We start from the raw sequence: 69642 nt of genomic DNA on the forward strand, positions 1-69642 counted from the left end.
TACCTCATTTCATCCTCTTAATAACCCTTTGAGATAGAAATTCTCACTTCTCCTGTGTTGAGAATAAGAAAACTGAGGCTTAAGGATGTTAGTTAACTTATCTGCAGTGGCACAGGTAGAAGAAGGAGTATGACAGGCAGGACTCAAACCCAAGTTCATCTGACATAATAACCCATGTTTCTGACTGCTGTACTAATGCCTCTTAAACTTAAGTTGCTTGGAAGTCACCTGAGAGTCTTGTCCAAATGCAGGTGCAGATTCAGCCCACCTCCATAGGGGCCTAGGATTCTGCATTTCCAACAACCTCCAGCCAATGCTGGTCAGCAGACCACTTTTTAAGATGCAAGGCCAGGCTATTTACCGGTATATGGGATCCCAGTTTTCCAAATGCTAAAAGTCAAAATGAATGGTGGAAGTACCTGTTCAATTTAAAATCTTTGGATAGTTTCTCTTTCTGTGTGCTCTGACAGTTCATCCTTCTCTGACCCCTGAACCCTTGGCAACCATTGATCTTTTTATGGTCTCTATAATTTGTCATTTCCAGAATGTCATATTGTTGGAATCATATAGTACGTAGCCTTTTCTGACTGGCTTCTTTCACTTAGTAATATGCACCTAAGGTTTCTCCATGTCTTTTCGTGGCTTGATAATGCATTTCTTTTTGGCACTGAATATTTCCTCATATAGATGTACCACAGTTTACCCATTTACTTTCTAAAGAAGATCTTGGTTGCATCTAAGTTTTGTCAGTTATGAATAAATCTGCTAGAAAAACTCATTTTTCACAAGAAATTTAACATATGATTTTAATGTGTGAAAGAATTAGGAATTGAACTGTTTTGATTGAAGAAAATCTGCCTAGAATGCTGTTCTTCTATCTAACACCAGAACAATGAGTGTTTACTTTGCTTTAGATATCCTGCTAAATGCTTTATTAGTATTATTTTATTTAAACATTAAAACAACCAAAATGAGATAGCTATTATCATTATCATCCCAGTTTACAGATAAAAAGCTGAGACTTTAAAAAAAATAACTTTCCCAAAGTCACCCAGATAGTAATAGATAGATATGGTCACTGGACTTAGTACATATATGTGTGATTCGTGTGTATATATGTATATATTCACTGAGTATGTCCACTAGGACATACTAAAAAGACTATGCACACCCAAGATTTTTCTGTTTATTTGGAATTCAAATTTTACCAGATGTCCTTTTTTGTTTGTTTGTTGTTTTGTTTTATTTTTACTGAATCTAGCAACCCTACCTCTAAGATACCTTCCCATGTGCTCAAATATCATCCCAGAGACTGTTTCATCTTTTGCTAGGGCCTGCTCAGTATTCGTTCCCAAAGGAACCCATTATTTTGAGTGAGTGTCTGTATTTTTCACTCTAACTCCATAGTTGACAAATAGAATATCCTGTCACTCTTTTTTCTTTTTCTTAACTTTCTTTATTTATTAAGAATATTCATGAAATACAAAGCTAATTGTTCCCCCTCCTGCCCATGATGTGAGGGCCAGATTCATACTGAGGGCATACCCGTTACCAGAAATTACTTTTGTACCCTGTGTCAACGCCCAATTATCCCCCAACCTCCCTCCCCTTCCCCCTTTCCCCCCACTCCACTTTGTAGCCCTAGGAATGTTCCCTCCCTCTGTTAAACCATGGCACTACTGTGGTCTTTCTTTCCTTCCTTCCTTTCTTTCTCTTTTAGCTCCCACATATGAGTGAGCACATGCAGTATTTATCCCTCTGTGCTTTGCTTGTTTCACTCAACATAAGTTTCTCCAGGTTCATCCATGTTGTTGCAAATGGGAGTATTTCATTCTTTTTTATGGCAAAGTATTCCACGGTGTATATATACCACAATTTCCTTATCCAATCATTCATCGATGGACATTTAGGTTGGTTCCATGTCTTGGCTATTGTAAACAGAGCTGCAATAAACATGGGAGTGCAGGTATCTCTTCGACATGATGATTTTCATTCCTCTGGATATATACCGAGAAGAGGGATTTCTGGATCATATGGAAGATCTATCTGTAGTTGTTTGAGAAAACTACATACTGTTTTCCATAGTTGTTGTGCTGTCACTTTTTTTCTGACACAGTAGTAATAATAGACCTCTCTACTAATTATTATCCCTATCTATCTTTCCTCTGTCACCAAGGCAACCTCCTTAAACAGAAATGAATTAGCAAAAGCATGTTCTTTCCACAAATCCTTGCTTGGCACTCTCATTCTCCCAGGCACAACCTCAAATTTTTAGTCTGGACTTTGAAGTCTGTCCCCATCTTTATTTCTTTTGCCACTTTAATTTTCTGCTGCTTAGCCCACTGTTTTTACTTTAATCATGAAACACCCTCATTCAGTCTTTCCTTTAATTCATTAGGGACATGACACTACATAATTACAAAACTGTCATCTTGTATACATTAGGATCATTTTCATGATAAAACATTTTTAGAGCCAAAGTTATAAAATATGCAATATTTGCTCAGCCCCAGACTTTATGAAACCATCACAATGGGATCTCTGAGCACTTTGTAAGTGTGAAAGGAATATACCTGTGGACCTCAGGAAGGCTTGGTGATTTGTTGTCACATCACTGATGTCAACAGGTGAAGGGACTCATTTTACAATTATTTTTCCCAGAGGTTGACAAGGTTCCATATGGCTCTTCTGAGCCTCCACCTACTCTCTCCATTTCCCAGTTAATAAAGGCTCTCGGACCTTTTCAGGTAAAAGCATGTACTGGTCTCTTGTATTGTAGCATTGCTATAAAACTAAGAGGAAAAAGCCAAAAGACCTAGAGGTCATTTTGAGAACTAAATAATTCAACATCTATAACCTAGGTTGTTCATTTCAAAACTGAGAGGGCTAGAAATTAGAGTGGCACCTGAAGAAACATGAAAGCAAAATATGAGCTTTATCGACTGTGTGTCTTCCTCAACAGACCTGGTTTTCAGGCATCAGTCTGTTTATCATTAATATTTTGTATAGTAAGCTATTATACTGTCAGATTAATCATTCGCTATATTTGCCAGACTTGACTATTTTCCAAAATGGAGCCCATTCTCAGAAGAAAATAAATTGCCGCTGAGAAATATTTAAAAGGATTTGCCAAGTATATTTATGTTTTTAATCTCTTTTTAGTTATCCCTGTAATTTAGACTAAATAACTTGATATAATTACATTTCAGTCCATTAAGATTGTAAAAATATGCTTAACTGACTGGGAAGTTTTTGGTGATCATTGCAGTGAGGTGAATATCACTTGTCAGTGAGAGGATTTTCATTTCTAAATTAATTTCATCAAAGCATGTTTCTGCTTCTGTAATAATGACGCCCTTTCAGTGTCTTTTTGAAGTTTATATCTTTTTAAAGAAGTAATGAAATGAAATACCTCATGCTTCAAGGTAAAGTAAGGACTTAGGAGGCAAGTCTGTGAGGAAAGGTAAGCCCGACAGAAAGATAACAGGGCAGCAAATAATCGGTTTCATGTACACATCGTTGATATCCAACCACTGATGTTTTATTTTTGTTTGTGCACAAAAGTTCCTTTAGGGACTTGGACTCAGAGAGTGGTGACCTGGCACTTGTCTTTGCCATGACTTTAAGTACCACTGAGGCAGCGCTATGGACTGAATCGTGCTCCCCCTTCCCACATTTATATGTTGAAGCCTAAGCCCCAGTGTGACTGTATTTGGAGACAGGAACTATAAGTAGGTAATTAAAGTTAAATGAGGTTATATGCTTACCAGCACCTTGATCTTTGACTTCCAGCCTCCATAACTGTGAGAAAATAAATTGCTGTTGTTTAAGCCAATACCTCTCTACTCTGTTGTGGCAGACCAAGCATACTAATAGAGGTAGTTTCACTTTTGCCTCTAAAGTTGATGAAATGCCACCTGACATAATTTTTTCTTGTATGTGGTACTATTTTCCTGATTTAAAAAAAAATTTTTTTCCTGAAATTAAAGGTGTCCAAAATAACTTAAAATATGCTTAGAAATTTTAAGTTTGTAAAATTGGATACTATGAGTGTGAATTAAAGCCAACTGACTTTTATACAAGGCACATTAGCATAAGAGTAGGCAAAAAACTTCACAAATCTGAAAATAGCACAAAGATGTATAAGAGCTAAGGTTCTCACGTAAGAAGAATTTTTAATTCAAAGACATCAATTAGGCACGGCCTGTCTAGACATGTGTCCTCCGTGGTGCTGAAGCTCAGTGATTTGGAATAGATTTGCCCTGGATTATGGAATTATATAATGTTACAGCTAGACTAACTGCTGTAAAGCAATATAGTCCACACTCTCTAATGGCGGCTGAGGAAGCTGAAAACCAAAGTGACCTTGTAATTTATCCAGAATCACAACTTAGGGCAGATAGTTTAAGAGGCCTATTGCCAGACCAGGGATTTTTTAAGTTACTTTTGCTTTCAACCAGTCAGACAATGTGGTACATACACTATTCTGGTCCACACACATCTGTTCTAACCTTCTTCTTATTTGGTTTCCTGGATCACTGATGCCAGAAAAGCTAAAAACTGTGATTCCCATTCCCTTTCAGCCAGGATCCTATAGGTGCCTGGTATAAGAAAATAATTAGCAGTGGGACTGTCAATCTTACTACAACCTCACGAATGCTGGAACATAATTTGGTCTTTAGTCAAACTTCCTGAAATATCTGCTGTGGTTAACTGAGGAATCCGAAGATGTTCCTTAGTAAGCTGCACCTAGTTGTCGAGATTGTTTATTTTATAACCTGTAAGTTATGAACTGTAGCTGTGCTGAAGAATGGGAGCCCAGCATGTAACCTTCATGATGCTCGGTTAAGATTAGCAAAGTGTTTAAGCTCAGAGATCCTAAACCCTATGACTTCCCTATGCTGATATGATCCACATTCACTTCAGCTTCTTGTCATTTCTTGTCACCAACACATGCCCCAATGCATGTGACTGTGGACTGGGAAGCTGCATCAAGGCCTCTGTGATGCTGTTGCTCTGGGGTCTCTCTGTTCTGTGTCTTTTCTTAAAGCTAAGTAAACATTGTGCTGGGTAAGCGTCTTTTGACTTGAAAGCTTGACTAACAATCCAATCTAGAAACCCACTCTGGTAACCTTGACCTAGGTTCTACCAAGCAGATTTACCTGCATGAGACTTGGAGGCAGAAGTGGGCAGCAGGTGACAAGCCCACAGGCAAAGCCACCAGATCTTCTAGTAGGCACAATGGCAGAAGTATTTGGTTTTTCTGTGGCAACTTCAGTGTCTTTAGTGCCAGTCTCTAGCATCATAGGTGTGAGCAGCAAGCAGGGAGTTTTTTGTGTTATAACCAACTCAGGTATGGTGGGATGCATTTCCTGACTCCGCTTCTGCCTGCACAGATTCTGTGGGCCAACCAACCCCTTTAAATATGCATCTCTCTACTTGGTAGAGGGGATTCTTTTACTGCCATTAATAACTTGATTAATAGAGTGAAGGCTTTTTCTCTTCTGCATTGAAGGGACTGTGCTGAGCATTTTACTTCAGTTTGGCTTTAATTCCTATTTAAAACCCTGATCTGAATTAAAGCCATCCCACCTATAAACTAAGATTAAAGATATTTCTACTGGCTTTTGTCTGAAATTCAGAAGTCTCACAAAGCTAACTACAACTTGTTTGTTCATTATTTCTCAACCATCCACCTGAGGTTTTTAATCAGTCAGACAACTGCTTGAAGAGAAAAGGAAACAGACTTGTGTGTAGCTCCTGCTTGGGCCCCCATTGCCATGAGAGTTTTGGATAATTTGGGAGGCCTCTCTGCCCTCATGAACATTAAAGCAAACAGCCAAGGATAAAGAAGCTTTGGAATAAGATGCTTCACCAAAAGCCCGCCTTGCTCGCATAACACAGGAGGCGGGAAAACCAGTGCAATGGAGCAGTCCCCACACACCTTGCTTCTCCTCGACTTTTGTCAGCCACCACCTCTCATATTAGCAAGGCCTGGGCTTCAATAGTTAATGGAACAATTGGCCAAAATATGTTTATGGACCACCTAATAGGTACTGAGACATTGGAAAAGCTACAAAGAGAAAAAAAAATGAGAAAGACAAGATTCTTGCTCACAAGGAGCTTATGTATAAGAAGAAAAATCACTGTTTTGGTGCACTTAGGCAATATTAGAGGAATTCCGAGAAGGGAGATAGAGATCAGCATGGGGACTGATAGAGCCAGAGAGAGGGGAATGGGTTGGTCCATTGTAGGGACCCTAAAGTGGCAGTTCTCTGAAAATAGGCATCATTGGTGAGAAGAGGAGGAAGAGAGAAGGTCCTCTAAGCAGGAGGATAATGGGCTGAACCAAGCACAGAAGAAGTAGGAATGGAGGGGAAGCTGTGAGTAAGTGAAATTATTTGCTTAGAGGGAGATGACTACATGGACGAAAGAGAAAAAAAAATTGGAACAGAAAGGAAAAGGGCTTGAATAGAGTCATTTTAGAGCAAAAGAAGTGCACACTGGGTTCGTACCCATGCAGCTCACTAGTCTTCCAACTCCAACCACCCAGAAGCAGCTGATGGAGTAGAATGATGAAATCACCTACTGAAGACCCAGTTTTGGTGTCAGTTTGGAGACAATACCCTGAAAGTATAGGATTGTGTTTTATAGCATGCATTTCATACTTCGAATCAGTGACATGGTGCTGTCTCTCCCACAGCCAGAATACACAAACCCAGGAATCAACGTGTGGAATTGCATACGTTTCCCCTCACTAATAATCCACTGGCAGAATTTTTCCTTTGAGCTTTGCCAGTTTAGAAAATTTGGTCCAAAAGGAGAAATGTTTCTACCAGGAGACACAGTGATAGTTCTGTTGAGTTAGAAGTTGTGACCAGCACCTGGCCATGTGGGGCTCTTCATGCCACTGATCCAACAGGCAAAGTTAATCTACTAATTGATCCTGATTTCCAAGAGGAAATTGGATTGCTGTCTACATGGGGCAAGGAGGATTCTATTTGGAACTCAGGAATGAAGATTTGGAACCCAGAAATTTCTCTTCCCAAAAAAGACAGGTCCACTGAAGATTCAGACCCTTTAGGAATGAAAGTTTGGAATAGCCTGCCAGGTGAAAAAAAAAAAAAAAACAAAAAAGCCCTTTGACTTGCTGAAGTTATGGCTGAGAACAAAGGAAACACAAGATTGGTAATGAAAGAAGGAAGTTATAAACGATGGCCTCATGACTAGTTATAGAAATAATGACTAATCAGCTATATAGGGAGGTACTTCAAAAAGTTTGTAGAAAAATGGAATTAAAAGATAATAAGAAAATCTTTCCATGAATTTTTTGAAGTACCCTCCTGTTTTCTCTGCTTGTTGTGTAAATGGGTGTGCATCTGTGTATTTGTAAATATAAATTTATTTTTCTCTCATATCCTTCCCCTTATTATTTTATACAAGTTTTGTTGGCATTTAAGTTTACAATTTGGTTTTTAGATGGCCAAATTCAGATGGAACCGTGACTGAATTTGGAGAGTAATTATTATAGCCCAGAGATAAACAGTGTGACTACTTATGGATATGGATGCTTTTATTGTTGGGACTTTGGACTCCTTGTTTTAAGGAAAGACGAGAACATCTTTATTTGTGCAAAAGATAGTTGCACTTTTGTGTGAAAACATAGCGTTGTTTTTGTTGTTCATAAGATGAATATGCATAGAAGGATGTGTGTGTGTGCTAAGTAGTCAAAGTGATGGATTTTGCCAGTTATTAAGTTATTGTCTCTTAGCTTCAATCCCACCCTTCTGTATTCTACTTTGTGATGCTGGGGCTGGGACTCTACAGAACACATTTGCTTTGCCTGATGGTTTTGCTGTGCTCCGTCAATAGAGAGTGCTAGAGGAAAACCACTAGACTGGAGCAGAAAGAAGGGCTCCTTCCTGTGACTCCTGTTCCTATCAGTGTCAGGCAGCCTCACTTCTGTGTTCGGCAGGTGGCAGCCCATTCCTAGCAGCAGCAGTTGAAGCAAGTTTACAGCTTCCATCATCTGCAAAACTAGCCTCATCATACTCCATCTCAGAGACACCAGCACCAGCTGCGGCTGCCCCCTCAGTGGTCTGTTTCCGCTGCTCAGGGCACAACATGTAAGCTTCTGAAGTTTAATAATTTCAACCTCTTCCCCTTATTCCCTCAGCCCCAGAATTGATAGGTGCTTCCTGCAGTTGCTACCTCTGTTATCTCAGTGTTCTCTGTTTGCTTTACTGGTTCTCCAATAACTAGTTAACAATTCTTCCTATTAAATCCTCTCAACAGAAATGACCAATGTGGTTTCTGTCCCCTGACTGAACTCTAAATGACTCAAGAGATAAGCACAAGCTGTATCATAAAGCATCTTACAATACCCATTAAGGAGTTTGGACTTAGCTTGAATAAGATGGCATTGAAGGATTTTAAAGTAGGGAAGTAACATAATCCGATTTGGATTTGAGAAAAATTACCCTGACTGTACTCTGGAGAAGAGATTGGAGAGGTCAGAACTGGAGGCAATTAGGAAGGTACTACAGAAATCCAGATGAGATAGTGGCTTGAACTAAAGAAGTGAAGGTTATTAAATAGTTAGAATTAACAGGAGCTGGTGGTGGGTTGGATAAAGGTGGGGAAGGAGAGAAAGGAATTTATTTCATGTAGAGGTGAGGAAGAACACATCAAGGCTGATACTCAGTCTCTGGTAATGACAGCTGGGTGGTTCAAATCACAATAAGAATCCCAGACACTTGAGGAATATCAGGTTTAGGGCAATCCAATGAATTGAGTTTGGAATGAATTTGAGTTGTGGTCTGTAGGTCTTGGATATCTAGTGGTAGATGTCCAGTGGATTGTTGAATTCAGAGGCATGGAGCATGCAAGTAAGAGATATAGCCTAGAAATGGAGATTTGGGGATCATCAAAATACATAGTATAGGAAACCAAAGGAGTTGATGGAGTACCCATGAAGAGAATGGAGTGAAGTCCATGGCCCAAATTCTAAGAACAAAATGTAAAGATGTTTGCTGTGGTTCCTCAAGGAAGCAGGTGTATTTCTCTATATTCCTGAATTTGAAAGTTTCTATCATCTCTGTCAAGATTTGGGACCCATTTGTGTGACCTTGGGACCTCAGCAAATTTGCCTCCTGATCTGCTCCTTTTGGAAGAATGGCTGTCACCTCATGTTCACTGCCAAGCCTGCAGTGTCTCCCTGACAGCAGACTCTAGTAGGGACTACCCTGCTAGACATGTTGTTGGCATGACTATTAGGTGACCAGTATGGGGCAACTGTCTATGTGGAGTTGATGCAGAGGTACTTAAAGGAGTGCTGCGAACCCTGTGAGCAACGTGAGTACCTCTGAGTGGGTAAGACCACTGGAAAGCAAGTGTCTAAAGGGCCACTTGAAGAGGACACAGCCAATAGATGGTGACTCAGCAGGTCACCTTTACCAACCAATTACATTTTCCTTTAGGTGGAGGCATAGTAGAATAGTTGTTAAAGGCACAGGGGCTAGGCAAATCTAAAAAGACTGAGATCGCAGCTCTTGCTTTTGTCAGCTACTTGACCTCCAGGATGTTATTTCATTCTTCTAAGCTTCAGATTATTCAACTATAAAATGGAAAAACTAATAGCAACAGAAATCATAGGAAAGTTTAGTTTTAAATAATCTGTAGAAGATAATCTATAAAATTACTAGCTATACAGTCTATTTTATATAATCTACATAATAACTTATCAAAATCCCAGTGCGTGGCATATAAGCATTCTACATTAGCTATATGTGTTAGAAATCGGTTTATTGCCTCTCCTTTCCAACATCATCCTGCATTACCAGCTCTGTGGTAATGGAGATTTAATATTTCTCCTTTGCGGTGAGCACAATATAAAGCTTTGTTAATGGAGGGTGCTGGTGGGTCATTGTAAGAGCAGAGACTTCTCCTGATTCCAGTGTGCTAACATTTTTGCCGCTTCTTTGTTCCTCAGGCATAGCTGTCAACAGCACATGTGTCGGGACATCCAGTGATACTTTGCCCTAGCTGCATGCCCAGGATGTATAATCTCGTCAAGCTTGTAGCCTGGTCTAGACTCATGATCACCTCACACAGGTCTCCTGACATGGACATTGAGTATCCCAGGCTTCATGGCACCCTGCCCACGATAGGCTACCAATGCCCGGACTCTTCCTCTCTGCTCATCTGCATCCCAGAATTGCTTCTTGTATCCCTCCAGATATGGACACTGTGCATTCCAAGCCACGCATTTCCTGAGGCCCGATACCCTCTGCATGCCTGCCACCAGCTTTAACCTGCCTGCATTCTGTGAGGCTATTTCCCCAGGCCCTCCATGTACACTATACACCACAGTCTACACACTGCCTTACCCAGTGACAGGAATTCCCGAACCTCAACTTCCTCTGTAAACCTACACCTGCCAGAGGGTAGTTTCCTGCTTGTTCAGCAAATATAGACTAGCTCTAGCACAGGTAACATAGCAAACATCTCTGCTATCCAGTGGCTAGAACCACACCTCCAGTAAGCTCTGAATCCCAGCCTTGGGAAAGGCCCTTCTTTCCACGTTCATATTTCTTTGGCTACTCTCCCTTAGCTCTGTGGTATCCTTTAGAAATCTCTTCACCTCTTTATAGTTATTCCCCTATATAATAATACTCTTTTATATTCAAATTAATGGCAGTTTCTGTCTCCAGAATGAACCCTAATACACTATTTTTAGATATTATTTTATTCAACAAATGTTTTTTGAGTCCTTACCTTACAATTCAGCTGGCACTTTATACGTAGTGGTAAAACAGTATACAAAACAGAATTTCTACCCTTATGGAACTTGCATTCTCTATATGAAGACTGAGATTGGAACCATCTCAACAGAATTAAATGGTGGGAGATGTCTCTTTGGTTCTAGAAGACAGAAGGTGCCCTCACATTTTTCATAAAACTAAGCTTTGGGATCAAACGCACGTCTTCTCCCTACTTTAGAAAAGCTGGTTTAAAATACCAACAAATCCACAGTTCATTCAAATGTTTTTACAATAATCTTTTTGTTTAGTCATATTTTAAAATCAAATTGCTTTTGAGTGAGCTTGTCTTAAAATTTTACTATTCTTGTAGCCTGGTGCTAGGTTCTCTTTTCAGTCATCTTATGTGAGTAGCAACATTCATTAGGTATGCTGTTACTATGCAAATAGTTATTCTCTTAAAGTTGCTTAGCAACAATTATTCAACAGTCAGCTCCTATCAGCTTTTGTACTGAGATATTCTGAAACTCTGAAAAGGGTGTACTACTTCAGGTATGAAGCATTGAACTCTATTATCTCTTTGCTAAAACAGCATAAGTCAATCTTACAAAATCTACAAAAATAATACATCTTAAAGCCCATAATAATTGCCAATTGAGCCCAGCATTTCTGTATGTTTCTATGTCAGACTTAGAGATGTCCAAAACAGAAAACCAGTTGGAAGAAATGAATTTGTTTCAAATTCACTAACTAGAGGGTCAAGATGCATTTCTTGATCAAACAAATTCTAGAAATGAAAGGGTGAAAATGTGGTTAGACTAGATAAACTTATCAACCTCTTCAAATTCTATAATTTTATACGAATCTAATTGATATTACAAAGATCCTATGGTTTTTCCTCTATCATATTTTCTACCAAGAGAGTAATTGGAGACCAAAGGGAAAATTCAAACAACTCTCAAGTGTTGTTCGCTGCAAAACCAACTTTTCCAAAAACACCAACATAAAATGGTGCCAAGGGCTAGAAAATAAAGTGCTTTATAAAAAAATAAATAAATAAAAGCCACGAGCATAAACACAAAAGTAACCATTATGTTTATTTTCTCTCTTAAACAGGTATATTCTTATATCACATATTGAACAAGCTCATAAAATGTTATGAATATTTCAAAATTGAGGGAAGTTGGATTATGTTAAAAGAAAGAAGGGAGCTAATCATGCTAAATAAAAGAAAAGCTGCGGTCAATCCTTAATTGAAATAGAATAATTATTTTCTTACATTACTGGTTTCATTCATTCAAGTTTTGTTGTTGTTGCTTAGCTTGTTTTTATACAGCAGTGGAACCCAGTCCCAAAACTCACTCATCAGAATTTCCTAGAGAGATGTTTTAAACTACAAATGCCCAGACCATACCCTACACGGAATCTTCAGCATTGGCAACTGGTAATTTGTATTTTTAAAAAATCCAACATCATACTCAAATGATGAAAGTCTCCTTTAATAAGCCCATTATGTCTTGGGTGAGGGAGTTCCATATCACATCTGCTCTTTCTTCCCATAATCTTAAGCAAATGTCTCCAAAAGACTTTCAGACAGTCCATTTAGAGACTACACTTTATCTCTCCCTTCCCATACCCTTATTTTGAACAGTTATCTTTTCTACTCCAGAAGTTTTTACTAGCTTTAAAAAGGAAGTCAATGAGGTACATGTATAATTTGAAGTATAAAGTGAACAGTCATGTGTTCACCCAGTTCAGAATATAAAACATTGCCACCCAGGACCCCCAAATACCTCTTGTATCCCTTTCCAATCCCAGCAATTCTAATTTTTGTGACTGTTATTCACTTGCTTTTCTTTATAGCTTTACCACTAATATCTGCATCTCTCACAATATTGTTTCATTTTGCCTGTTTTTCAGCTTTGTATAAATGGATTCATACTATATATTTGTCTTTGACTTCTTTCTTTCAATTACTATTGTATTTATGAAAGTGACAGTTCATTCAGGTTCATTGCTCTGTGACTATACCATAACTTCTTATCTATTCTACTGTTGAGGACCATTAGCATTGTTTCTTGTTTGGAGCTGCTAAAATAATTTTTGTATGAACACTCCTGTATAGCACCCTAATCCACATATGCAAAAGGTAGTCTAGGACTTGTTTTGTGGGTTGTAAAGTAATATTAATAACAAAAACAGCAATAAGAATGATACCAAGTACTTTATAGTATTCATTATGTTCCAGGTACTGTTCTAAATATTTCACATAGATTAACTCATTTAATCCTTGTGACAATGCTATGATTTTTAGGGGAGGAGGAGACAAAACCTTACTCTTTTTATATATAAAGCCACATGGCTCAAGGTCATAGGACTGGGAAGATGGGATTCAAATTCTTGTAGCTGGCAGCAGTGTCTATACTCAACCACCACACCATAATGTAAGAGCATTAATGCATTAACGCCATAATAATGCAGTAGTATTATGTGTAAACATTTTCAGATTTACTGGAGAATGTCAAACTGTTTTCCAGAGAAGTTATACTGTAAGTGGGAGCAAAAATGAGTATAAGCATTTTCATTACTTCCTATTTTTGTCAACACTTGTTATTGTCAGACATTTTTATTTTATCTGAATTGGAAGCTGTATAATACAATCTCATTGAGATTTGTGTTTGTATTTCCCTATTACAAATGAAGCCAAAGATTTTTTTCTTTTTTCTGTTTATTAACCATGTGAATTTCCTTATTTGTAAATTTCTTGTACCAGTTTTTTTGCCCACTTTCTACTGGTATTTCTTCTCTCTAGTTAATATATAGGAATTCATTAAATGTTGTGTCTACTATTTCTTTGGCCATTATATGAGTTGCAGCTATCTCTTCATACTCTGAAGCCTGCATTTGCATTCTTTACTGCTTTTGATGAAAAGAGGTAACATGTTAATGTACTCAGATTTGTTCATTTTTTCCTTTACAGTTAGAGATTGCTGTCTTATTTTAAAAGTTCTCTCCTACTCCAATATTTTGAAGATACGCTCTCTATAATATTTGCTTGAAATGTTGTAGTTTTGCCTTTCATATTTTGATCTTTAAGAAACCTACAACCAATTCTAGGTGCTGAAGTTTTTTTTACCCAAAAATACCCAGCTGTCTCAGAGCCATTTTTTGAAAAACAGTCTTTTCACCACTGCAATACGGTACACCATTGCCAAAAATCAATGCTCCATATAACAAATAACTAAATGTTTAATAACTAAAGCTACAATGTATTTTGATATTTGGTAGTGTAAGTCCTATCACATCATTCCTCTTAAAGGGTGTGTTGGCCCTATTCTTGGCTCTTTGCACTTCCATATAAGTTTTAAGATAAGTTTGTCAATTAAAAATAAAAACATCTGGAATTTTGATGAAGATTGCATTGAAACTACAGACCATTTGGGGATAATTAATATATTTACAATATTAAATCTTCCAATCCTTAGAACATGGATTGCTACTTCATTTATTTAAGTCATCTTTAGTGTCATTAAGTAAAATTTTACAATTTCCTTCAGAGTTTTGAGTACCTTTTTCTAAATTAGTTTCTAAGTAATATCTGCTGATAAAATAAATACTTTTATAAATTTTCATGCTGTTTGTTGTGCTATGATGAAATGCAATTGATTTTTGTATAGCAATTTTTGCATCTAGCAAACTTATTAAATTCTTATTCATTCTAATAATTTGTAGACGTTTGATTTTATATATATATATATATATATACACAATCATGTTATCTAAGACTATTAGTTTTGACTTGAAAAGAAGTGATGACAACTGTTTTTGTCTTTTTCCAGTCTTGGAGAGAAAGCTTTCAGCAATTCATTATGTTTGTGGCAGGCAGATGTTTGCTAGAAACCATTTAATTAGGTAGATGAAGTGCCCTTTATGCCTATTTAAGACCGTTTTTATTATGAATGGATGGTGAATGTTTAGAAAATGCTTTTTCTCCATTTGATGATATGATCATGATTAGATCTTTAATTTGATTCTGTGGTGGATCATAATAATTGATTTTCTTTTTTTTTTTTTTTTTTCCTTTTTTGTCTTTTTTCGTTTCCGGCAACAGATCGCAACCCTCAGTGTCGCGCTCGTACCGGACCAGACCGGCAACGGGATTGCAACCCTCGGTGCTGCTCCCGCACCTCGCTCAGCCAGTGAGCGGGAACCGGTCTGTATGTGGGATCCAAACCCTTGGCGGGAGTGCTGCCGTGCTCCCAAGCGGCGCACTGTAGCAGTGCGCCACCGAGCCGGCCCTAATAATTGATGTTCTAATGGAAAGACAACTTTGGATTCTTGGCATAAGCTCAACCAGATCATGATAAATTATCTTTTGCTGGATTTGTCTTACTAATACTTAATTTAGGATTTTGCATCTATGTTCCTAAGTGAAATTGTCCAGTAATTTTCCTTTTTCAAACTTAATTTGGTGTCAGGTATTTGCTAGTCTCATAGAATGAGTTAGGAAATACAACTTTTTCTTATTCTTGGAAAGGTTTTAAGTTTGGAATTATTTATTTCTTAGATATTCGGCAGTACTCACCAAAGAAGTTATTTAGGCTTAGGATTTTCTTTCTAGAAATTTTTAAATTATTGATTCAATTATTTTAATGGCTATAGAATCATTTGTCTATTTTGGTAAGCTATATTTTTCTAAAACCTTGTCCATTTCATTGACATATTACAAATTTATTGGCTTTAAGTTGTTCATAATATCATGTCTATTTAATATTATGACAGAAATAGTTATATCTTTTCACTCCTCATATAGGTTATATGTGCCTGCTCCTTTTTCTTGATTAACTTTGCCAGAGGTTTATCGCTGTTATGAGTCTTTTTCAAAGAACAAACTTATTTTTAAAATTTATGAATATTCATAACCAATAAAAATAAGTAAATAAAATTTCTTTCTGCTCTTTTCTTTCCTTCTATTTTCCTTGAGCTTATTTTGTTTTGTTTTTCTAACCTATTAAGATAGATGCTTCTCTCAGTAATATTCAGGTTTGCTTTCTTTCTGCTAGACACATTTACATCTACCAATTTCCTCCAAGTGCTGTTTTAGTTGCAACCCATAAGTTTTTTTTATTTTCCCCATTGTCCAGTTCCACTTACGTTCTAAGTCCCATTAGAATTTCCTTTTTGACTCATGGGTTATTTGGAATTGTGTTAACTTCCTCAAATATGGGGCTGCTTAATCATTTCCTTACCATGTAAATGCCAATTTAGAATTATCTTCCTAGAGAATTGAACCTTTCATTACATGAAGACTCCCTTTATTCTAGCAATGTTTCTGCCTTATATATTTTTTCAGATATTATCATATCCACACCAGCTTTCTTTTGGTTTCAGTAACTATTCCCATCATATTTTCAAACTTTCTGTATTTTATGCTTCGGGTGTGGTCTTTCATAATGGCATATAATTCGTTTCATTTTTTAAATCAGTTTAATAATCTACCTTTAACTGGATAACTTAGTCCATTTGCATTTAATGACATGTTTGGGTTATACCTATTATATCACTTTTTTGTTTACCCTACCCCTTCTATGTTTCTTTTTCTATTTTCTTTATTTTATAATGATTATTTTTCCTATTTCGTTTTCCCCTCTACTAGCTTATAAGTTACATACTCATTTCTATATAACAACCATTTGTAATGGTTACACTAGAAATCACTTTTATACATACTTAAAATTAAGTTAAAGCTAATCAGTACCTTTATTCTTTTCTCAGACCATCCAAAGTTAGAGCATTTACTACAATCACTACCCTACCAACTTATATATTATTGTTCTTGTGTATTTTAAATCTCCCCTTTTTAAACCCCATGAATCATTATTGTTCCATACAGTAAATGCTCCTTTAGATTCATCCATATTTACAGCCTCCTTGGTCTGTATTCCTTCCTTCATCACCTTCCTACTACATACAGCACATCCTTTAGAATTTCCTTTAGTAAGAATCTGCAGGCGGCAGCTTTGCTCATGTTCTGTTGTCTAAAATTATCTTTATTCCACTATTATTCTTGAAAATATATTTGCCAGGTATAGAATTTTAACTTCGAAGTTATTTTTCTCTGAACACATCATCGGAAGCCATTGAGCTGGTTTCTGGTTTCTTTTATTGCTGTAGGTCTAGCTGTGAGGAAGATTCACTGTGCACCAGTTACCACTTCAGCCCACTACCTCTTCTGCTGCAACTTCTACTTGCAGGAGTCTGGTGAGACAGAACACTTGCACACATGTTACATGAAGTGGGGTTGCTACTTACAGATAGGCAGCAAGGGACAACAGTAGCCTAGGATCATAATAAGCTAGTCCTCCAAGGCTCAGGAAAACTGTCCAGGGCAAAAGGAGTCTGGTCTGCACATGCCCCACTTGCACTGCAGCTAAAGGCCCTTTTTATGCAGCCTGCCCTGGGTTTTATACCCTGGGGCTACATGACATGCTAGGCTAAAGTATTAAAGGCCATGCTGTTCTAGGAGGGAGAACACAGGCTGTTCTGCACAGTTGCTCTTTATCTCAGGAGGTTGCATTCCCAGCACATTTTCCTGAGAACAGGTGAGAAAAGGTGGAAGAGTTGGGTTGCCAAGGCCATCCAGGGGTTGTCCTGTACTAACTGATGTTCCTTTGAAGATTATCTGTGACTTTTGTTTGGCTGTTTTTGCAAGTTTGTGTCTTTGGCATTTTGTTTCAATGTGGTATATCTAAGTGAGGATTTCATATGTCCTGCTTAGAATAAATCTGTGGATCGGTGTTTTTCATTGATTTGAAGAAGTCTCTGCAATTATATTTTCAAATATTGCTTCTACTCCACTATCTATTTGAAACTATTATTAGATACATATGAGGGTACTTCAAAAAGTTCTTGGAAAAATGGAATTAAAATATAATACAAATCTTTCCATGAGCTTTTTGAAGACCCCTCATAACATTAGACCCCTTTGCTTTATTCCGCACTCTGTTTTCAAGCTCCACTTCTATGCTGCATTGTGGATAATTTCTCCTGTCCTACAATGCGGTCACTAATTCTCATTTCGGGTCCTTCTAATTTCCTGTTAAACCTGCCCATTGAGGATTATTTATTTTTAACTTTATTCTATTTTCCATTTTTAAAAGTTCTATTTGGTTCCTTTTCAAATATGCTAGGTCAGTTCTTATAATGCCTTGTGTCCTGTAGATATTTTCAAACAACTTTTATTTTTAAACATATAAACGTGTTTTATATTATACATGTGCTAATTCCAATATCTGAATTTTCTGGTGGTCTGTCTCTGCTGCTTCTTGGTCGTGGTGCTAGCTTTTCTTGTGGAGTTTGCCTGTTTATTTAAACTTGATGCATTCACTTTCCAAGGAAAATTGTTTGTGACCCCTGTATCCTCCAAAAATTTGTTTACATCTGCCCAGGCACTCATTCTGAGGCCATTTTACACTAAATTCATAGCTTAAGTTTGTTTAACCCATAGATGACTTGAATTTGAGATGAACTGCTCACTTTCCACTAGTGCTGGAGCAGGTTTTCTTCAGGCTCATCTGAGGGTGTAGTCCTTAGGGTCCTGGTTTTATGGAAAAATTGTTTCTTATGACTCTCCATCTCAGGGGGGCTCTATGCTTTGTCTTCTGCCCACTGTGTTCCACAGGACCATCAAAACCAAAGTTGAAATTCATCCTCAGGGGAGAAGAGGCTTCAGCAATCTTCTTATTAACACATGTTACTCCCCTCCTCCACCTCTCCAGAGCTTCCCTAGTGCCCCCATTTCCTAATCCCTCTCCCTTCAACTTCCCCAGTCCCTCCCCCATCCTACAGACTCCTGCAAATTCTAGCAACTAAGGGGCCTCCAGCTATCATCCATTCTGATTGGTCAGTGCCATCTACATACCACTTTTAAAATATTTTGAGTATCATCCCTGTACATGAGGAACTCCTTTGCAATCCCACTGCACAATACATACCTGCTCAAGGCAGAGGCTAAATCATCCCTTGTGACTAAACCCTCTGGGGCTCACAAAATTGGGGATTATGTTTGAAACTGGCAATTTTTACATGTAATGGGTGAAAATAAAGCGTAAACTTCAACTAGAAAAAAAAAAAAAAAAAGCTTCAGCAGTTTCACTCAGCAATATTGGCCGTGTAATTACTCAGTCTCTTAGGATATTGCCAGCTCTTAGATGGTTCCCAAAAATGCTTTTCTGTTCTATCTAAATAGAAGTTTTAGTTTTCAGTAAGAGAATTACTCAGCTTAGCTTTGTCTTCCACATTTCTGAAGAGAAAATTTAACAATTTGTGAAAACGCTATGTATTTCCTAACATCCTTTCTCACTTATCAATGTCAGAAAATCTCCCATGTCATTACAAATTCTTAGATTATTTAATTAAATGTTACCACAACTCATTTAACCTGTCTGATGTCTAAGGCATTTTTGCTGTTCTCAAGTTTTCACTCTTAAATGCTATTATTATTATTATTAATTATTATTATTTTGGTAGCTGGCCAGCATAGGATCAAATCCTGGATGTTGGTGTTATCAGCACCACACTCTAATCAACTGAGCTAACTGGCCAGCCCCTCTTAAATACCATTTTTAATAATGCATTTATATGAAAAACTTTGTCTACATTTCTGAGTATTTTTTTCTTAGGATAGAACCTTAGAAATAGAATTAGTGGGGGCCGGCCCGGTGGCGCACTGCTACAGTGCGCCGCTTGGAAGCGCGGCGGCACTCCCGCCGAGGGTTCGGATCCCACATACAGACTGGTTCCCGCTCACTGGCTGAGCGAGGTGCGGGCGCAGCACCGAGGTTTGCGATCCCGTTGCCAGTCCCGGTCCGGTACGGGCGCGACACTGAGGGTTGCGATCCGTTGCCAGACACGAAAAAAGACAAAAAGGAAAAAAAAAAAAGAAATAGAATTAGTGGGTCCAAAAAGTATGGTCATTTTTAAAGTTCTTAATACATCCAATTTATTTTCCATAAACAGTATCAGATTCCTCTCAACCATCACCACCAACAAAAAGATGCCAGCTGTGCCATCTCTCACTACCAGTAAGTATAATCCAAACACTTCCTCCACTCCAAATGTTATGCAGGGAAATATCAGATTTGCATATCGATAAGGTGATGTTTGCAGCCACATGGAGAATATTAAGGTACAGGATGGACTACAGAAAAAAAATGCTAAGTCTAAAATATCAGAATGATAGGTGGAAAAAGAAAATAATTTTGAGACAGTAAAGCAATAACTTTAACTATATAACACACCACCCCAGTACATACCAATTTAGAGAAACTGTCATTAAGCTTGTGACTGGCAATTTGGACTGGGATCAGGTGGGCAGTTCTTTTGTCATGGCTGGGTTCACCCATGTATCTAAGGTTAGCTAAAAGCTGGCTGGTCTAGGATGGCTTCTGCTGGGGTGGTTTTCCTCTGCTCCACATGATCTGATTCTCTGGTAAGCCAGCCCGAACTTGTGCACATGGTAGATCTGCAGGTTTCCAATAGTGCAGGTGGAAGTGTGCAAGGCTCTGAGGCCTAGACCTTAAGTGTGCATAATGTTACTACCCCATTCCTTTGAGAAAATCAAGTCACAAGGCCAGCCCAGATTTGAAGAATCAGAAAATAGATGAGTGGTGGGAGGAGCTGCAAAGTCACCTCGCAAAGGGCATGGGTACCAGGAGTCGTGGAGAACTATGGCCATTTTGCAACTCCCAGCCCACCCCCCAGTGTTGTCAGAATTGCTAAAAAATGAGGAGGCCTCTAGGGAAATGGTAGAATCTAAGCTGAATTATAGAATTCTGAACTGGTGAACTGTGTGTATGTTAATACCATCATTCACTGAGGAGGGAAGTTTGATTTTAAATATGAATTGAAAATGTCAAATTGAATTTCAAACACAAATCTGGAGTTCTGAAATGAGATTTAGGTTTGTGTTATAGTTTTCAGAGTACAGCTAATATTTGAAGCAATGGATGTATAATGTGAGAGTACTGAGGATAAACACCGCAGAACACTATTATTTAAAAAAAAAAGAAAAATTATAACTTAAAGCAAAATTAGGCAGTATAAAACGAAGAAGCAGTTTAAAGGCAGTAGAGAATAAATAATACTAGCAACCTTCACAGGATATCATAATATCCGTCTTACACTGATTCCACTGACTTTGGCAGGCAAGTACTTACCTTGGCAAGAGCAGCAGATGAGGGAGAAAGAAAATGAGATAATGACATGGAGGGTATTGCTCAGTGGCTGGTTGAAGTGAAGGATCACAGAAAGTAGGGCAGCTGGGATGGAAATAAAAGCAGCGGCAGAAGGACCCTGAACAAACTGAGTATTCAAAAGACTGATAAGTTTCTTGTTAAAGACCACTCCTGATACTCCCTATTTCAGCAGTTCCCAAACTCTGTTTACACAGTCTTAGCATCTCAGCATCTTCACAGCACATGAAAACAACATGAAGGCAAAAACCACACAAATTTAGTTTTGTTTATTAAATAGTCCAAACGACTTGCCATAACAGCTTAACTCCTGTTGGACACTACACAACTTCTCAAACTTTGTAATCACATTGGACACCACCACCTTCATTTTCTGTTAATTTTTGTGATATTTGCCTTTTAATCACAGCAACCATTAAAAGCTCAGCTTCATGAAGATGTCATTGGAAAGAATATAGTGATCTAATAGTAAAACTGTGAAATACCTTGAGCTAGTAATTTGTGTGGCGTCCAACCAATGTGACTGTGATTTTCTCAAAAATTAAAAATATCCTGCAGCACCCCTGTGAGTTCTCTGTGTTGCCCCAGGGCACATCAGTTCACAATTTGGGAACTAGAGCCCTACCCCCACCTCTACCCTCTATTCTCGCTTTATTTTTCTCCACAGTATTTATCACCTTATTTTATTTATGTATTTGGTTTCCCTCCATCAGAATGTGAGTTTCATTGGGGGTGGACTTTTTGTCGTTGATGACTGCTGTATCCCTAGTATCTAGATGCTGGTATATGCAGGTTTTAAACAGGTATTTGTTGAATTAATGACAAGGTACACTGGGAACAAAAAAGTGATTACATTGTTAAGACTTTAACAAAAGCATGAGATGCTGTAATTCATAATTTCAGAACAGTTCTGAATAGAGTAAAAGTTTAAGTGCAGCCATGACATGGTGTTTGAATGAGTAAAAGCGAAAAATGCCAAAGAATCATTAGGCTACTGAATAAGCCAACCACATAGACACTAAGGTCACCTAATGATGGCAAGACTTGAAATAGAGAGGTGTGAGTCAGGTGCCAAAGTACAGGAGGAAGGCGGAAGAATACCCAAAAAGAAAAAGACAAAAAGGAATTCTTAAGTGAGGGAGGCACAGTGATGGACTGAAAGGAACAACAGAACAGGACTCTATGTTATAGTGAATTGTAAAAGGGTTGACGAGTCCCACTTCAAAAGACTACAGAGAAGCAGTGTCTTCACAGGTATTAGGTGTGTATTAGGCAAGATAAAAAAGATAATAAAGAGTCTGAGGCTATAATATTTTTGTTCATGATGAAACAGGGTCCCTGAATGCACAACTAGATTTTAAACTTCTTGACGGCAGGAGTTTTATCTTTTTCATTGTTGTATCCCTGGGGACTGTTATAATATAAAGAGTACATTAATTACTGATTGACTGATTGCCTGATTGCCTGTCTTTCAATGAGAAAAAGATCAACTGACAGATTGACTCAAAGAGGGATGGTACAAAAAAAAAAAAAGAGGGATGGAAGAAAGAGCTAAAGGGCCTAGCAGCCATATACAAAGAGAGTACATGAGACAGTAAACTAGAGAAAAGACATCGGTTTTTAAAGAGCTGACATAAATGCAATTGTATATGAAAAATGATCACTTAGAATCTCAGTGTAAACATCCATAAGTGTCTTAGTTTGTTTGGGCTACTATTACAAACTACCATAGACCATGTGGCTTAGAACCAGAAATTTATTTCTCATAGTTCTGGAGGCTAGGAAGTTCAAGATCAAGGTGCCAGCAGATTCAGTATCTGGTGAGGGCCTCCTTTCTGGCACAGATGGCCATCTTTTCACTGTGTCCTTATGTAGTAGAAGAGGCAAGAGATCTCTCTGGGAACTCTTTTATAAGGCGACTAGTCCCATTCATGAGGGCTGCACCATCCTAACCTAATAACCTCCTAAAGCTTCCACCTCATAATACCATCACATTGGGGATTAGGTTTCAACATACATATTGAGGAGACACAAACATTTGACCATAACAATAACTAAAGAGACAACTCATTTTTGCTTTTGTAATATTTTTTAAAATTTGCAAACATTTTATGATGTGAATGGGTTTATTAAGTGTAAGTAAAATTTATGAAAGTATTTTAAATCTCCTTAACCACTAGGCAATAAATAAGATTCTCAAAGTAACTACAAATTATTTAAGTGGTAATCTGTTATTAACAAACACTGTAGAAATGTATTATACTTCGTATAATCTATAACACAAATGATAGTACAAATACTGAATTTCAAAGCTTCTCTTTAACCTTTCATTGAGAATGGACAATGACTCAGAAAGAGGACACATTAGAATAATAATCATGTATGTATTATTGAAGTAGAAATGATAAAAACTTTCAGAAAGACAATGTATTTAAATAACCTCGTTGAAACTCTACATCTATCATTATCACTACATACTTATCTGATGAGGTTAAAGAAAAGCCACAGGCCAAAGCACAAACAAGAATAGCATTTAAACTGAATTTACATGTAAAAAATTTTTCAACCAAATTCCAGAAGTTTGTCCATTTCAGAGCCATTCGTTAGTCCAAAAATCAAATTCCATCCAGCAAGTACTGTTATTCCAATAATGTAGTTTTCCAACTGTCTAGTAGTGATCCTGAGCCACACATTGCATCCAAAAATAAGAGTATTTCATTAACACCAGGCATTCTCATTACTTCAAAGCTGAATAAATTTTATAAACCAATGATACTTAAAATAAGGGGTTCTGAATTTTACATGTTTTGTTAAACTTTATATAGACTAAAATTTTGGTTTTCTAGACTCAGTAATATTAAATTGCCTATTAGGTTTAGTGGCTTCTTGCATCAGCTCCTGCAACTGTCCAATTTGTTCATCACGAAAGTCATTAAGTTTTTCTTCTGAGAGAGAGGTGCCAAAACATGCCTTTTCATTTGAATTTTGTCTGTTTTTGACAGTTTGTTGCCATAACACTGCTGCATACATCTAGTAAAAAGAGAAAGAAAAATAAAGGTTATAGATATAAAATTAAAGCAATATCTGTGCTCACTTATTTAATGTTAAGGGACTTAAATTCTAATTCAAGTCCATCACTAAATCTCATTTTGTTAAGAAAATACAATCAATATACTTGTGTCTTTACAGTTCAGCAATGATTTCAAATATATCTTATTTTTAGCACTTTAAGAGTTTTAACCTGAAAATCAGTGGGATGGGAGGCCCATGCGTAGACTTCAGAAGCATGCATAAACCACCCAAACCCATATGAAAAATTGTGTGTACATAAATATGCACATACTTCTAGGGCCATGGGTCTTACAGGCTTAAAAGTGAGTCTCAAAATTCATTAAGTTTATTCCCATGACTTTAACTTAAACCGTAATTTAAAACACACTAGAGAGAAAGATAGTTTTTAAACCTTTAAGCCTTCAATATTCAACAACCATCTTTGTCAGAAAAAACTACATTTTTCGTGTTGCAATTTTACTGTTATTTAGGCGACATGTTCGGCCTCATATTACAACTATCCTTGTCTGCCCAAGTGCCACTTTTCTGAAGCAGACTCACTCAATTTAATCAGGCAGGAAGTATCGTATTTTAGTTCATGAACTTAAAGATTATATGCACACTATAGATACTGAACTGCTTAACTCTGGATAATGATGCTCCTCAATCTGATTTGAAATATCTAGGTTGCTTATAATTGCTAGATTGCCAGCATCATCAAAGCAGTTTTAATTTGAATCCCAAACCTTCGCTTGTACTGGAAATATTTCCTCCATGTTTTCTAGAAATTCATTTCATATAGCAAAATAAAAACATTTTACACAACCTAAGCTTTATCAATTCCCCTTCTAAGTATATGCCTCAAAGCAGGGTTTCCCAATCTTGCAGTGTTAAGATTTTTGGATAATTTGGATAATTCTGAGTTGTGGGTTGGTGGATAGGAGTCTGCTCTTGCACTGAAGGATGTTTAGAACACAGAGAAGGTAATGTGAAAACGAAGACAGAGCTTAGAGTGATGTGGCCACAAGTCAAGGAATCCTGCGTTCACCAGAAGCTGAATGAGACAAGGGATAGATTTCCCCTAGATCCTCCAACATCTTGATTAGGCCCCAGACCTGTGAGAGAATAGATTTCTGTTGTTTTAAGCCACTGTGTTGTGGTAATTTGTGCCACATGAAACTAACACACAGTGAACTACAGAAACACAGTCTTAAAGTCTTATAGAAAAAACTAAACTTCATGCTATGCTAACAACTTAAATTTGTACTAAAAACCCAAGAAAGTGTGGCTTGCTAACTCTGTTTCACACTGAGTTTTTAAAAGGGCAGAGGACCTATAGTACCGGTTTTTCAGTGACAAATTAGAAATACTGAAAGACTAGCTCTCCTTTCAATGTGCTTTCTAGTTTTCACCTACGTATTAAACTTGTTTATAGTCTGAATCAAATTGATACCACTAAATTTCTGGTAATAAGGCAGAGAGAATCTGTTAGAATGTGATTTTAATGTGTGTGAAAGATAAAAATAAATAGTTTAAATAACTGTTTTCTTAAGTAGTTTAATTTTATTTATAAATTTAAATTATTAAAATTAGTTAAGAGAGTTATTAGCAAACTAATTTCTCTATTGTACATATTTTTAAAGAATAAAAATGAACTATATTAGATTTACCTTTTATCAGCATTTGAAATGAATAAAACTAAACCATTTTAAGAAATAACATAAAAGAGAAACAGATTATTATGTGACTCCTGATTGAAGTACATATCGCCTATATCAAAAAACAACCTGCTCCTAAATGCCTTTACATTTAACTATCAATTTATAGAAAATAAAAGAGATAGAATAAAGTGTTCAACATCACCATGGAAATGCAATCAGCAGATCCAGACTACTAAAAACTACAATCCTAATAAAGGAAAAATAGCAACTTTACAGTCAAGAAATTAGGAAGATACAGCCTTAACCAAATAATTGATCAAGGTAAGCATTGCCAGTAAAAAGTCACATCGCCATCATGTGCCCCCCAATAATTATGCACTGAGAAGGAAGGAAGGGTCTATTAGCTCTGTAGTATTCTTCCCAATAATGCACAACCTCAATCTAATCACAAGAAAACATCAGACAAACCTATATTAAGGGACACTCCACAAAATAACTGACCAGAACTCTTTAAAAGTTTTAAGGTCATGAGAGACAAGGAAAGACCAGGAAAGACTATGCAATTATCACAGAGGAAACTAAGGCGATCTGACAACCAAGTGCAATGTGCAATCTTGGATTAGGCCCTTGAAGACAAAAAGAACATTAGTGTAAATACTGGTGAAACTGAATATATTCTGTAGTCTAGTTAATAGTATTGCATCAATGTTAATTTCTTAGTTTTGGAAACTGTACTATGGTTACTTAAAATGTTAACAAGGGGCGTAGATGGTGAAGGGTATAGGGAACTCTACTATTTTTGCAACTGTTCTGTAAGTCTAAAATTAGCTCAAAATTAAAAGCTAAAAAAATAAAATTAAGATTAACAGGAATATCAATCAACATGAGCTGGTGAGTCACTGAAAGCCAAGAATCAAGAAAAAATCTGTGGATTTCGGAGAGTTCAGACTCTATGTGTACGTAACAGGAATATCAGGGCAGAAAAGCTACTGAAACCATTTATATCTTAAAGAAATACTTATATGTATATAGAAAGAGGTATAAGGATTGGTCAAACTAACTATGGTACATCTATACGAAAGAATACCATGCAACAGGTAAAAAAAAAAAAAATCAACTTGTAGAATATTATGTAAATACGATGTCATTTGTATGTTTTAAAATATATACAAATTTATATGTGTAATAGAATATTCATATACCAAAACAGAAAGCTTGAAAGGATACCCACAAAATTTGGGGGTTAGTCTTTCACATTTGGTTCTGAATACCTCACCTCTGTACTGTTTTGATTTTCTATAATATTATTTAAGTAATTAAAGGGAGGGGAAAGAAAGCAGGGAGGAGAGAGACTATAGGAAAAATTGGGAAATGAGGAAGTTAACTATAGTCTGTTTTTTCATGATCTGTCCTAATATTGTAATTAATTTAAACATAAATATTAACAAAAGAAAATTAAGGTCTTATATGTTTAATCACATATCTAGTATTTGCCCTTCTTTGTTCTTTAAAACAAAATTGCAACTAAATAGCCCAAAAGTAGAGTTAGAAACATTTTATTGTAAGAAATCACAATATATGAAAATCCAAGCTGTCAAGCTCTATAAATAAAAGGATAATCAATTCCTTCACAAAAGGAAATTCATATTCAGAAAAGCATTTATAAACCTAATGGTTTAAAATATTTTGTGAACATAGCATTTTTTGTGTACTGTACAGAGTTTAATTCAAGAAAATGTCTAACTACATAACATCTGTCCTATTAAAAATGTGACATTTTGCTTCATATTTTACATACCATTTCCTTAATAGCATAAAAAATATTTTAGATTAAATCATAAAAATGCTAACACAATTTTTCCACATACTATACGAATTAGTCTGAAGAGCCCATCTTTCTTCTGAATCACATAAATCACATTATAAATCCCCTTACAAGATAGGCACATATTGTGTTGCCATTCTCACAATTTACTGGAAAGCTAAAATGACAGTAATTTTTTATAGTTTGTACTTCTTCAATGTAAATTCCCAAAAAGAAGGACAACTATTAGATCTAGAAAGAAAAAATTACTCCCAAAAGTTATTCAACTAGTATAAGACTATTTAGCAACACTGAACCAACAAATTGAAGTTCGGAGCATTTAGTTAAGCTTTCCCTGGAGAAATTGTTAAAAATGCCATGCCTCCCTGAGGAGCAAAAACAACAAAAACACCCCCACATACAAGACACCTGAAAGTTACTTGAATTACAATAACTAAATTTAAGGATACCTTGGAGGATTTTGAAGCACATCTGTACAAGTTATTAATACAGAATATTTTATGTTATAGAAAAAAAGGAATCTATGTTGGCAATAATAAATTTGATTTCTTTGGCTCTTTTTGACCAGGTTTTATGATTTTCAAGTCACTGATGATAGATTACCCATTTTTATAGCACAGAATATCACCAAATAATAGCCCATGCTATTTCTTAGTCCCCAAACACTTATATCACATTGATTCACAAAATACAAACAAGAATGGAAAGTAACACTACTGTCACCAATAAGTGTATTTCTCAGGTGGCCATGAAGCTGGGCCTCTCTGGAATCAAGTTCCCCAGGTTCTTCTGCCCAGTGCAGCAAACCAAATGCAGGATTCACCTGTGACTCCAGGGATGAGAAAAAAATAAAAGCAAGAACACGGAAGGTTCTTGGCTAAGAAAGTAGTAAAGAAATGTTAGAGAAGACCTGGTTTACAAATACTCTTTATGTTTGTCTACTATAAATTCAGTATGTACTTGACATTGGACATATACAAATCCAACATGTCATATGTCATAAATGAGAAGTCAGTGCAAATAAATAAGCACATTCTTTTTCGTGAAATTCACTCCAAAGTTCCTAGAAACTTACTAATAGTGTTGTATTTAAAGTAAACATATTAAATAACCTATTTTATTTAAAGACAACTCTTCACCATCCAAAACAATATTTATCAAAAAAAAAAAAAAAATACATTTACCTGATCATTTCAAAAACCACTGAGGTAAATGGCCTATTTGTACATTTTTTGCTTGATATGGCAATTTTAATTTGTCTTTAGTGATATAATTTGCATCAATATGTTTTATAATGCTTCATTATGTTATAGATATTGAAATAAATTTATAATAGTATGATCCATTAGCACAGGGTACTGAAAATGGTAAATAAATTTTTAAAAAATCCACATTATCCAGCATTGTAACTAATAAAACATCTTTATTAGTCAGAACTACCAAATGCTACAAGAAACCACGCTTCCAAGATATTACAGGCACAATGTCAATGCCTAATCTGCAAACCCAAGGTACCAGGTCAGATGTCTAATCTTATAAATTTTTATAAAAATCCACATTTAAGATTTTGATATTTTCACTTTATGGAAATATCCAGATCTTCTTTCTTTCTTTTTTTTTTTTTTCCTTTTTTGTCTTTTTTCGTGACCGGTAACGGGATCGCAACCCTCAGTGTCGCGCTCATACTGCAACCGGCAACGGGATCGCAGCCCTCGGTGTTGTGCCCACACCACGCTCAACCAGTGAGCGGACCAGACTCTATATGGGATCCGAACCCTCAGCGGGAGTGCCGCCATGCTCCCAAGCGCCGCACTCTACCGAGTGCGACACCGGGCTGGCCCCAGATCTTATTTCTTACCAATGACGATTTCAAAGTTTATCTTTTCTTTTTTTTTTTGACCGGTAAGAGGATTGCAACCCTTGGCGCGGTGTCACCTGCACCGCGCTCAGCCAGCGAGCACACTGGCCATCCTTATAAAGGATCCAAACCCGCGGCAGGAGCGCCACTGCACTCTCAAGCGCTGCACTCTCCCGAGTGCGCCACAGGGCCAGCCCAAAGTTTATCTTTTCTAACTCAGTGGTTCTCAAAGGTTTTGGTCTCAGAATTCTTTTACATTCTTGAAAAACTGAGTTTTTGTTTATTGAATTATATCTATCAATATTTACCATATTAGAAAATTAAAATGAATTTTTTAAATAACTCACTGAAAATTCATTCATTACTCATGAATTCATAAACACTGCATTTATACGAGAAATAGTTTTATTTTTTAAAAGACCTATCAGAAGAGTGGCACTGTTTTATCTTTCAGCAAATCTAATTAATCTGCCTTACAAAAAAGACAGATGAGTTCTCATATCTTTTATGATATGTAATTTTGATTCAAGTATATGAAGAAAATATAGCCTCACATTGATAAGATAATTGAAAAGGGAGGAGTATTTTCTTAACTTTTTCTAACTATGAATATTTTTCTACAATGCTATACCAAAACCGAGTAAGTGGCAGTTTCTAAATGGTTAGCTGCAATGTACCATATCAATGAACTTTTCCTACTCTATTACATTAAAATTCATTGTTCTATCTTGTACCTCATATTGATCTTTTATGCATACATAATTCTGTAATCTCATGCACTGTTCATTTGGAAACTTAGCTCACTGGGTTATGCCAATCTTCTAAATGCTGACATATTATGCAATATCAAACATATTTGTTAATATCATCACTGATCAAATAAGAAAAAGCTTTCAGTGCTGGGAACTGTCAAGTTTACAGCGGTGGATATAAGTCTTCTGAACTTCTAATTTGAGCTTTCAAGTGAAAATTTTACCTTTGGCAATAAACATGGTGGGTTATTTTCCTTGAAGTGACAGGTTCACTCTATTCATTTTTGAAAAAATGTCTGTAAATACCCAAGTCGGAATAACAATTATTTGTCAGTTTTTCTTCCAGGTACAAATGTTGTAAAATGAAAAAAGTAATTAATTTAGCTTGTAACTCATATATCTGTACCAGTGCTTTTACTCAAGAGAGTCATTGTATTTTGATAGGAAGCAGAAGTGCTTTCTGAGTACATCCCATTTCTTCACATGGAATTTTAGAAAGACAAGTACTCAAAGGTCAACATTTAATAAAATTAATAATCTTTCCTGTCTCATCAAGGACATTCCCAGACAAAATTGGCCTTTTTAAAAAACTGTGAGTGCAGTTTAAAATGCAAAAACGACGTGGACCACAGCCTGGGTTTGTGCTCAGGTGTCAGCATTTTACCCACCATTGGTTTTGCATCAGCAATTGCAATTCCAGATCACAGCCTTTCCCAAAGTATCTTTCATGAACCTCTACTCCCACTAAATGTTCTTCCTTAGGTAAAAAGAATCTCTGCTTCGGTGTACAGTCATGTGCTGCTTAACAATGGGGATGAGTTCTGAGAAGTGCATCAAGGTGATTCTGTTGTAGGGCAAAAGTGTACTATGAAAGGGAAAAGCAATGCATTTTCCTATTGTACACACTGGCCACTAGTTGCATGAGCATGGGCCCTCCAATTATACTACTAAGTCATTCTGTGCCTCACTTTCCTCATCTGTTAAATAGGGATTAGACTAATACCATCCCCACAAAGTTATGAAAATGAAATTACAGGTAAATATTTTACCTGGCACTCAGCAACCACTCAGTGAGTGCTAACTATTATTAACTATAATTTTGCTGTGGGAAGAGGTAGGAATCACTTAAAAATGTAAGAATTTTAAAGTAGACAACAACTCTTTCACTTGGAATCAGACTTAATGTGTCAAATGCTTGGCTTTCTGTCTTAAAGTCTGAGCTACTGTTGGGAAGTTCACCCCATGGGTAAGCTAGACACTTCTCCTCAATAAATTATATAGTAGGTTTGTTTACAACAGCATCACCACAAACATATGAGTAATGTGTTGAGCTATGACATTACAAGAGCTACAATATCACTCGGTCATAGCAATTTTTCATTATAATTTTATGGGACCACCATTGTATATATGGTCTTTCACTGACCAAAGTGTCATTATGCAGTACATGACTATATTTGAAAAATGCTGCATACTATATTCTGTCTTAGAGATTAACTCTATTCATTAGTATATTGAAGGTTTCAAAAGCACCAAAGCGAAAGAAAAACTGTAAAACAATTTAGTGCAATGCTCCAAAAACACATCTACAGAACCTCTTTAGTGAAGAGATTTTTCAAAGCAAAAGAAAACACTACTAGAAACACAAAATGTCACCTTCACAAAGAAAATTTCAACTTGCCTCACAGAAGAGCCACTCTACTTTCTGACTTTATATTTTCTTTCATTAAATGCTAACAATAAATGCCAATTATCTAACAGCTATAAGGATTTAACAAAAATAAAATCTATAAAAAAAAGATGAATAAAGTATTTACATAATTTATTATTATTATTATTATTTTGTCTTTTTTCGTGTCCGGCAACGGATCGCAACCCTCAGCGTCACGCCCATACCGGACCGGGACCGGCAACGGGATCGCAACCCCCGACGTCGCGCCCGCACCTCGCTCAGCCAGTGAGCGGGAACTGGTCTGTATGTGGGATCCGAACCCTCGGCAGGAGCGCCGCCGCGCTCCCAAGCGGTGCACTGTAGCAGTGCGCCAGGAGCGCCGCCGCGCTCCCAAGCGGTGCACTGTAGCAGTGCGCCAGGAGCGCCGCCGCGCTCCCAAGCGGTGCACTGTAGCAGTGCGCCAGGAGCGCCGCCGCGCTCCCAAGCGGTGCACTGTAGCAGTGCGCCACTGGTCCGGCCCCCATAATTTCTTTTTAGGAGAAAACAAATGTTAAAATGTGAGAAGATGCATGGCCAACTCAATCAGATATGAAATGAATGATATAAAACAATTGGCAAAGAGGCAAAATTATTATTGGCATATAATTAATCAAGAAAACCTAAAAATATTCATTAAAAACATTATAATAAGAAAGTTCAACGAAATTATTACCATAATTAACAGCACCACAATCAACAAAAAAACTTAAAATATCCAGTGATATTTGGAAAACTTGACCAATTTTAGAATCATTCAATAATAGTTAGAAAAAAATAGAGATATATGTCTCTAGATAGAAACACTAAATATGTAGAGATGTTAAATTCTCCTCAATTAATAAGGATTTCAACCCAATCATAATAAAAAGAAATAAAGATATTAAATTCAGGATGATGGTATCTCTGGGTGAAGGGAGGGGAGTAGGGGAACATAGACTGGGATAAGTTACAGATGTATATTATAAAATCTAAAAACAAAGTATTATAGCTAAGACGGCAACAAAGATGATAAAAAAAAAATCATAAAAAAGCTCCATTTTGTACTTTATCTACTAGAGAAGTTATCTTTATTTGCTCATGTGCTTACATGTCTCCAAAATTACTACCACAAATATTAACCTCTACCCCTATGTTCATAACACCTAACAAGTCAAGGACCCAGAGCTCATAACCTGGGTTCTCCACACCCAAATCCAAATTCCCACAAAAGAGAATATGGTTAAAGCCTCTGCTAGGTGTCCATTCCACAACCAAGTATTTTTGACAGGGGACAAAATAATATGCCTACTTACTTAGAAGGGGTTATGAAAGTAGACTTTTTGAAAAAGGATGTAGACAGGTTCTCTATATGTAGAGGCAAGGAGAAAATAATTGTCAATTATATATGAAAAAAGAGAAAAAGGAAAGGAATTCAGCAATATTGGGGAATACGGCTGCTATAAATGGCACAATGTAAATACTCTAAACATAGATTATAAATATTGACATTTAAAAAAAGCTAAAATCACCACAGGCAAATGAGCAGAACAACATAAAGTGACAATTCAGAAAAGACGATATGCCAACAGATAACAAAAATATGAGGGAAAAGAGTCTACTTTTCAAAGAAATACAAATGAAATAAAATGAAACACAGAGATAACCAATTTTTAAGACTATTGGATTTACAGTTTGTTTTGCTCTTTGGCTAATATTCCAGGCTTGGGACAATGATGTGAGATGAGTTACATACTACTAAAAGGAGTAAAAATTAACAATTTCTAGAAAGAAGTTTAGAAAACATTTAAAGAGTTTCCAATCTTTTAAATACCCTTAAGTTCGGTAATTCTATTTCACAGAACTTATCCTTAATATATCAGAAATTTTTATTATGATTTTATATAGTGGAAATCATTATAATACTACAGTAGTAAAAACTGAAGCTAACTTAAATGTCCAATAAAAATAAGTTGCTTTTAATATGATGGTATTTTTATATAAAGGCTTTTAAGCAACATGATAAAATACTCACATTAAGTAAAATAAAATCAAACCTCAACTTTGTATCATAGAATCTATATATTATGTGTGTGTGTGTATAGGCATGTTTGTAAGTATATAAATATATATGTATAGATATAAAAATAATAGAATGTAAAAGGTATCTGAAAGAATCATGGATGATTTTATTTCAACTTTTTTTAAGTTTCCAAATGTTCAACAATAAAATACAAATTTTTATTAAACATGGAATATACACAAGGATGGTGATAGTATGTTTTTCTTTAAAATTTTATCAAATATTTATCAATCAACACAATTTTAGTGTTCTAGTTTTTTTTAACTTATGTTAATGGAATGATATTTCATGTATTCTACTACTTGTTCCTGAGATTCATCCATACTGATCCTTATAACTATAGATCACTCACCCATTTTAACTGCTGTGTGGTATTCCTTCTTATAAGTATACCACAGTTTATCCATTTCCACTTACAGTTATGATAGAATAACAGGGACCTTATTTACCCTCTGTCTGAAACAACCAAAAGGCTGAATACAGCAACTGTTTTCAGACATTATACAACAGGCAGAGCAGGATAATGATGTCTGAGAACAGGACGGAGCCTAATACTGTGCTTGAATTGAAGAGATAAAGTGTGAATTCAGCAGGGCCAATTTCACTAGAAATTGTGGAGCCCAGGTTGGAAAGGATAAAACTGCACAGAAAGTATAAAACTGTACAGAGAATGAGCTCCAGAATTCTTCAGAAAGTTCTCCTTAACTCCTCAGCTGAGTACTAATCAATACATTTGTGTGAGCAAACTATCAAAGGATGAGGAAAGAACCATGGAAAAGAACAGGCAGAACAATCTGCAGAGATCAGATAGGGTCTCGAATAGTTTATATTCACGTAAGCAAGAATGGAAAAATCTTATTATACACAGAGCATTGGGTAGAGTATTCAGAAGAGTACTGCCTCAGTAATGGGGCAAAATTAGCTCTAAACTAAAAGTTGCTCATCCCACCAAACAAAGCTTTAAAAGGCCCCCAAAGATTGACTGTTTCTAAATAATTTAACTGTTCCAGAACAAAACTCAAGAATATTTAAAACAATTTAGAATATCTAGCAATCTTTGCAAAGGTGCAAAGGTAACATTCACAATGTCTGACATCCAAGCAAAAATTACTAAACAATGCAAAGAATTAGGAAAAGACAAACCATAATGAGGAAAAAATCCCATCAACAGAAACAGACCCAGAAATGGCACGAATGATAGAATATCCTTAGACAAGAACATTTAAACAGTTCTATAGACTAGCAATGAAAAACTTAAAACTGAAATTTTAAAAACACTGTCATTTACAATAGCACCAAATACATAAAATACATGGGTATAAACCAAACAAAATTTGTAGAAGTTCTACATACTGAAAACTACAAAATACTAATGGAAGATATCAAAGATTACAAGTAAACAGAGAGATATACCAAGTTCATGGGTTGGAAGACTCAATACTGTTAACATGTCAATTCTCTCCAAACTGATTCACAGATTCAGTACAGTCCCAATCAATATTCCAGCAGAGATTCTACATAAATTGACAAGTTGATTCAAAAATATATATATATGGAAAGCCAAAGGAACTAGAATAGTCAAAACAGTGCTGAGAAAGAACAAGTTAGTTAGTAAACTCAACGTGATTTTAAGTCTTACAATAAAGCTACACTAATCCAGAAAGGGTGGTACTGGCAAATGGACAAATAAACAGAATAATTGAACAGAACAGAGAACCCAGAAATAGCCCCACACAAGTACGGCCGACTAATTTCTGACAAAGGTGTAAAAGCATTTCAATGGAAAAAGGATCATTTTCAACAAACAATGGTAAAACAACTGGATATCCATATGCAAACAAGTGAAACTTAATGTATAGCTCATATCGCATACAAAAATTAACTCAAAATGGGTCATATATCCAAATGTAAGACAGAAATTATAAAACTTATAGAAGAAATCATAAGATTACATTTTTTGATCTTGCATTAAGGAAAAATTTCTTAGATGACAACACTAAAATCTACATAAAAAAATAAACTGGATTTAATCAAAATTAAAAATTTTTGCTTTTCTAATGACATTGTTAGGAAAATAAAAAGGCAAGCCAAAGACTGGGCAAATATATTTGTAAAGCAAATATCTGACAAAAAGCTTGTATCTAGACTATATTAAAAATTCTTATAATAATAAAGAGACAAACCAAAAGGGTGGTGGTTTAAAATATTTGAATAGATACTGTACCCCAATTATAATGGCTAAAATTTAAGGGGGGGAAATATGGATAATACTAAGTGTCAACAAGGATACAGAACAACCAGAACTCTCAAACACTGCTGGTGGCGATGTAAAATGGTACTACCACTTTAGAAAACAGTTGGATGGTTTCTTAAAATGTGAAAGAAATGATCCAGCTATTTCAATTCTAGGTATTTAACCAAGAGCAATAAAAGGATATGTCTACACAAAGACCTGTATGTGAATGCTCACAGCAGCTTTATTTGTAATAACCAAAATTGGAAACAACCTAAATTATCCAACACTTGGTGAATGAACAAACAAATCATGGTATGGCCATATATGGGATACTAATTAACTACAACATTAATGAATCTCAAAAATTATTATACAGAGTGAAAAAAGCAAGACAAAAACAAGTACTTAAGTGTATGATACCATTTATATAAAATTTTAGAAAATACAAACTAGACATATACGCCAAAACTCACGCAAGTGTACACTTTAATATGTACGGTTCACTGTACATCAATGATACCACAGTAAAGCTGTTAAGTTTAAAAAAAAAAAAAAGAAAGAGGAACTAGCCAGTGTCTCTCCTTACCTATTCACTACTCACATGTTGATGCCACCTTGGAGGGGTTAGAGGAGGTCTAACAGGAGGTCGCCAGATAGGCAGTGGCCTTGAGTAACAGCCCACATTCCCAGTACAGGTACCTAGTACCAAAGGGAGTAGAACAGACCTTATTCTCAAAGAATCAGGGTGGTTTCTTGTGACCTGTTTCCTGATTCCCTGAAGGACCAGCTCAAAGGGATTGCCTTTATCTTACCTGATTCAGAACTCTCCCAGTACTGAGGGGGCTACCCAGGGGACATTTATCAAAAACAGCTAAGGCAAAGGTACTAGTTAGTCACTGCTGCCTGGAGCAAGGGATAACTGGGGGGGCAGACAACAGACTAATTAAAAAAAACTAGAGATGCTAATAAATGAAATACTCTGGGGAGTAAGGACTTTGAAAAGTACCCACATACTTCTGGGAATCTAAAGGGTCACACACATGGGCACATGTCTAAAATGTTGAAAGAATTTAAATTCCAGTGTGACTGCATAGGGAGGGCCCCCCCAGAACTGCCTGAACAAGAACATCTACAGTGTACTATTCAAGAGCAAGACAGAAATTTTTGTCATATTAAGCCACCTAGACTTTGAGATTATTCGTTACAGAAGCTGGTACTAATTACATGATTAATACAGACCTGGAATCCAAGTAACCTAGAAGACATTCATGCTATTTTGCTGGATAATAATGAAGAATTGTTTATTTAAAAAAAAAAAAAGAGTGACTTCTTTATATGTTCTGCTCAATTAGGATCTCAGCAAGTATATTTTCTTTATATTGTTCAGTTACTAACAAAAACACTAAAAACAAAAACACAAAAATAGATTGTTTACATGTGTATACATTTTTTCAATAAATTATTTTGAGTAGTACATGTTGGCCACCTCCACCAAATCTTAAATTTCATAACACAAACCTCTAGAAGATGAAATTACACACACTCAAATTTAAGATTTTTAGAATATATTTTATAATGTGAGTTTTACCTGAGTGAAACAGTTTTAGCAATATTTGGGAGCAGTAACTGTGAAAATAACTATGGACAAGTTTCAAGCTAAAACTGAATATACAACAGAGCCAATACAAATCTATTTAAAGTGTATTCAAATCGATGTGCCTTATCATTCTTCTGAATGATAAGGCCTCAGATGAGGAATATATAAGAGGACAGCCCTGAATAATAAAAGAGAATATTTTGAAACAATGATGATAAGGTAAAGTAACAAATGCGAAAACAAGCAATTTTTAATAGTTTAACTGGAATGACCAAAGCCCTAAACCTGCATTTATTTTGGATACATATATTTTTAAACAAACAACAGCAGCTTCATAAAATGCTCTAAAACATATACCACACAAAAAATGTATGAATTCAGAAAGCAGCATCTCAAAAAAAGTCAGACATAAAATAACTTGGAGCATGTTGCCATATGCCATGCTAAAAAGTACCATATTATTTCTTCACCTCATAGTAGCATTAAAATGCCAGTTAACCACATTTTGCCATTTACCACTCTAATTTAGAGATTCAGGATTTTGTATTATTTAATGTGCATTCAATTTTCTGAATGATAAAGTAAGTAAACAAGTCTATAAATGCTGAAGTAAGGTAACACTAAAGTAGATTATAGCCTAAATGCAAATAGTACATGTTTTCCTTAAAAAGATAATAAATGCCCAACCAAACCTCTCCCCCCCCCAAAAAAAAAAATAAAAACTGCATCATTAACCAGTACATATCTGAAGTGTAATAACATGAGGAAGCACAGATTGTTGAAGTATCACTTTACAGAGAATCTATCAGCTGGACTCAATTAAGAATCTGTCAAAAATGCCTAAAGATGTATGCCTCACTTTATAATAACTTTGAAAAAGTTGCATGAATCAAAATTTTACAAGTGGAAGTATTTTAGATGAATTACAAAATAAAATGGTTTGTTCCTAAAAACTGTTAAATTTAAAAACCTATTTGGTAAGAAAATAATTAGTCCTAATTAATTACAGTTTATGTTCTAAAGACTGGGTTTCCTTAAAGTGATCCTAGTGTATATTATTTTTTAATTATATTTTTCCAACGATACAGCCCCTGTATCTTCCTATTTCAAAGAATTACCTATAAATACGGGAAAACTAAAGTGTTTATAAAATGAGAAGAAAAGGAGATTTTAAAAAAAGGCTGAAAGCACTCAAATTCTACATTCCTAGAGAATATAAATGTCAGTCTCCTAGAAGTACTCTCTCAATTAACCTACCCCCCAAAAGAAAATTGTTAAGATAGGTAATCTAAGGAGGGCTGGATTTCTATAAGGATTCCCAGGGTCTAACTAACTGGAATGTAGAAACCAGTATATATCCATCTTGTTTGTCAGGAAATAGAAAGGAACAGTTATAAAAAGAATAAAATGTGCAAAGGAATAGTAATTTGAGGAAGTCTGGAGAAAATAGAAAAGAATCAATTTAGGAAGCCAGCACAATGACCTCTGAAGTTCTTTTAGTTCTCCATTAGACCATCTGTCTCCAGAGTCAGATGTGTGCACCACAAGGATACAGGAATTACGAACAGCAAAGCAATCTACTGGGATAAGGGGGGAAAATATTAGAATTTCTATCTAAACTTTTTATTTAAAAAATAAGAGAAGTTTAGTTTTATTAAATGGTGCTAAAAGGAAATGACCTGAGCCATGAAAAGACATGGAGGAACCTCAAATGTGTATTATTAAGTGAAAGAAGCCTAGAAGCCAATCTGAAAAGGCTACATTCTATATAATTCAAACTATATGACATGCTGGAAAAGGCCAAACTACAGAGACAGTACAAAGATAACTGGTTGTGAAAGGTGAGGGCTGAACAGAGCACAGAGGAGTTTTAGGACAGTGAAAATACTCTGTATGTACTATAATGATGGATACATGTCATCATACATTTGTCCAAAACCACAGAAGGTTTACCACCAAGAGAAAATCCCAATGTAAACTATGAACTTTATGTGATAATAATGTGTAAATGTACTTCATCAATTATAACAAATGTAGCACCCTGTGGGGGATGCTGGTAATGGGGGAGGCTATGCTTGTGTGGGAGCAGGAGTTATATGGAAAATCCCTGTATCATCATCTTAATTTTGCTGTGAACGTTAAACTACTTCAAAAAAAGTCTTGGAAAAAAAAAAACAAAATAACAAAATTAGTTACCTGAAAGCTGAATTACATGTCCATCAACAAAAACATTTAAACAACTTTTAACATGATCTGAGCTTATATTATGGCCAGCTATGCAACAGCTTGGATTCTTCCACAAAACACAGAAAATCATTTTCAAATGTAGAAATGATAAAAGACATTTACTACTTCAGTTACAGAAATATTCTTAGAAAATCATGAGGAAAAAGATTAAAAAGATATTTTACAAATAGTGAAAAATCTTCAGTTAAGTCATCAAACAATTATCCATAAAATACAAGACCATTCTAACCAATGTATTTTTCAACATATCATTCTGAACTTCCATTTTCAAATCAATTTTCTTTATGTGGTGTATACTCCTGACATAAAAAGAGTCCCTTATATCACAGCTTTAGTTTTCTTACCTCTTCCTCTACATTGTCAAGTTTCTTGAGGCCCCAAATCATATACTAAACAAATCCTTGAACCTAATAGGTGCACAATAAATATTTGTTAAAGAAAACATCAATTTCATTAAAATCTGTTTTTCGTTTCTTTAAATACATGGCAACTATAAGCCATTACAGTATACTGGTATAAAAGGACAGACAAGATGACAAATAATTCCCTCCCACTAATCTCCCATACATAAATACATACATACATATATATTCATCTCTTTTTAAAATGAAAATTGGCGGGGGGAGAAGGAGGGAGGAAAAGGAGGAATTGGTAAAGGGACACAAAAATCAACTACATTGTATATTGATAAACTAAAATAAAAAATAAATACAAAAAAAATGACACGAATCACCATAATTAGAGATTTATCACCTGAAAAGATACCACAGAAAAACAACAAATGGATTACTAGACATTTAAAAAACAGTGACATGCTAAGGGGTCTTTATTTAAATATAACGGAACACATCAGGAATAATGCAAATGTAAAGTATACTGAGATGCAAAAAGCTGCAGGAGGAACATAACAAGCTTAAAAGCTATAGACTATCACAAGAAACCAAAATTAAAGAGTGTTATAATTTGGTACTCCTTAAATGGTAGAAAATCTAAAACATAAAAGTCTGTATACCCTAAGGAAACAGTGGGCTGAAGACATAACTTCTCATCATGAGTATATTTTCTTCCCCCTTGCACTTTTATAGTGATTTTAAAGTTTCAAGTGCTCACATATATATTTTATATATATACGAGGTATGGCTATCTTAAAACAAGACAGCTATACATGAATTTCTTAAGCAAAAACTTCTATTGTTGAGGTTCAAGTTAACTTTACATGCATGACACAATCTATTACTGTGATTATTATGGAAGAATGCCAGCTTCAGAAACATACAATGCCTTCAAGAAAAGCAAACCATGATAGCAAGGTTTTAAAGAAAAAAATATTCATGACACTTGTTAAAACAGTAAGGTAGACTTCATCCTGGACTATAAAGCAATAGATACAGGGACTACTGCAATGGGGTTTTGCAGTAGGGGAGAGATAGCGCTCAACGCATAATACAAAGAGGAAAAGTGGAAATGAACAGCCAAAGAGCAGAGTGGGGGGGTCAGTGGATGGAAAATTACTAAGATGGTAGGGTAATTCTTTGCTAAACTGACCTACCAGGATTCTTGCAGAAGGCAGAAACCAAAGTGATCAAATATTACCAGGGGGATGATGGAAGATAGGGAATCCATCAGATTTCAAGGGTGATCAGTTATCGAGGGTAGGGGATTATGGCTAAATCAACTTGACGGTATTCTCGCTAAAACTGGGCTCTTGAAGGACATGTGCAATGGAGTCTAGCTGGGCTTAGAAGAGCCCAACTAAAGTTTGGTCAAGGAGAAAATCCTGGTCAAATGCCAAAACTGAACTTACTTGGACAGACCTTCAAAAACAGAAAATGATGGGGGGACGAAGGAACGGATTTTCTGGAGTTCTTTTGGATGGAAGAATGGCCTAGCCCACTACAGCCAACAAAAATTACTGACTACACATAAAGTCTGCCATGAATCCACACTGTGACACAGAGCTGAATTCAGATTAGCTACAGACATAAGATGACCACTCCAGGATGCAGGGTCCTTCCAGAAGCCAGCTGGTCCCTTGAGCTCAGTGGAACATTTACACCGTTATTTCTTAAGAGTGCTATGTTGGTGGCTGTAACTAACTTTTCACATCAGAAGGCCAATAATTCTTTTAGGTTTAGATTTATTTTTATAAGGGTATAAATGTCTTGCCAGGTCTAATTTGTTCATGTAATACTTTCTATCAAGTGGGTCTGAAGTAAATGTTCTTCTAATTTGAAAGAGAAATTAAGGAACAAATAAACTATGAAACATGGCAAGGGTGAAACAGAAATTAGCGGACAGAGTAAAGAACTAAAAACTCTTGACTAAATTTAATATTTTATTCATAAAACTATCTAGCATACCATTTCCCTAACAAAACTATTATTATCAAATCAAATTAAAATGCATAATAGTAGAATCCTGGTTTATACAGGATCGTCCTAGTTTACAACTGCTGTCTTGACATGTCATTCAGTTTAAAAATTATCCTGACTTTTCTTCACTTTTTATCTAAGTATTAACAGTTGCAGTCGACAGCTGAGATGGTATTGGCATACCTCCACTTTGTACTTCCAGCTTCAGCTATACTTTAGTAGAACGTAAGATGCAACAAACACAAATTCTCAATTTAATAAGTGATTAAATCTGGAAGATGACTATTATAACCCTTATCTTTTTCTCTATCCTTTCCTGATTCAGTGTAACTAACACCTTCCTTTCAAGGACAGTACACAAGGCCTGGTTGATGAACTAAATGCACTCAAACACAAACAGCTCCAGATATATAACTCCTTTTGGTCTAGAATAGAATAATCAAATAAGTATTTGACTCTACAGTGCCTACCAGTTACTTGATCTACCAGACAGTTATGCTCTGGTCAGTGTTTCAGCCTTTAAAATATACCAAGCTGCCATTAAGCAAACTGAGTAGAGAACATGGGAAATTACAGGTTAGGTAACTGTGAAATATGTAAAGAAAACAAAGTATATAGAGAGTTAAGGCAATATAGAGAGAATTTGTTTCTACTGCAGTGGTTTTGTAATTTAATATACGGTACAAATCTAAAAATATTTATTTGGTAATGCTTTTTATTTTCTAATTAACTCTTTTTGCACCAATCAGCTAAAATAAATAGTGTATCTTGAATGAAAAATTAAGAGTGGAATGTCCATTTCTCACAAAACCTTGATGATAAACAGGCAACATGAAGACTACTACAATATTACTGACCGCATGAAAATCAGAAAACACAAATATACTGATTATGCATCAGCATCTACCTTAAAAGTTATCTTGAATTATTGTAAGATTGTACATGGAGACAACATGTATAGCTACAGATAGTATATTTACACATTACACTGAGAAGGCACAATTTTTTTCAATTAGATCAAATCACTAATCATGTAAATTAATTTCACTCATTTTTATTCCAGATTATCTTGTGCACATATTAAAGTAAATCAATAGTTGTTAAACTGTTAGCTAAAAAACTTTGCAAAAAGTTAAGTGCAGTTAGCTTTATATCAGTTATAGCAGATGCTTCAAATAGAAAACCAGCTAAATTAAATCTAGTAATAGCTTGATTTCTTTATCAAATTCATAGAATCAAAATAAAGGTATTGCAAATTCACTCTTTTAAAGGTGAAACATCTGATGTTATTATTACTGCTACTGTAAATTAAGTTAAAAAAAAACTTTAGCATTGAAGATAAAATGATTTGTTTTTACAGTAATAATATGAATACAAAATTTGGTGGAGCAGAGTGCCAAGGTAAGAAACAATGTTCTTATTAAATTTGGAGACCCTTAAAGAAGGAATGCACTTGGAGCTAGTTGTGGTGAGTAAATAATTCATAACCATGCCCAAACTGTGATATTCTAATCATCAAAACAGAACCTGTTGTCCAACTGACACCTTCTTAAAAATCTGTAGTTTATACAGTAAGAATAATCTATAAAATTTTTGGAACAAGACTGCTATTAACTACAAGCACTTCAATATGACAGTGTGAACTTTCCCTTTGTGTTGCCTATAATGTACAGATTCTAGAAATATTGGAGCATTTGCAGAACAAATTTGTAAATCAAACTAAGTGTCTTACAATGATATTAAAATTTTTAATAAACTGGTCCCCTAAGTTTTGGTTGCATTTTGTTCAAATCAGTAGGAATCAAAGAATGAATAAAGAAACAAAAACCTTAACTTTTAATAGAGGGTATTTTTTTGAAAGCAAAGCTTGTAGACTGGAAGTCTGAAATTTACTGCTAGAAATAAACAATAAGTTAAATTATTAGAGCACAAACAGTGTACAATACTTAATTCTGAAACTGTATAATTACATATCTATTTCAATGTCTGGGCTTCTTTGCTATCTCAACACCTATAGAAAGATAGTTTTGTCTATTAATCATAAAGTGTAACTTTGAAAAAGACTTAACGGCAATTAACAAAAATTTAAAAATAAAACCATATTGCAAAATCAACATGCTTCAGGAAAAAAAGGTGACGGTTAGAGTAAACCAACGATATGAAAAATATCTATAATGAGAACTACAAACCACTGCTGAGAGAAATTAAAGAGGACATAAGAAGATGGAAAGATATCCCATGCTCTTGGATTTGAAGAATCAACATTGTGAAAATGTCCATACTACCCAAAGTGATATACAAATTCAATGCAATCCCCATCAAAATTCCAATGACATTTTTATCAGAAATGGAAAAAAATTATCCACACATTTATGTGAATAACAAAAGACCATGTATAGCCAAAGCAATTCTGAGCAAAAAAAATAAAGCAGGAGGCATAACACTATCTGACTTCAAACTATACTACAAAGCTATAATAACCAAAACAGCATGGTACTGGCATAAGAACAGAAACACTGATCAATGGAATAGAATAGAGAATTCAAAAATCAACCCACACATCTACAGCCATCTGATCTTTGACAAAGGCACCGAGCCTATACAATGGGGAAGAGACTGCCTCTTCAGCAAATGCTGCTGGGATAACTGGATATCCATATGCAGGAGAATGAAACTAGACCCATACTTCTCACCATATACTAAAATCAACTCAAAATGGATTAAAGAATTAAATATACACCCCGAAACAATAAAACTTCTTAAAGAAAACATAAGAGGAAACACTTCAGGAAGTAGGACTGGGCACAAGCTTCATGAATATGACCCCAAAAGCATGGGCAAACAAAGGAAAAGTAAATAAATGGGATTATATCAAACTAAAAAGCTTCTGCACAGCAAAAGAAACAATTAACAGAGTTAAAAGACAACCAACAGAGTGGCAGAAAATATTTGCAAAATATACATCTGACAAAGGTTTAATATCCAGAATATACAAGGAACTCAAACACCTTTACAAGAAAAAAACAAGTAACCCAATTTAAAAAATGGGCAAAAGAGCTAAAGAGGCATTTCTCAAAGGAAGATATACGAATGGCCAACAGACACATGAAAAAATGCACAACATCACTCAGCATTGGGGAAATGCAAATCAAAACTACACTGAAATACCATCTCACCCCAGTTAGGATGGCTAATATACAAAAGACTGTGACTGATAAATGCTAGTGAGGTTGTATAGAAAAAGGAACTCTCACACACTGCTGGTGGGACTGCAAAATGGTGCAGCCTCTATGGAAAATGGTATGGAGGTTCCTCAAATAATTGCAGATAGATCTACCATATGGCCCAGCTATTCCACTGCCGGGAATATACCCAGAAGAATGGAAATCATCAAGTCGAAGGTATACCTGTTCCCCAGTGTTTATTGCAGCACTCTTTACAATAGCTAAGAGTTGGAACCAGCCCAAATGTCCATCATCAGATGAGTGGATACGGAAAATGTGGTATATCTACACAATGGAATACTACTCTGCTATAAAAAAGAGTGAAATACTGCCATTTGCAACAACATGGATGGGCCTAGATATGGGACCACATCCTTTTTCTAAGCAAAAACAACAGATGGCCTAAACGGATAAAAGGTGGTGCCCAAGGGAAGTTAAGGGGGAGGGCTAAGCATAGAGAGGCAAGGCACGTGCACGTTTGACCTTTTCAAGGACTGGCCTAAGCTTGGAAATCCCCGCCTGCTAAGCATATAAATATGATCTTTTGTGTTACAATAAACGGAACTGCCTGACAGAACCCCCGCTGCGTGTGTATGTGTTTGTTCCCTATCTGGAAGAGCAGCGGTGTGCTCACCCATCTCTTGGAATCTCTTTTGCCCTGTGTCCTGGGGGGGTGGGGGGGGGGAGAAAAGGGCAATCCCTTTGGCCCCAACGCTCTAGGGAAAGGAAAAACCTGTTGGGGTCTCGTGTGGCCACCGGAGATACCCAACACCTAGAGAGAATTATATTAAGGCAAACGAGTCAGGCACAGAAAGAGAAATATTACATGTTCTCACTTATGTGTGAGAGCTAAAAATAAATAATAAATACACAAATAAACTGGGGGGGGAGAAGGCACAACAATTACAATTCCTTGAAGTTGATACAACAAGCGAACAGATATGAGGTTGTTGGGGGGGAGGGAGGAGGAAGGAGAGAGGTTTCAAAAAAAAAAGTCCTTATTGCTTGTCTGGGTACTTCTTTTTGATTATATTAGTAACTGCTCTCTTGCCTTTCTCTTTCAGTTTTAGGTAATTTTAATGACTCTGAATGCAAGAGTTTGAATTACCTCACTGGCAGTTTAAAATATTTAATATCTTCAAAAAACTTGCATGCTGATTTGAAAAACAATTGTTTCTAATATACCATGCTTTATTTAGCCAGCTTATTATTAATAGGCATTCACATTATTGCAGTTCCTTTTGAATTTTGAAAGAGCACTGAAGTAACCATCCTTGTATTTCTTAGAAGTAGAGTTTCTGGGTTAAATGTTACATACGTTTTAAATTAAAAAAAAAAAAAAAACAAAAAAAAAAGGAGTGACGGTATTACAGACAGAAATAGCTATAAAAAAAAGTACATTACTATGTCCCAACAATAATTACTTTATTTCTTTTTGTAAAATTATGTAATCACAATAAAGGAGATTTTTTGCCTTAAAGTACATACATTTTTATATTTTGAAAACTTATTTTTGAGAAGTTATCATAAAGAACTATGTTATACTTCTAGCAACATAGTAAACTGTATTTATATGTCAATAAATACACATTTCAAATAAATGTATATGTATGATTATTTTAGTGTTTCCTTCATTCCCAAAAGTGTCCCACTTTTGACAACAAATAATACAATCAAACTAATAGATAAGATAAACCATTAGCATATTGAAAAAGGCCAGAATATTACTGGCCCAAAATAAAAAATGTCTTATGTTATCTTTCCCCTCTTTTTTAACTAGATCATCTCTCGTCTAGTGCTGAGGAAAAGAAAACAAAAACAAAAACAAAAAACTTGGCCTTTAAATTTAAGTTTTCATAGAATTTCTAAATCTCTAGTATTTTGATCTTTTTCAGGTCATCATCCATATAATTCATAAGTTCACAATTTTACAATTAATATATTGTGTCTATGTATAAAACTGCATACTCTTTAAAGTTTAAAGAAAAATATATTTTATTTTAATAAGAACCACAAACCTTAACAAAAATATTATCAGGTATTTAATGGCTATCTGCCTTGCAAGATCGGAAACTCCAGTAAACAAAGATTCTGTTAAGTTGTTTGTTTGCTTTTTCTTATGCTACAAATCAACATTGTCTAGGGTGGTATCTGAAACATGGGAGGCATTTAATAAATGTTTACTGAATGAATAAATTTCTTAAATTAAGACAAGGAGAATTTAAGAGAAGACCTGACAGTGATAGAGAAAGGAGGTAAGAATCAAAACAGTAAAGAGACCGTGAAGGTATACCTGTTCCCCAATGTTCATTGCAGCACTCTTCACAATAGCCAAGAGTTGGAACCAACCCAAATGTCCATCATCAGATGAGTGGGTACGGAAAATGTGGTTTATCTACACAATGGAATACTACTCAGCTATAAAAACGAATGAAATACTGCCATTTGCAACAACATGGATGGACCTTGAGAGAATAATATTAAGTGAAACGAGTCAGGCAGAGAAAAGAAATACCACATGTTCTCACTTATTGGTGGGAGCTAAAAATACACAAATAAATTCACTCACACACACACACACACACAAAAAAAAAAAAAAAAAAACGGGGGGTGGGGAAGAAGATATAACAACTACAATTTCTTCGAAGGTGTTACATCAAGCAAACGGAAAGGACATTCTTGGGTGGGAGGGGGGAGAGGGAGGAGGAAGGGAGGTTTCGGTGATGGGTCATAATAATCAACCACATTGTATATTGACAAATAAAAAAGTTATTTAAAATAAATAAATAAATAAAAATAAAGAGACCATGAGATGGCTATCCAAAATTCTAGGCATATTAACACAAAAGTATGTATGTTGAATCAATTCCTAAATTTCTAACATAAACTTAAATAAAATTTCACATATTTAGTTTTCATGTATTTATCTATAAATAGTAAGTAACTGCCCTCAATCCCCTAAAGTAAGAAAAGACACATTTACCAAAACAATTATTTAAAACACTATTAAGGGCTGATGGAGTTTGGATGTATTGTCCTCCCAGAACTCATGGAAATCTGATCCCCAGTGTGGCAGTTTGAGTCAGGGAGGTGGATCCCTCATGAATGGATTAGTGCTCTCCCTAGGTGGGGGAAGTAATGAGTGAGTTCTTGCACTATTAGTTCCTGTGAGAGCTGGTTGCTTAAAAGACCCTGGCACCTCCTCTCTCTATCTGCTCTTTCTGCCCTCTCTCTTGTTTCCTCTCGCCATGTGATCTGCATATACCTGCAGCTGCCTGCTCCTTTCCACCATGAATAGAAGCAGCCTGAGGCCCACACCAGATGCAGCTGTCCCAGAATCGTAAGCCAAATAAACCTCTGTTCTTTATAAATTACCCAGTTCCAGGTATTCTGTTATAGCAACAAAAAATGGACTAATACAAGGGGATATCCATGAAACCTTCAAAATTAAAATTGTGTAAGAAATAGAAAAAATATTTATTCCATTTTAAAATTAGTAAATACATCGAACATTTAAAATACTTAAAATGTTAACAACATACCTATATCAAACAATACAAACATGAAAATTACTAGTTGGAATATGAAAGGACAAATATTATTTCAGATAAAATTGAAATAAGGTTTTCTGAATTTCACTGAATAGAATCTCTGAAGATAAAGCATCGTCTGCCATCATGTGGAAATTTTTGAAATTACACATACACAAGAAAATTACTGTATCCAACTAAAGTTTTAGTTTACCCCTACAGTTTCCAATATTTGAAAGGATGGATCCAGTTGTAAACAAAATAAATATTCTTAGAAGAATTTAGTGAAAATGATCATGCACAGTTCCCCAGCTTCTCTCTTCTTTCTGAGAGAAGATGGTGCTCATTTGTAGCTTAAGGTAACTGCACCGCAGACACTCAATTTTATTTTTGTTTCCAAGATTCTGAGCAGTTATGGCTATTCAAAGTCTTTGCCAGTTCATGATCTCAAGTTCCTTAAATACTCTCTCCTTTTCTTTCCCGACCTTTAGGCACTTAAAACACTGGAAAAAGAAACAACTATACTAAACTACTTTAACTTGTCTGGAATAATTAGAAACCACAGATGCCTGACACTAGTTTTATAAAGACCAAAAGCTTATTAATAGACACATAGCAAAAAATAAAATCATTAAAAACTGAACCAGCTATATATTCAATCATATGCCTAGTAACTTGACAATACATCTAATTAAAGACATAAATTAAAAGTGCATAGAATAAGCCTAGTACCTTGTGAAATATAACACTGAGTTCTCATATTTATGAAATACAACTTAAGAATTTAAGCCTCTTCTTAAACTGTTAATCTTTATAATGATTGCATTGCACACATTTTATTAACTTTTTATCCAGCTCTGGACATTAGCATGTTTGGTCTTATTTCAAAAAATAATCACTCATTTTTCTTTTGAGAGAAGAAAAAGATTTACTAAGCATCTATTACAAACAAAATATTGTTCTAGTAGCTTTAAAGTACATAAAAATAAATAAAACATTGTTTTTGTCCTCAAGACAAAAAGGTGTACATAAATAACTATAAATACCCAAACAGAAACACAAAATGTATGTTTCGGAAATTAGAAGACAGACATTTTCTTTTCAATGTAAAAATTAATCAAGGAAGAGTTGACTGTTTTGAAAGACATTTTAGGATTCGGTTCTTCAGTGGAAGACAGGAAAACATTTAGGTCAATGAACTGTGAGAACCAAAACAACTTGAGGCCACTTTCTGAGAACAACACTCAGTTAGATGACCCGAACACAGAATTCATGACAGAAATATTGAAATATACGGTAGGAAAAATATATCTGGGTCAAGTTTTGAAGTTTTGAACTCCAGTTTAAAGAGAAGTCAATGGGAAAATGGTGATGGGTTTTGATGAGGGCAATAAAATGACCAAAGTAGTGCCTTGTAAGGTGACAGTTAAAAAAGACTAAAGGCAAGATTTATGAAATTACTATAAACACACAGAGGTAATGACAATTGGAATGAAGACAATAGGTCAGAATTCTGATATCTGTAAAAGGAGAATCAACATTATTTGGCAACTAATTGATTATGGAAGATAAGAGAGAAGAAGAATTAAGAATAATGAAATTGCAAAATGTGTTTTCAGTGCCCTCAAAACTCATGCCTGAAAATCTTGCCTCCTTCCTATCAACCTCACACTAGAGCCTTCTACCCTACATTAGAGCTAAAATAGCTAACATTTATTGAGCACTTACTATGTGCAAGGCACTGGGCAACTACTATGTATATAATTATTTAATCCTTAATCATAGAGTTAAGTACTGTTGATATGCCCATTTTACTGATGAGAAAAGCTAGGCTTGGAATGGTTAATGAAATTACCCAAGGTCACATAACAAGTGGCTAGATGTTAACTAGTGTCAAATAATCATTAAAGTGTTAATAAATTTAAAATAGAATCTCTCATGGAAGTAAATATATTTTAAAAACAAACTCAAATATAAAAAGACCTTCAAAATCCAATGGAATGGAGTCATGTGAAGGAATGGCAAGTAACAGAGTAGATATAATGGGTAGAGAATGGCCTAATCATAAATTCAATGTCAAAGGGAAAGAGAAGTTTTTCCTCCTGTACTTATATTACTCATACTTCAAACCATTGTTTGCCCGACTGCCAAAAGAACAATGTTCTCAACTACTATTCTTTAAGGCACAATGAGTCTCATTCTATCATATACAAATTTGTAGCAAACTCATAAACCCCTTAAAGACACTGACCACATACTAATATCTGTATTCCCTAAAAAACAGTAGGCACTGAATGAATGAGTAAATAAATGCATTCAGTTGGGCTGCTTCTGTCTAGTCCCTCTGGCAGAGTGTGACCAACACTCTCACATACTTCAAGGCCTACACTTTGAACAATTTCTCCATATCCCACCTTAAACTGGATCCCAAAACCTCTGCTCCTGATCCTTTGTCTCCTTCCCAGTTTTCAAACTTATTATGTCCTCTGTATTATCCCTGACACTCAACTTGTTAAGGCCATGGATAAACATGGCTGGCCTTATTTAGTGTGTTCCTCATAGATCCCAGGAAAATTCCAAGGGTTTCCTAACCCACTGATTTCTTCCTCGGTTATCAAGGAAAGGATTTACTTTCCATGAGATCTAACAGAACACATGTTCTTCTCCTTTGACTGACATCTAGTAGGCTGTGCAAAGGATCTGAGAGTTGTTGATAAGTTCCCAGTGCTCTCAACTTTAATTTGTATATACAAGGGTATTTCAAAAAGTTCATGGAAAAAATAGAATTAAAAGATAATACAAATCTGTTCATGAATTTTTTGAAGACCCTTTGTACTTTCCCAGAAAAGCAATGCAATAAATAGTAGGCAGTCTCTCAGACTGACCTGCAAATAAAAAACAAATTTAAAAACCTATATTTAACCCACAGTTGCAATTAAATATTATACAATGGCAATCACATTTTATTTTTTCATTATAAATCTACTATATTTAGCTGTTTATGGCTAATTCTGCTTAAAAACATCTCAGTCTTAAAACTAAAAAAAGAAGGAATCATCATTAGTATCTTACAAGTATTAAGCAGAGCAATAAATTGTTGGGTATAATCAAACTATAATAAGTAATAAGCTAACAAACATATTATATTTGAAAGCACCATATACATCCACTTCTAATAACTACCAACTAGGATAAAGGAAAAATTTTAAAGAATAACAAATCGTTAAGAGTTGAAGAAAACATAAAACTACTTTAAACTCTGCATAACTTCACACTAGCCCTGTTACTATTTAAGAAAATACAGTTTAAAAATATACTCTAGTTCATTCTTATTATAAGAACTCCCACCACCACCTTAATTGAGGGTGTAGAGCACATTCTGATAGCATTTAGTTGAAAAATAATGGAGCTAAAATAATCTGGTATGTCTCACTTATCAAAAGTGCCAAATCTGAATTTGTTCTTCACATCAAACAGAAATTAAATTTTCTTCTTTTTAGACACATGCATCAACATTTATAGAGATATCCTATTTAAAACAAATTTGATGTGTGCAAATGCAGATTTACACAAAGAAACAAATTATGAGCTGATTATTCACTTTACAAAAGGATTCAAAAAGAACTCCTTTAAATAGTAAATTTGCCAGTATACTTAAAACATAGTTACATTTCAGAAAAATCAATCTATAAACACTATTCAGAAATATGCTCATGTATAAAATTAGTTACAAGAGTATCAACCTTCAGAAATTCCTATTATTATAGTCTTTGTCCCAATATCTTGACAAATGTAGCAGGTGAAACTGATGAATTAAATACTATCGCTGAAAATGGCATAGAAATATATACTTAAGATAGTTTGTGATATATACTTCTAAAACTATCTTAATAATCACGGACCTACAAAATTCTTCTTTAAAAATATATTCAGGGACTAGCAAATAATAGTCAATATAGCTAATGGTGACCCCAAGAAACCAAAGGGCAAAGAGCTTCTTTGCCTTCTTTGTGCAAACAAGCCAGAAGTACGAAAAGAAGAAAAACACAGAGATCTCCACTAGCAGTATAGTTTTCTAAGAAGTGCTCTGAGAGGTAGAAGACAATGTCTAAAGGTAATCCAAATTTGATGATCCACAAATGAAGCATTTGGGACCAGCAAAAGGAGGCAGGAAGAAGAATCCTAATGCCCACTACTGGCTGGCCTCTTCCTGTTCTGTTAGAGATCCATCCTAAAAACACATCGACAAATCCTGGCATCTCCACTGAAAACCAAAAATCAAAAAGATGTCAAGTAATCTAAGTGACAGCAAAAAGCAGCCTTACAATAATGAGGAGGTAAAGCTGAAAGAGAAATGTAGCCAATTCTGTAAAATTTGATGGTGCAAAAAGAATAGCTAAAGTTGTCTTAAGAAAAGGAAGAGGAGGAAGATGAAGAGGATGACAGGTAAGAGAAAGGAGGGTTTGAAGAGGGGGGTATGATGAAAAAATAAAACTGAGTATCTGTTTCCATGTGAATCCCAGAGTAGGAAAAACATCATAACATACCTCTTTGAGAAGGTGTCTCTGCCCTCATTAGATTTAATTTAAAAATTAGAATATGATCATATTGCAGTTCCTAAAAATGCTCTAGGAGTAGAACTGTGATTACTAGAGTCTGGGAAGGGGAGTGGGGATAGGGAAAGATTGGTTAATGGACACAAAATTAGAGCTAGATAGGAAAAATAAGTTCTTGTGGTGTACAGTAGTGCTAGGCATCTATAATTAACCATTATTTATTGTATATTCTCAAATGGCTAGAAGAGAGGAGCTTAAATGTTCTCATCACAAAGAAATGATAAAGTTCTGAGATGAGGAATATCCTAATTACCCTGACTCGATCATCACAAATGATATACATGTATTGAAATATAACTTTGTACCCCATAAATATGTACAAATCAATACATGTCAATTAAAAAATAAATTCCTTAAAAAAAATAAAAGTACTCTAGAAACTTTAAGTATTTGCATAAAGCAGCCATGGGTGTTTTCAGAACCATAAAACCATATCAAAGTTGTACATATTTCTAGACATTTTAAAGTAAGAAGTTCTCTCTCTGTGTACCTTTCTCTTAGCCTTATAAAGGCATTTGAAGATGTTCACAGAATTTTTCTTTTAAAGTGGTGTTAACTATGGTTATTGGCCAGAAATCCTCAGTTATTAATTGTATGTATCTAAAGCTTACAAAATGAATATGTAATATAGATAAACTCTAAAGGCCCATGCTTGGAAGAGTGAGGAAATGGACATGATGCCTTTTGGAGAGGTCACAGTTCAGGGTATGGTCTGTGAAGCTATAGCCATTGATGCTGCAGCAAGCATCTACCTCACTCAAGTGGTTGTTGTAGTTGTTTTTGAATATATGTACTTGCTATGCCATCTGCCTTCATTCTTAGCTTTGGGAGTGAAGGTGGGGAGTCAGCGGTATGAAAAGTATATGGATTTTTTAAAAATTAAATGGGATACTTTTTAAACTGTAGAACTCTTCATCACCAACAAAGTGAAGAGTGACTGCATCAAAGTTCGGAAACCTCTGCTACTTAAACACAATATGTAATATTCTAATTTTGTTTTTGTTTTGTATGTTTATAATAAAATGTTTTAAAAAGAAAATAAACCACATTATATTTTTTAAATCTACTCAAGTGAAGCATAAATGTTTGAGAGCTTAGAAAACAAAATGCAATGTACTTTAGAAATACTCTGAGTTTTAGTGATTTATGAGTAAACAAGCAAAAATTTGTAAATAAGGCAAATATGATCCTTCCTTGGGGATTAAGCTAAGTAAATCTACACACGATGGAAAGAATCTGAAATCTCTCAGGCCCAGAAGACTAAGTTACATAGCTTAATCTATTAACACGTACTGTGTAATATAGTAATAACAAAAATAATAATAATGCTTCAACAGAAAGAAGATGGTTAATTTAAAAATAAAGAATTGAGGGCAAACTTGGAAACAGTATTCAGCACTATGCAAGAAAAAAAGAGCAATGAAGCTGCAGGACCCATGAAAACACAGACACACTGAGGCCTGATGAAAAAATCTCTCACGCCTACTCACTTCCCATTATTTTAATTTCACGTTTACCAGGAAACCTTCTAAACACTAATTCAGGTGCCCCGAAAGCTTAATAGGGGTCCATAATCCCTTATTTGCAATTCTGAGGTCAAAGAAGTTCTGAAGAACAAAGCTCTTTCATAACTTATCTGACAGCAAGGACCATGGACATGAAGTCAATGGTCCATTTTTTCTGCAGATACATTAATGTATTTGATTACAGGGTAACACCCTAGATCACACTAGGGTGTTTCTTAAAATTCACTACATTCTCTTTATTACCTTTCAAAATCTGAAAAATTCTGAATTCTGAGACACATTTGAAAAAGCATCCCCTGGAAGTAAATGTAAATATTCTGACTCCTGGAAAAGGAGAGTCTTCACCAGCCCCAACTCTCCTGCCAGTATAAAAAATAAATTGGCATTCTGGTTCATATTTCAATATTATATAAATTAATTAGTGTGAGTCTGATGCAAAGAAATTGATCATCTCTGGGTATGCTGGTAATGTCCAATTCCAGACTACAAAGATTGATGACCAGGCATTATAGTCATAATCCAGGGGTGGCACAAACCTGCCTAGAAACCAGTAGGCTTAGGAAACAGATTCTAAGCTCCTAAAGAACCTGTTTGCTTGTCTTTTGTCTTCCCTGACTGACCTGTCAGAAGACAAACCAACAGCTTTCCTATATCCCGTCCCAATCCTACCTCACTGTCAGCCTTCACTCAACCTTCTATAAAACTTAGAAAAAGGTAAAAAATTAAAATACAATAGAATATTATTAAGTAGCAACTTAATTTTTATCAAATTAAGTTACTAAAGAATCACTGAATAATTAAGAAATTAAACATGAGAACATTATTCATGTTACTTAAAAAGACATAATCCTATGACAGAGAGATGACCCTGATAATACCAGATAGATGACCATGATGACTTTTTTCTGATCTGTTTAGAGCCCTAAGGATTCTAAATATTTCTTCTAATGGTTAGGTAAAAAAGAGCAACTAAAGTTTAATTTTGAGTCTCACTTGTTTAGACTTAATTTTGAGTGATACATATTTAGACTTACTTTCATTTCATTTACAAAACATAGCAAGAAATCATACAAAATATATAGCTGACATTAACACTCACAAAACATGAAAAAGTTCAAGTTTAACCAACAAAATTTAAAGGGAAAATTAGGAAATATTTAATATTAATTTGACTCATTAAATGTCTGCCTCAGATCCTCTGTGAAACAAGACTGGTGACAAAAATATTGAGTACATCTGTATTAGTCCATTTCTGTTGCTTATAACAAAATACTTGGAACTGGGTGATTTGTAAAAAAACGAGATTTCTTGCTTACAGTTTCTAAGGCTGGGAAGTCCAAAGTCCAGGAAACACATCTGGTAAAACTCTTCTTTGGTGGTGGCTTTACAGCAATGCAGGGGTCTCACATGGCAGAAAATGGAGAAGCAGAGACAATGAAAAACTATCACTTCCTCTCCTTTTAAAGCCCTCAGAACCACCATCATTATATCATTCACTAACACAGGGTCCTACAATCTAATCACTTCTTCAAGGCCCCACCTTTCAATTACTAATGGGATTTCCCACCCTCAACAGTTACAGTGGGAATTAAGTTTCTAATATATGAACTTTGGGAGACAGAATTCAATCATTCCACAGCAATATCCAACCGCTTTTTTAAAAACTAACATTTATTAACTTATAATTACTAATAAATGTTTTAAAATAACATTTGTTAACTTACAACATTTATTAACATGTGACCTTTGCAGAGAATCTGGAAAATTTGAGGTACAAAGAAGAAAATTACAATCATCCTTAATTTTATCACCCAAAGATAAACAACGTTTACATTTAATTATATCATGAGCAGTTTTCCATGTCATTAATTCTTCTGAAACACCATTTCCCCCCACATATTCTTCAAAACATCTATATTTATGATTATGTCATACAAGAAGGTATGGCTGGATTTGTATATTTTCGTTGTTTTTTGATTAGTGGTGATTACTTGGCACATGTTATTACAGTATTACTAGCTTAATGCTTATGTTTATATCAAGCGAACTGAGAGTAACTTTATTGTGGACTTAATCCATGTAGACTTTGGTCACTGGGATTCTCTCACACACTTCTAAAATTAATTATGGACTTGAATGGATTCTGAATTTGTTTTTTTCTTTTTTTCAATGAGCAAAGTTGGGAATGGGTACCATGGTAGAAGAGAAAGGGAGGAAGGATCAAGAATGCTAGAGGCCCAGCATTAGGAAGAGTTCTCTAATTCCCTCATTTGTGATCATGGAAAGCTGGCAAATAGAATTTAGCTGAGGAACCTTCTGTTCAAGGACCAGTTGGGAGGAGGTGGAGGGAAAGTGATTCATTTCATCTTAAGTGTGCAAATGTCAATCCATGTTTACAGAGTAAATAGTGAATTTACGTAATTTCTTACCATAAGAGAAAAAATGCAAGTCTAGGAAGAGCTGTTCGGAATCTGTTGGGGAGAATGTTCCAAAGCATTTGTAAAATATTCATTATAATCTCACTCCCAAGTCATTTAGGAGGCAACTATTAGCAGTAGAATTGGCACAAGGTAAATCAAGAGTCTTATGGCATTTTAAAAGTTCTAACTATGCTTATTTTTGAAGAATAGATGACTTAGGTAATGCTTTCCATTTTTTTCTGTACATAACACTTATTTTCTAATAGCTACATACTGACCTATGTATCATATGACTATAATTTCTTCGTCTATCATTGGACATCTATACTGCTTTACATTTCTTTTACTATACACATGCAACATAGCAATTATTGTATTTGTATATAAATCATAGAATGACCTCTTACAGTGCCTTTGCCCATTCTTTTATTAAGGCTGTTATGGTTTTCCTATCAAGCTAAATAAGCTCTTTTTATATTAATGCTATGAATCAAATATTAATCCCAAATACATTCCACTTGCCTTTTTATTTTAACTATGTTTAAATTCAGGAGTTATTAATTCTACATTAAGTGTGGCTATCTTTCAAACACAAAAATATATAATGTATCATTATTTACTATTACTGTATTAACACATAACGCTAAAACTAACAGAAAAATTAAGAGAAAAATTAGTGGTGCCAATCAAAAAGTATTAAGTGGGTTAAGCCATTTGACTCATTACTTGTAGTTTAACTTGTAATTACATCTTAGAGGTAAAAGAGAACTTTTTGGTACATGCCTAATTTTAGGGGCAAAATATTATTTCCCCTATAGAGACAATTGAGGCCCAAAGAAATCTTTCAAAAAATTACAGACAAAACAAATATGTGCCTGATTAATACAAAAGTTCAACTGTTACATCCCAGCAATTTCCATTCTCATCTCATTACTACAAAAAAAAAAAAAAAAACCCTTTGAAATAGAAATGTAAGGCCATTAGCACCTCAGGGTAATAAACATAAAAATAAATTGTTATTTAAATAAATAATATTTAAACATTTGTTTATAAAACATTATGCTAGACACGTACAAGATAAAGGTGATTAACCTTCCCTTTCAAGAAAAATATAAAAAGTGAAGAATCGAATAGACAAAAACATTGTAGCAGGCAAAAAGCAAGATTCTAAGAAATAAATCTGTGATCATTTCACAGTGCGAAATTTAGAAGTTTTTTGATTTTCAAAATCTTAAATAGACTTTCATAAGGTAAGATCACAAGATTTTTGTCCTATCTAGCTATGTGATACCAAACAAGTCATTTTATTTCTACTGACCTTATTTTCTTCATCTTTAAAGTGAAGAATTGAAGACTTCTAGATAAAGATGGCAGACTGGAGCAATTCCAGGAGCTTATTTCTTATTTCCTCTCCCTTCCCAAACCTCACTGAACTGTCAGTAAAGAAATTTTTTAAAGGAGTAATCTATAATGACTAAGAGAACAAGAATGGAGCCATGAGCAGTGAAGTGATTTCAACCAATTTATGAAGATGGAAAGCAGTAGAAGAGTGTAACTAATGAAGCAAGGTAGATAGAGGAAGCCACAGCTCAGAATACAAACAGAGAATACAGTTGAAAAGAAAGCAAAACCACCAGAACCAACTGAACTCTAACACCAGGTAGGTAAGGAAATCTGGAATGATAAGCAAATATGCAAAATTAACTGAAATTCTAACCCTGAAAGTAATTTCCCAATCAACAAGCCTACATATATGCAGAGTCCTCAATAAATTTCTTATGGCTTTATTTGTCAATATGTATGAACAGATAACCAAAATTCACAAGACATTTGCAACGTGAAAGAGACCAAAATAAAAAAAATATATATCCTCTTCAGCCACCAACTTTTTAGCATGAAGAATCGCTTACCTCTATTCTCATACCAACACTGCTTCATGCTTTGAAACACCTGAGATGTCGCTCTTATCTCCAATTTCATTCATTTCTTGATATGTGCAAGTCAGAAATAGATATAATCCTGCAGGGTCCCAGCCCCGCGCAATATTTTGAATATATTTTTTTCCTTCACTCAAAAAAAAAAAAAAAATTCAAACGACTAATCCCTAATGCAAATGTCTGCTTAAGATTTTGAGCAACTGTGCGGAGCAATGTAACAAAATCATGTGTCTCAGACTGGAGAAACCAACTTTCGCCTGTCAACTTCGACTAGCACTTTTCTCCTTCACCATTTGTAATCCCCAACAGTTTTTTTCTATGTTACCTTATTTCTGTATCGATCAAGTGAGAAAACCAAGAGCGCTGAGATTAAAGAAATTAAAATTATGGAAACAAGTCTCTAAATCTGAAAACTAAGTAATGAAAGAACCATTTAATGAATAGGCACTTGCTACGTACAAAGTTAATGAAGGGGACAAAAGGCCGGTGCGTTCTGAGCACTTGACGGTGATTTACTCAATTTTGTGATCTCCCACTCTCATCCCTCCAGCACCTGGCATCTGCAGAAGCTCCAAAACTTGAGCTGACCTGGAGACGGTGATGTAACCGGAGGTGCTCTAGGCGGAACCCTTGGGAGAAATCGGGGGCTCGGGATGTAACTTTGTTGAGTGTTGTCTGAACAACGTTACGCTGTTTAATTAAAACAAAACAGGCTGCCGCTCTGTTTGACCGTGCATGGGGTACTGGCACGAACCGGGACAGGCGGTCTCTGAAAGGGACGAACCGGGACAACACTGAGGGATCCCAAAGGTCCGGGGCGAAAAAAAGGGGACTGTCACTTGCCTCCCATTCCTGCAAGAAGCGCTGGGCCTCGTCAGAACCAACGGTCTTATGTCTCCTAAATTCGTCCTTCACGTACTGATCGCCCAGGGCTTTGAGGTCCGGGGGCAGAGCCCGGTGCAGCTGCAAGAGGCGCCTATACAAATTCCGGACACGGGAAACATGCTGCGCCGGCATCGCACCGCTCGTGAGAGCCGACTGCGCCTGCGCAAAGGGAGGGCGCGGCCCCGCCCACCGCGAGGTCGCTTATTGGTGAACTGGAAAGCGGGCGGAAGACGGCACGCGACCTCCATCCGGTTTGGTACGCTCTAGAATCAGGTTCTTCCGGAAACCCTAGCTCTGCAGAGGGTGGAAAGCTGACCGCTCCTTCTCTGGGAGGGGCGTGGCCTTCGTGGAGTCGCGCGTGCGCCTTGTTGCGGCTTCTCTTGGGCTGCGTCCCTCCCTGACAGACGGCTAACCGGAGGTCTGGTGTGGGTCAGGTGTCATCTCTTAGTCCCACCCCACCATCTTTTCTTTTTATCTTTGTGCCTTCCCTCTTTTAAAGGCCTAAAAAAAACATTAGTTCAATATTGGGTTCCACCAGGAAGCCTCCCATGGTTAGCCCAACCCACTTGAGGCATCTAGAGTATTCCTGTATTCTGTGCGAGGGATCAGAGTGGGATTAATCTCACCATCCAGCCCAGCAACCCATGCACTTTGCACAGTGTTGTGCTCCCAATTTGTACCCTGAAAGGGTGGGCTCTTCCAACACAAGTGAGCCCTGAGTCAGCAGGCTACATTAGCCCGTCAAGTTGGTTATGGAAGAATCACTGGGAAGCTATCAAATGTATTGCTTCCAGGGTCACAAACCTGGAGATTCCGATTAAATAGTCTTGAATGAAAACGGAGAATCTAGACGTTTGCAAAGCTCCACCTTTTGCAAAGGTGATACTGAGAACGTTACTGATTTCCAAAGCTGGCAGCTCCTTGTCCTCCTTTCTCTCCCATCACACCTTTGGTCCTTCAGGAAATTTTGATGGCTCCACCAACAAAATGTATACAGAAATCAACCATTTCTCACCATACACTCTACCACAGTCTCTCTCGACTGTATATTGTCGGTCTGCTTCCAGCCATGACCAACCCTGATCATGATCCACCTTGTTAAGTTAAATTTGGCCTAAAGCTGCCTTACTTTGAATTTCTACATGATGAACTGCAACTTAAATTATTGTGTAAACAAGCTGCGATCTAACTAAGAGTACATTCTGCAGAAAGTAGCTGAATCTCAGCCGATCATAGCAGCTGAGCTTCAGCCAAACACAGGCTGCCAATTGATCAGATCATGTCCATATAAGGAAAATGTCTTGGTCATACAATGTCCAAATAATGTAAAGGCCCAGCTGTAACCTATCAAGCTGTTTCTGTAGGTCACTTCCCTTTCCTGTCTATGAATACTACCTGCCCATGTGGCTGGCTGGAGCTTTCTGAAGCTCTCCTGGTTCTGAGTGCTGTCTGATTCATGAATCCTTTTGAGTTGTTGTTGTTTTGGCTTGATAAACTACTAAATTTAATTTGTCTGAAGTTTTTCATTTAACAATGTAAGCTGTAAATCAGATCACGTCACTCCTCTGCTCAATAAAATCCCCCACTGGCGTTTCACCAGAGTAAAACCCCAAGTCTCCCTACTCCTAAGAGCTCCAAATTTTCTCCTATTGCTTTCTCCTCATTGGCCAGTTCCAACCACAATGGCCTTCTAGATAATAGTTCTTCCTTGAAAAGGTCAGGCCCACTCCCAGCTGAATGCTTTGGCAATTGCTGTTCCTTCTGCTTGGAATGCTCTGCCACTTACATCTTCTTGGGTAAACTTTTATTTAACTCAGCTCATTATTTTGAGTTCCCTTCTAATGAGACCCTCCTTGGCAATCCTATTTGAAACCCTACTTGAAAGAAATTGCAATATCACCAGGGCAATAACTCCCTATGCCCCTCCTCTATTTTGGTGTTTGGGGGGAATGTTGTTTTGTTTGTTTGTTTTCTGTAGTCTTTATATCTTTTACATATTTGCTTAAACTCTGTTCCTCCCCACTAGAATACAAATTCCAAGAAGGCAGGGTTTTTCTGATTTGTTCGCTGATGTATTAGTGACCAGCACTAGGTCCGTAATAAGCACTCAGTAAATATTTGTTGAATTAATATGTGAAACTTATTAATGGTGTCGAGTGCCTCTGATACCTGCTGGCGATGAAGAGGCAAGAATGTGTGAATTTTTTTGATTCTCCACAGACCCCCAACTTCTGTCTGTGCATGGACTTTTTGAAAGACAAAGAAGACACACACCCATATACTGAGGGCAGGAACTTACTCATTTTAGTAACGAGTAATGAGGGCCCACCCAGTGCCTTACACTAAGTAAGCACTCCAATATTATTGCCTGGAATAGAGTTTTTCCTTTTGCTTAAATCTAGGGAAAATATTTGTTTAAAAGAATACAGAACTTTTTAAAAAATGGATTTAATTTGGTATTGTGACAAACCACATTAATGTCAAGGATTGCATAGCAGTGTGGTTATTTTACTTTAGGAAATTTCTTCTAACCATACTTCACCTGTTAATATCCCTGTAAATTGAAAATTAATTTCTTGTTCCAGTTTATTTTTTTTACTGGTTTCCTTTGGGGTTAAAGTACATGTATAATAAATACTTCTTTCAGAGCCAAAGCTCTTATAAAAATGTGGAAAAACATTCTGCCAATGAATTAATAAAAAAGAATAATAAAAGAATTAATTCAGCCTAAAAAGAGCAGAAAAGGTCCACAGAGCATTGGGCAATCATTGCTCAGAAATGACTGATGATGGGTGAGAGAGTGGCTGAGACACAGTGGTGTGGTTAGGCCTTGAGGAGAGGAGCCGAGCAATAACGGCGAGAATAAGACAGATGATCTTTATTTATTTATTTATTTTTACAATAGGCTGGACAGTGAGTGTAGTTTGAGGTCCAAACTTTTTCTGTTTCCCTGACTTTGCAATTTATGCCATTCAAAGTGGCCATGAGCTGAAAATAAGATCTGAATTATATTCCTGTTTACTAATCCAGATCAGTACACTTCATGTAATCATTTCCTTTATTTTTCCTCTATGTGTTTCTTTTTCTTGTGTGTTATTCAGCAAGTCACTTAACCACTCTGTGCCTGGATTTTCTGACATGTCAAATGAGCTGGATTAGGTAATTCTCAGTATCTTCCACCTTTACTAATCTATAATCTATTTCTCTCATATTCCCTCCAAAATTTTTGTAAAGTGAAAGAGGACATGTATCTACTCTGAAATAATTGCTTTGAAAAGACTTGTTCAAGAAGAAAGGGGAGGTGCCTCAAAACTCTGTGGAATGCGTCACTTAAGCCCTTCAGGGCATACAATGTATGATAACCACATATGCTCATGAGGAAGATCAACACAGCAATTGCATTATTTGGTGTGGTGCTTGTGTGGACTGACTTTCACACAAACAAAGATGGAGGAAGCAGCTGTAGAAGTTTTTTGACAAGTAGACAGAGAAGTTTGAGATCAAAAGAGGTGGAGTGAAATGGTGAATAAGGAAAAGTAAACTGAAAGAAAGAGAGGAGGAATACCTGCATGAGCATACTGAATTGTTGCTTTGTATTATGCCCTGGTCTTTATATTACAATATTTAAAACAAGTCTTACTTACAAATAATATTAAAGCATTTTCCTCTACAGCAGAAGTAAGAAAGGATTGGGGAGTGGGAGAAGCTGGTGGAAAGATATGGAAACTGCTATATGTCATCATATAAGGAAAAAACACATCTGTAGGCTTGGAATTGGTTGCACAAGTGGCTCAGTTTTGAATTTATATTTACTTAAATTTCAAATTGTAAATCAGTGAGAATAATGAAAAGTCTGGGACTTTTCAAAGTCTGGGACAAATTCAAAGATACATCTTTGACTCAAACAACCTTCACGTGCTTAGAATCCTGGAGAGATGAACAAGCCTGATGTAACCATGATAACTACCTATAAGTCCCCTTAAACAACAAATGGTCCCTCATTTCCCACCTTACTTTGAAGTCTCAAAGTGTATATATATATATATATATATATATATATATATACACACACACACACGTATATATAGTTCGTGGAAAGATTCATGTTATCTTTTAATTTCTATTTTTCCACAAACTTTTGAAGTACCCTGGTGTGCGTGTGTGTGCATGTTCGTTGTATTTTTTTAAATGTCTGAGTTTATAAATGGTGAAACTGGGGCTACAGAAGTTAAGTGACTTCCTCAATTGAATAGGTTTAGACTACAGGGAGCCTGAAAAGGCACACAAAGCAGTTCACTATGTATAGCGTAGGAAATGAGGAGTTACTGAAAATTTAGAGCCCAGAAGACATGAAGTCCTTTAAAAAGAATTATCTGGCAGTCATGTGCAAAATAGACAATTGAAAGAATAAACAAACACATACTTTCATTCAAATAAAAGAAGGGCCTTGTATGAATACATTACAACAACATGCCTACACTGAAGAATATGATTAACTCTACTGTCTGCATTGAGTCAAAGAAGAGTGCAGGAGATTGCTAAGGGTTGATTACCTGGAGATGGGCAGAGCTCTGGGAGCACAGGCATGAGACTATGAAGGACACTGGACTTAAGGATTAACTCAAAATGGGGAAATGGGAAAAAGGGCTGAATCTCAGAGGTCTTCACGTTTTCTTTTACAGAGATGCAATTAACAAAGAGAAAAATCAGGAGGGAAAACTGCTTTAAAATGCATTTTATTTTAGTCATATTGAGTGTGAAGGGGCAGCCCAACCTAAATGATGCATTGAAAAGTTGCCTAATAGTGTCCATGCGCTTCCCTAACGGTCCAAGTCAGTGGTTCTCAATTTTCACTGTGTATTACAATCACTTGGAAAACTGGTTTTAGAAAATACTGATTCTTAGTCCTCACTTTGAACCACTTGAAATAGGCCTCACTCCAAACCTCTAAGAATGGGGCCGAAGCTTAGAAACTCCCCCGAAGTAATTCTCATGTGTAGCCAGGATTAAGAACCAATGGTCCAAATTCCTATCATGGAGATGCTTGGGTTCTAGGAAAAATACCCAAGATGTCAAGACACTTGTTAAAAATTATTAAGTGTTCATTCAGCCTTTTCAATACTAAGAAGTCCTTAAAACAATGGGGACAAAAGTTTGTATATAGTTAACAATATTTTAAACCATAAAAGTGAAACTTGTTTCTGAGGAATAGAATGTAAAGTGAAAAGAGCAAGAACATAACACAGTTATATCCACATTTATTAATCAGAGGGTAGGATTATAATTTAGGGACTGTCTGAGGAGCTCACCAGAGAATCTTCCCACATGCCACATCCAAAATACCACATTTCTCTGGGAAAATGATTTAAGCTTTCCAAATGATGAATGAACATTCAGAACACAGCTTACTTATGCAACGTTGGCACTCAGTAAAGATCCATAAAATCTCTATTATCTGTATCTTCTTCCTTCCTACTCTCCTCTAACCAAACCTTCCATCAGTACTCTTGATTAAATCCCAACTCTCCTGAACAGTATTTTCGTATTTATCCCTTTGTTCTTTCTTTCCCTGGCATCTTTAATTATTCTCTCCATGATATTATTCTAGTGACCTCATAAACATTCAAAGAAATATTTCAGGTTAAAAAGAAAAATTCTGCCTCCCCCCTAAACTACTGTCCTATTACTCTGCTTCTTTTTATTGACATGCTTGAAAATATATATTCCTGCTTTCTCCATCTCCATGCGCATTCCCCACCTCATCGCTCTTAATCCCTTTTAATCTGGTGTTGGCCTCACTACTCCCCTAAAATCACTTTCTTCAAAGTCACTAGTCACTTGCTTCTGTTCACATATCTTTCTCTCCTGACTTTCTAGAAACCTTTGCATTTTTGGCTTTCATACATTCAGGTTATCCCACCTTCAGGGCCACACTGCCTCTGTCTCCTCAATTGGTTGTAGCTCTTTTTCCAGCCCTCAAATGTGAACATATCCAAACATCAACTCCCTGTCAGTGCTCTGTCCTGTCCCACTGTCCCCAGCAATTGGTGATACTCTGCTGCCCCCACCTGGCCAAGCCCACTCTAACCACTTGAGAGGCCCTTCCTGGACCCTCACCTAGAAAACCACCAGGAAAATCTTTCCAAATGCCACACACACCTCTGATGTCTCTACGGTTTTGTGCTTTCTCCCTATCTAATCACTGGATAAGTCTGAATTGAATGTCCTGTCATCCCTTCAAAGTCCCTGTCCCAAAATAAACTCATCATTCCTCTCCAAAGACATTTATCTCTCCACTGTTCTTCAACTTACCTAGACTCAAAACTTGGGTGGCATCTGTGGCTTCTTTCCTTCTCTTTAGATGTCTTGTTATTGAGGAATCCTTGTTGAGACTTCTTTTGTAAATCAGTCCCTTTTTTCCGTATTGCCCCATCTGCCTAGACTCTGTATCCCTCACTTAGAGGATTGCATAGTCTTTTAATTGATTTTCCTTTCTTTAGATTTTTCTACCTCCAGTTAATAAGACATAAAATGGTCAGGTTAATCAGATTAAAATATGTCCTCCCTCAAGTGTTCTCTACAGCTCAAGGTCTTCCAAAATTTTCCTATTATCCTCAGGGTAATATCTGTGCTCCCTAGGACATAAAATTGCATATATAGTCACATTGCAGTTAAAGGCAAGACTTCCGGGGCCGGCCCAGTGGCGCACTCGGTAGAGTGCGGCGCTTGGGAGTGTGGTGGCGCTCCTGCCAAGGGTTCGGATCCCATATAGAGACCGGTCCGCTCACTGGTTGAGCTCGGTGCGGGCACAACACGGAGGGTTGCGATCCCGTTGCCGGTCGCGGTACGGGCGCGACACCGAGGGTTGCGATCCCGTTGCCGGTCGCGGTACGGGCGCGACACCGAGGGTTGCGATCCCATTACCGGTCATAAAAAAAGACAAAAAGGGAAAACAAACAAACAAACAAACAAAAAAAGGCAAGACTTCTGGCTGAACTATTATTAACTCAGTTTTTCGTTATATTATACACAGCACTCTTAAAATTGAAGGAAAAAGTTCTAATAATAATTCAGACAAGGATTGCAACTTTATAACGCCATTATACTTTTAACCTGAAGAAAGCAAAGTAAGTAAATACATAAACAAATGCAAAAACAAGTTGTCTGACAAGGGAAATTATTGCTCTGCTCCACCTTCTCCCTAAATTAGAATAAATTTACAACATGTATTCTACATTCTCACAAAATTAAGGCAACTAAATCATATTTAGCTAGATTCCAGCTCTGCCACTTTTTAACTATGTGACCTTGGACTAATTGTTTAGCCTCTCTGTACTTCAGTTTCCTTCTCTTAGGATGGGAATGATATTATGTACCTCCAAAACTTCTTGTGTAATTCAATGATATCATATGTAAAAAGCATGTAGACTAGTTAGTGCCTGGCAAATAGGAAGCAATGATTAGAGTTAGCAATGATGATATTGATGACAATGATGACAAAGATGTAAATTAATAATAAAAACTGCACTCTCTTTTAAGAAGGAAGTTGTTTGGAGAAGATGGCGACGGGTCTGGAGAAGGGGCACCAGAAGACAGCGTGAGCCTGAGAAGCATGCGCTGAGCTGCCAGAGTGCTATCTGCATTTCCAAGAGCAACAAAAAATGAATAAGTCTTTGAACAACTAATCTACAACTATAAAAAAAGCAACTACAGACTCGAAGTTTAGGACCGACACAAAAGAAGATTCCTGAGAGTGCCCGAGCCATGCCGCTGACCGAGTAAGCAGCCCCAGGCGGCAGAGACCAGAGACCAAAGACGGGGTCCATGCCAACGCGGAAACAGAGAGAGAGCCGCCCGGACTGTCCAGCTCTGTGAGTGACCCACAGCCCAGCCCTGCTTATGAGGCAGACCCCCGTCCGGCTTCCACCTGCCACACCAGACCAGCCACTGACCCCAGGGCTGCCTCCATTTTCTCGGGTGGGGGCGGAGCCGGCCGGGTCAGCCAGGTCTGCCTCCCTCACCTGGCTCGGCTCCTCACTGAGCCCTGCTACTTGCTTGACCTGGCGCGGGGCCTTCCAGGGCCTGCGGGCCGGCCTCCCATCCCACTCCCTCCACGGTTCTATGGTGGGGCTGGTGACGTGGGGAGCCCCTGGTCAGCCATCGGGAGACAGGGAAAGGTGGGCCGGGCCAATTGTTACTCCACCAAACCCGGGGCTCCGCCCCCAGTAAACCTCCTGTTGCCGGGAGGCAGATACCGCCTCTGCGGCCACCAGTTCGAAAAAACGCCTAGCCGATTTTTGGTTAGGAAAACTGTGGTTGGAACGCTCCCGGGCTTACTTGAGCCTACCAGAGAGCTGAATTCGGGTGGACGTGGGAGTCAATCCGCGTGGGGGGATTCAAAGAGGAACTGTGTGCTGCGGGCTCCTCCTCTGAGGAGCTCAGGCTGAGAAACCCCCACTCAGTGCTACAAAGCCACCCAGAGCGACAGGTAGACTGCATCCAGGAGAAACCTGAAAGTATTCCTGGGCAGGGCCAAGCTGAGCGGCGCTTGAGGACACGGCTGATAGATGGGGTTGCAGTAGACACGCCCCAGCTCAGAGAGGGGAGGTGTCGGGTTACAGAGGCAGAGACTCAGCAGGAAAAAAAACCCACCTTCCAGGCCGCCCTGGTAAGGTCCAACAGCCCTACCTAGTGTGCAGACTCGGCAGAAAACACACAACCTGTGGGGCCACCACAGCGGGATCCAGCAGCCCAGCAGAGTCCAGACTGACCAGAGAGGAGCCTCCCCAGAGAGGCCCAAGACTCGAGGCAACCACACACACAAGTCACTAGAGGCCAACTGAGCCAATAGGGTCAAACCTGGGCACTGTGAAACCCCCTGCTAAAATTAATAAACATCAAAAAAAAGATACCAGAAATACAAAAAACCTAGAAAGTACACCACCAATGGTTAATAAATCTCAAACTCCAGATCCTATAGAACAAGAAGCCCTTGAAATGAATGACAAGGAATTTCGAGTGATAATTCTAAAGAAATTGAATGAGATAAAAGGAAGCCCTTGAAATGAATGACAAGGAATTTCGAGTGATAATTCTAAAGAAATTGAATGAGATAAAAGGAA

At 36.3% G+C, this 69642-nt stretch overlaps 1 protein-coding gene across 2 annotated transcripts; it reads right to left on the reverse strand.

The window, feature by feature from the left end:
* Nucleotides 1–23377: 23377 nt before the first annotated feature.
* Nucleotides 23378–60668, reverse strand: ACN9 (ACN9 homolog (S. cerevisiae)). Of its 2 annotated transcripts, none has more exons than XM_008566536.1 (2): nt 60479–60668; nt 23378–24043 (listed from the first exon to the last, which is right to left on the reverse strand). In XM_008566536.1, the coding sequence occupies exons 1-2, from the start codon at nt 60650–60652 to the stop codon at nt 23840–23842; spliced, it is 378 nt and encodes a 125-aa protein (XP_008564758.1). In that variant the 5' UTR covers nt 60653–60668; the 3' UTR covers nt 23378–23839. The 2 variants fall into 2 exon arrangements, 1 of the variants encoding a protein (XP_008564758.1); XR_550082.1 differs by lacking the exon at nt 60479–60668 and adding an exon at nt 36753–36859 and having other exon boundaries at nt 23962–24043.
* Between the last annotated feature and the right edge of the window lie 8974 nt (nt 60669–69642).

The sequence above is a fragment of the Galeopterus variegatus genome, unplaced genomic scaffold (genome assembly GCF_000696425.1).
Source record: "Galeopterus variegatus unplaced genomic scaffold, G_variegatus-3.0.2 Scaffold252, whole genome shotgun sequence".
Classification (NCBI taxonomy): domain Eukaryota; kingdom Metazoa; phylum Chordata; class Mammalia; order Dermoptera; family Cynocephalidae; genus Galeopterus; species Galeopterus variegatus.

Bases quoted from the DNA above. Each gene is read 5' to 3' on its own strand.
- ACN9 (XM_008566536.1), bottom strand. From the start codon at position 60,652: ATGCCGGCGCAGCATGTTTCCCGTGTCCGGAATTTGTATAGGCGCCTC. The intron at 24,044-60,478 runs GCAAGTGACAGT...TCTTTTTACTAG, and splicing joins GCTTCTTGCAGGAATGGGAG to ATGTATGCAGCAGTGTTATG.